This window comes from Podarcis filfolensis (assembly GCF_964270895.1).
Source record: "Podarcis filfolensis genome assembly, chromosome: 7".
Classification (NCBI taxonomy): domain Eukaryota; kingdom Metazoa; phylum Chordata; class Lepidosauria; order Squamata; family Lacertidae; genus Podarcis; species Podarcis filfolensis.
The window spans coordinates 59,869,252-59,941,340 of NC_139603.1; the positions used below are offsets into that span (position 1 = coordinate 59,869,252).

At 41.1% G+C, this 72,089-nt stretch overlaps 1 protein-coding gene across 2 annotated transcripts; it reads left to right on the forward strand.

Annotated features, from left to right (window-relative positions):
* Window positions 1–1,531: 1,531 nt before the first annotated feature.
* CRISPLD1 (cysteine rich secretory protein LCCL domain containing 1) lies at window positions 1,532–29,334 on the forward strand. 2 transcript variants are annotated; one of them, XM_083624173.1, is made up of 15 exons: window positions 1,532–1,987; window positions 3,592–3,914; window positions 14,362–14,480; window positions 14,627–14,759; window positions 15,440–15,555; window positions 19,117–19,217; window positions 20,594–20,746; window positions 20,844–20,904; window positions 21,008–21,074; window positions 21,649–21,779; window positions 23,034–23,077; window positions 23,171–23,243; window positions 24,210–24,285; window positions 26,740–26,870; window positions 28,574–29,334. In XM_083624173.1, the coding sequence occupies exons 2-15, from the start codon at window positions 3,657–3,659 to the stop codon at window positions 28,623–28,625; spliced, it is 1,515 nt and encodes a 504-aa protein (XP_083480299.1). In that variant the 5' UTR covers window positions 1,532–1,987; window positions 3,592–3,656; the 3' UTR covers window positions 28,626–29,334. The 2 variants fall into 2 exon arrangements, with proteins under 2 accessions (XP_083480299.1, XP_083480300.1); XM_083624174.1 differs by lacking the exon at window positions 1,532–1,987 and adding an exon at window positions 2,797–2,833.
* Window positions 29,335–72,089: the final 42,755 nt, after the last annotated feature.

Below are 72,089 nucleotides of genomic sequence, written 5' to 3' on the forward strand. Positions count from 1 at the left end.
TATGATATGGCAAAGTGCCACTGAGTATCTCAAGATGGTAAAAGAAATGACCTCAGCTGATATGCTGCTACACTCTACCACTGTTGTTTCTCTTGTTGTTTAGTCATTTAGTCATGTCCGACTCTTCGTGACCCCACGGACCAGAGCATGCCAGGCACTCCTGTCTTCCACTGCCTCCCGCAACTTGGTCAAACTCATGTTCGTAGTTTCGAGAACACTATCCAACCATCTCGTCCTCTGTCGTCCCCTTCTTATTTCTCTAGTATACCTCAACTGGACCACTGAAATATTTCTTTTGTATTCAAGTGCAGGGATGATTAGCAATGGGAGTTTTCATTGGCATCAACCTGGCTTCCCATGTCACAACCAAAACACGCTCAGTGGCACCAGCTTACCTCAAAGTGGTGTGACGTGATATAAACATACATCAAATGTTACCTGTGTCACACCTGGCTGCCTCTTCTCTGTGGCCTAATCAGCACCAAGGTGTGAACCACGCGGGCTAGATGGTGGCATGTTGGTCCTGACTACCAACAAGGATTTCCTGCCTTTATTTCTGGGTGGATCTCCACTCCTTCCAGAGGGTAATCAGTTTATTTATTTCAGGCCAGGGGTGTCAACTTGAATAAAATATTGGGGGGGCAGGGGCAGGTAAGCCCCACCCTACATAATCCATCACAAAACATGGCACACTCACTATTTGAATCAACTATGTGACACATCAACTGGGGGGGGCGGGGGCTCAGCCCCCTCGAATGTTTTATAGGAGAGGCAAAGGCACCTTGCCCCCCAGGAGTTGGCTCCCATGTTTCAGGTGCAAAACTGTCTCTGCCTTGCACGGCTGGAGCTGAGCACACTTTTTAACCTTTTGAGTTCATCTAGGTGGGACGCGGGTGGCGCTGTGGGTTAAACCACAGAGCCTAGGACTTGCCGATCAGAAGGTTGGTGGTTCGAATCCCCACGATGGGGTGAGCTCCCGTTGTTCAGTCCCTGCTCCTGCCAACCTAGCAGTTTGAAAGCATGCCAGCGCAAGTAGATAAATAGGTACCGCTCCGGCTGGAAGGTAAACGGCGTTTCCGTGTGCTGCTCTGGTTCGCCAGAAGCGGCTTAGTCATCCTGGCCCCATGACCCAGAAGCTGTACGCCGGCTCCCTCGGCCAATAAAGCGAGATGAGCGCCGCAACCCCAGAGTCGGTCACGACTGGACCTAATGGTCAGGGGTCCCTTTACCTTTACCTTTAGGTGGGCTACAATTCTACCTCTTCCTGAAGGCTTCCCCCTCACTGCATCTCCATGGCAGAAGGTCCCAGTGGCTTCTCTTGAAGAGCAGGACAGGCCTCCCTATCCTGGAAATCCCTGGACCACTTTCAGGCCAGCCCCGCAACTCCGCGCCCCGCCCCTTTCCCACACGAGCTCGGCTAATTGTCCACTGACCCGCCCTCGAGCAGGTCTTTGAGTGACATCACGCTTAGCGTCTCACCGGAGCCCCTGACGTGGGCTGCTGCGGCATCCAGTCACCCAAAACGGGGTCAGGCCGGAGGTGGCTCTGGCCGGCGGGCGGGCGGGCGGGCGCGGTGAACGAGCAGGGCGGGCGCGTCCTGGTGGGTGTGGGCGCCCTCCGAGCTCGGGATAAAGGGCTGCCGGTGGCCAAGGAGGCGAAACAGAGCAGCGCCTCAGCTCCTCGGGCTCACCAGCGGCTGCCACTCGGAGGCGGGAGACCGTGCTCATTCCGTGCCGCTGAGGGGGGAAAAGGCGGGAGGCCCCCACGTAGCCAGAGCGCGGGAGAAGTGGCCGCGCTGAGGGGATAAGAAAGAAGGAGGGGGCGAGAAACTTGGACGAGCCAAAGTTTGCAGCAGGCGCCTGCTGGCTTCTCACAGGCCCGGAACCCGCCTTTCACCTCCTCGGTGGGAGAGGAGCTGAGGGGAGAAGGCGCGCTCGGCTCTCCCCTGAGCCGCGTATGCACAAGCGAGACCCCAGAGAGGCCCGAGGTAAGAGCTTTGCTTCACTCCGGCGAACTGCCGCGCGCTCTCTCGGCATCCCTGCCGGGAAATGAACTGCAGTTCTGCCGAAGCGCAACGGGGGGAGACGTGAAGGAACGAGCCGGCAACGCTTCTGCCTCTCTCTCTCTCTCCTCTCTCTCAGTGCCTCCTCACTCCCGCCCTCCTCGATAGAGATCAAGGTAGCCAGCGGAAAAGTCACGCTCGCAGGCAGGCAGGCAGGCGATCGAGTAGCGCGCGGGGCTGCTTGGCACTCGGGAAACAAGCACGGACGGGGCAAAGGGAACTTTTTTTGGGGGGGGGGGCGGCGTGCAAAGCTCATGGACCGTTGAACATCTCAAGGATGAAGACCAAACGTGGCGTCTTGCAGGATTCCGAGCTGTGATTGTTTAGTATAAGGGCAACTAAAGTTTTCTTTTTAAAAGTTTCTGAGATAAAGCGCTCTCTCCACCCCCCCAACCTCCCTTCATGTGATAGAAACTCAGGAAGACCAGGGAGCCGGTCTGAATGGTTCCTAATGGGCAAAACCCCACACTGTTTAAGATGGCCATATGATGATAGGTGGGAGGTAGCAAATTACAGCCGGCACTGACATTTTCTTCAATAATAAACGCGCTCTGTTTCTTGCCCACCTCCCCCGCCCCCGATCATTTGGTTCACAGCTTTGAATGCAGGGGATGCTGAAACGTTTATATGGTTGTGGCCCCTTTCCAAGCTAAGCAATCCTGTGTTGATATAAATTAAATGATGTGCGCTCCATTCATTTCTGTGAGAACTGCCCTCTCTGTTCAGGACATCTACTAGAATCATTTTTAAGAGTGTCAGCAATACTCCAAGGTGACTATTAATTGTAAGGTAGAGTGAACTTAGGCTGCGGTTTATAGATTTTGAAAACCTTATTATAATTTGTTGTTATGCTGGGCGTTGAAAAGATTTTTAAAATGTGTGGCAAAGCCTTTTCACCAGACTTGTGGCATGATTGAGCCAACATTAAGTACTTTTACATTTTGGTGGGAGAGTTAAGCACATGGATTTCAGTGAGAATCAATGAGATATGCAGCACAGCCCTATGCACATTTATTCACAAGCAAGTACTTCAGTATTTACTGGGGTTTCATCCCAAATAAGTGAATTTAGGACATTTGGCTAGATTGTGCCTTTAATTTTTTTTTTTAAATCAGACTCAGAAAGCTAGCTTTCTACATGATCTCTTGGATATCTTCTTACGTTTATTTTAGGCTCATCATGCATCTTGAAGTTACAAAAATATTTTTAGATGAGCTTATGAGGGCAGAATTAATCTGTGACTGCCTGTGCTTTCATGGAGAGAATGTGTTTCTTTCATGCAGGCTTGCAACTGTGCCTTCAGATAGATTTGTACAGCATCCTTCAGTTCATGAGAATGAAGATAAATTATCATCTCATACATACAGTATAATTGTTGGGTGTCTGCATTAGTTGGCTTCTTAGACAGTCCCCTAGCTACCACACTAGAACCCTCCTCTTTAAAACACAGTTTCACTTTTGTTGTTCACCAATTAATTCCTAACTGTACCTTAGCTTCAGAATAACCTCACTCTCTTTTGCTTTTGCAGCAAGTCAACGTGGAAGAAGCCTTTATCTTGGAGTTAACGCAGAGGAGTTTTTTTAATCATTCATCATGAAGAGTGTAGTGGAAGACTGCTTCAGAGTAACTGCCTTGCTATTCATAGCTCAAGCAGTTTCTGCTATGGTACTCCCCAATGCAACACTATTTGAGGAGATGCTAGAAAAATACATGGATGAGGATGGTGAATGGTGGATCGCCAAGCAAAGAGGAAAAAGAGCTATCACTGACAGTGATATGCAAAGTATCTTGGATCTTCATAATAAATTACGGGGTCAGGTGTATCCACAAGCTTCCAATATGGAATATATGGTAAGGATGCATTGCTGCTGGTTTTGCAGAAAGAAAGAAATAATGTAGTTTGCATCACTGAACAACATAGAAATATTAACTACTTGGCATTTGTATGTTTTTCAAAACTTGCTTCCTATTTAACTGTTTGTTTGTGATGTTATGATATTAATGAAGTAGGGTTGTTTTTTTTTGTAGACCCAACACGTTGTTCCAGAAAGATTGAGAGGCTTCATCAACTCTAATTTTTAAAACTATTTAAGTTATTTTAAAGGAATGTCTTAAACTAAGGGCATAACCCAACAGTTTTAAGTCATATTGAACTGAGTGGAGAAGACTTATAGCAGGAAGTTAACTCTACCATTGAAATAACGGGGACCTTGAACTGCTTAATTTTGGCTGACACACATAATGTTGGACAGTTCCTGAAAATTGCTGTGGGAGCCATGTGCGCCATACCTAAGATCACTTTGCAGCCATCTGGGAAAGCAAGGGTTTGCAGCCATTTACTTTTCAGAATGGCTTTCCCCTCAGAAGGAAGTACTACTATTTTCAATGGGGCTTACTTCTGTTGTACTGTAGCCCCTAGCAATGGACATGTTTTCCCCAGGTCTTTTATAACAAGGTTAATTTTTCTGTGAAAGCTTTAAAAACCATTCTACCAACATGAACACTTATTTTTCCACAGGGTGGCTGGAGACAGGAACAAAACCTGATTCTCCCAATCATACCAAAAGACATACTGTTAGGATACATGGAAGTTGTAGTTTCCTATTCCACCCAACTCAGTTTATGGAACTGGTGAAACCATTGTGTAAGTGGTAACCCAAGAGCACCATTAATTTTCTGGTGAAAAGGTTTGTGTGCATAGGTGTGCTTTAAGGAAGCATCAAGGTATCATCAGAGCTCCAAGGAGAGGCTATTCCATAGGAAGGGAACTGCCAAAGAGAAGGCCCTCCCACAGGTTGCCATTAACTGAGATAGGGACACAACCAAGAGGGCCTCCAAAGCTGAGTTTAAAGCTCAGGCAAGGCAGTAGGGAGAGAGGTATCCTGGTTCCAAGTTCTTGAGAGCTCTATGTTAAAACAGTCCAGAACTTGGCCTGCTAGCTTACTGGCTGCCAGTAACCCTCATTCACCTTGGTGGAAAGTGCTGCTAGCCAACATAGCCACTTGGGCTTCCAAGAACAAAGATGAATTACTCCCCAACTGAATACCTGTTCCTTTGGGGGGGGTACAATTTCATCCAGAAGTGGCACATTGCTGAACCACTTCCCTCTTGCCAGGATTCTGTTTCAGTTTATTGGCCTTCATCCAACCTTTTACTGCATCTTGATTCTGGTTCAGTACCTACATGGCCTCATCTGATTCAAATGTAACAGAGAAATAAAGCTGAGTGTCATCAGCATATTGTGCTTCAAACCTTTTAATGACCACTCTCAATGGCTTCAGATGATAAATAACATTGGGAACAGGACAATCCCCAGTGGCACCCTATAACACAAGGGTCAGGGGGCTGAGGTGCAGTCATCCAATGCTTTTAAAATACCAGTTCCTCAGATAGGGTTCAAACTACACTGTGCCTCAACTCCCATCTCACAGAGTAGGTCCAGGAGGATAACATGGCCAAGGGTATTCAAAGTCACTGAGAGGTCCAGCAAGAGTAACAAAGTTGTACTGTCCCATCTCCTGGTAAAGAATAACTACCAAGGTGACCAAGTGTGATTTAAGACCAGGATAAACCTGTGTTGAAATGGGTCTAGATAATCAATTTCTTCCAAGTATTCCTGAAGCTTGCCTGTCACTACCCTCTCAAGCCTAGGAAGGGAGAATCTGTGACCAAGCAGTAGTTATCAAAAACCTCAGGGTTCAAGGTGTGCGTTTTTTGTGTGTTTTTGTTTTAATTCACATTAGCTGAATTATCTAGGCTATGATACTGCTGTGATATTGATAGTGGTGAGAACAGTTGGCACGATGAGCTCCCCTGCTGCCAAGCTAAGGCATGAGGGTGGCTGTTACAATTTTCATATCATTGACGTTAGGAAGAGTCGCATGTTACTAGAGTGGCACGGAAGTGGTTTCCTTCTCTCCTAACCTCATGCTGCTCTGGGAAAGTGTGTGGCTTGGCTGAATGGGAAAAAAAGAAATTGCCTTGGTGTAGCCCACTGTTGTCTACTCTGACTGCCAGAGGAAAACTCTCCAGGGTCTTGGGCAGAGGTCTCTCATATCATCTGCTACCTGATACTTCTTAACTGGGCATGCCTGGGATTGAATTTCCAGTAGAGCATCTTTCTTTAATTTCCATGTTAGCTTAAATATGATTGGCTTGGATTGAGTTGAGAAAGAGGAAGAGGTGGCTGATTGTGTGTAGTCAGGGCTCTTCTGAGTCTCTGTAATAGAATGCAGATTGAGACATTCAGCTAAAAATCCATAGATCAGGCACCAAGTGCTATCATGCAGGGTTTTTTTTTTAGTGGGCATATACTGTATATCAGCCTATGAAACAATTTGAAAGGCACGTTACATGTTTTAGGCATTCACATTTTAAGGGCATGCACATGCTTTGTGGTGAATGACTTAACATTATGTTTCAGTTTCAGAAACTGTTAATGCTTTTTTATAGTCAAGTTTAATGTATTGTTAATATATATTTGTTACCATTACCACACCAAATAAACAGAGGAAAGACAGAGAGCTTCCAGACAATGTCTGTTTTCTTCAGTGATCATAGTGTTCTGCATGTGACTTGAATACTGAAATGCTGGTTTGCTGTGTACTCTTGATATAGATGCTGAAAGTGCCACAAGTCATGCTGATTGTTGCTACTCAAAATATAATATTAGACAGCATAGGGAACAGCAGTTGTTGTGCGAAACAATGTCTCTTCCATAAAGTACTTCCTGATGTTGTAAACCGCCCTGTGATCCTCAGATTGAAGGGCGGTATAAAAATTTAATAAATAATTACAAAAATTTGCTTCTTTGTTGGGACTACCTTCATTGAAGAAGCTAACACTTGGAAGTACTCTGTTATTCAAGCAGTATGATCAGTCATATTTGCTAATATTTGGTTGGGGTTCTATTATGCAGCCAAAGGTAGAGATGACACAAGTAGCAGAAAAGGGGAACTTGTAAAAGTGAACTCCCCTTGTTTGATCACTTGCAATGAGTTGTAGATTGAGCAGCAATCAATAGGTCCCCCTTAATTTGCACACTGAGTGTTCACTTCAGCAGTTGTCACCTTCTTCTCTTACTTTGCAAAGAGTCATTTGAATGCATTTGAGGCAAAACAAGGGGTGCCACCTCCCAGCATCCCCCGTGACAATTTCTTCTTACAAAAGGTGATAGCAAGAAAGCATGCTTTGTCGGGGAGCTGGAGCTGCCACTTTTTCTTCTGCCCCAGGTAAGATGGGACAGGAGAAGAAGGAGGCAGCAGAGGTGGGAACAATTCATGAGCACCCATGAATGATTTGTGTGCCCTCACTTGGAACATGCACAAAGGATTTAGCCCCTTCAGGGTTAAATGAAGGTACACTTCTGCACCTGTATTTATTTATTTTTGAATGAATGAGAAAATTATTACTGAACACTGAAATTTACACAATCACTTATAACATTGTAACTCACCAGCATTACATTTGTAAACAGGATCGCAGTGCCATTGTTTTATGCAACACAAGTAATAAGTTCTGTAAGCAACAAACTTTAATTTGATTCAGATAGAGCCTTTCTAGCTACAGTGTTGCCAGGGATATGGGTGGAACTGCAACTTGTTAAAATGTGACAATATGGCAGTGCTGAATTTATGAGCTTTTTCTCTAAGCTTGCTCCTTTCATGTATCTCTTAATTTGCAGAAAGTGGATGTACTTTCCAAAGGATAAATAGAATAAGTAGACTAATTACAGTCCCCACAAGATCCCCAGTTTATTAGAGTGCCACAATTCTACTTGTTCTCAGTTCTGTTCAACATAAGTGCCATTGCTTTCTTGATGCAACTAAGAATTCCCTGGCTCCTGACCATGTGCTACAGAGCACAGTGTTTTGCACAATGTTTACTGGAAGGTAACAATAACGCATGGTTTTTACAAATTTCATAGTGATCTGGTTTTCTCTAGGATGAAGGAAGAGAAACAACTGTAGCATCAAGTTATTTCCTTAAAAAGGCAGTGGTGAAGTAACTGAATCAAACAATTAAAAAAACAGAACAGTTAGTACACTTTTGACTTCAGTTGATATTTTATTGCAGTAAGGAAGTAAAAGGTCAAGTAGAAACATGGAGTCAACATATTAGCATCTAGTAGAGTGGTTGAGACTATCCTGTACCTACTGCAACATGCTACACACAGGCTGCAACCCATCTTTATGGCTGTAGTTTTGTTCATATTTTCATTATTTGAAAATGAAGTCCTGTAGCTGGAATGGGTTGAAAGGGAAAGGCGTCAGGGGCTTAAGGTGAATCTTATAAAATGCAGCAGAGAAGGCATGAAAAGGACCTCAGAGAAGGATGAGACAGGTAACTGACAGAAGAAGGCATTGAAGAAACATGGAAGAAGACAAGAAAGTAACAAAGATCAAGCATGAAGAAAGTAGGTAGGATCAGCTGTGAGACTAGCAGAAATAAGGAGGAAAGGGAAGAATGTGGGGAAGCCACAGGGGTTAAGGAAAAGAAACAGATGAACATGTGGCTAGAGAGAAAAGAGGCAAGGAAAAGTGAAAGAAGAAGGAGAGCTGGAGAAAGCAAGAGGTCATTGGGGATAAGTAGGGTGGTCAAGTGTCCCACGAGTCTTCCATTTGAAGGGGTGTCAAAGACAGTAATCTGTTTGAAAGACTTGTCCAGTCCAAGGACTCAGCTACATTTGTAAAGATAAAACGCTTTATATGTGTTATAGCACTTTGACACCAGATGGAGCTGCGGAGTCCCATCTTTCGCCAACGGAATTTCTCTGTATGACGTTTACAACACGTTTAACTGAATTGCTTCTTAGATGTGTCTAGATCTAGCCCAAGACAGTCACAAGTTCAGTTCAGGAGAATGCTGATGTGGCCTCACATGTTTCAGTAGGGAGTAATTACTAAATATTATAGTAATTATAAATTAGCATGGTCACCTTTTATCCAAATTTGGGTCCTTTCACCCTCTTTTTTGCTGACGTATTTCCTGTTTTTTGGTGATGTGTTAGTGACAAAAGCTACTGAGTAGGCAAGAGAAGTTGGTTCTAGCACTATTTATTTACTTAGTGATGCCTCATCTTTCTATACATATTTACATTACTTGTCAGATATAATGAAGGTTTATAGCTGAGAGGAGTCGAAGGGGGGAAAACCAAAAAAAGGCCTGTTCTAAGGTTAACAATACAGTATTACAGGAGTATACTTAGAAGTACCGTAAGTCCTATTGATTTGGATTTACTGCCAGGCAAACTGATATAGGATTGCAGTTTTAGTAATCCTATACTTACTTCTGAGTAGGCTTGCATAGGATTGAACTGGAAAAAAAGGTTTCCAATATGCCTTCCTACTTATTTAAAACACTTTTCATATTTTTCTGCTTTCATTTCATTTTTTATTTACAGCATCTGTACCCTGCTGTTCAGCCAGAGCAGCTAACATAAAATCAGTAGTTTCAGAGACAACTAATGAACACAATTCCCATTTTCAAGAACAGAGTACTATGGCCTGTGGGGTGTTTTAAGTGGTTGGTTTTCATAAGTAGAGCACTTAACCAAGAACCTAGCTAGAGTTTTCAAAGTGAAAATGCTTCCTCTCTAGCTTTCCACTTTCCTGCTTTACTTCAAAGCTTGGCGGAAGTGCTCCAGATTCCATGCCTTCACCCAGAGGCTATTGACATGGCATCAAAGGGCTGAGCAATGTCAACTTATCCTCTTATTCTTATCTGGAACTTTTCATCAGTAGATTCTGCCTTGTGAAAGTGGTCAAGAGGGCATGTAGGTAAATCAGTGCTGAGATACCCAAGGATGTATAGTCTTGATGTAAAGTTTATCAAAGTGACAACAACAAGTTTAAAACACAGAAGCATTCTTTTATTTATCTTTCATTTTGTGCATTTCTTTTCTGTTAAATTCATTTTAGCAGTATTGAGGGCTGCAGGCTTTAAGTACATGTAATCAGTACACTAACCAAAATAAAAGATCAAATCAAATGCACACACACATACATAGCTTAGCACAATCACCTGATACATGTATACCATATCAAATCAATGTTTCACCTCTATGGAACTTCAGTCAGAGGTTAATTAAAGTGACATTTTTAAACTGATGGCACTGAGATTGTGTTCTGGCCATTACAAAATTAGACTTGAAAGTGTGTGAACCATGCCATGCTTGGTGAGATTGCTGGAGGGGTGGAGTTTCAGTGCCCTTCATAGTTCTTGCCCCCCTCCCCATGATTTTAGTGGCATAAATTACACAAAATAGTCCAAAGTGGGCATAGTTCCATAATTTGTATACGGTAATTCATGCAGCTTTCAACTTCTTTTTGGGTCCTTTTTTTTTTTTACTTCAGCGTATACACACATCCATCAGTATAATGCAGATATGTTTTGGATCGTGTGTAATTTACTCAAAGTGGTAATTAGTACTTTGTGTTCAGAATTAAGTGCCTAGGATGGTGCTGGTGAAAGCTGACTTCCCTGCCCAGTCCTATGCCATATGTAACATGGGGGGAACTGATGAGAATGGAGGAATCCATGCAAGATGGATGGAGACAACTTCAGCTAGTGGAACCAGGAGCTTTGAATATTGTTTTGAAAAAGAGCCCAACTATTGGCATTTAGTTTGCAGCATTGTATGAGAAGTTCAGGTAATATATTTTTGAATAAGGAAGCTTCACATTGTTGTTTTTAAATAAAGTGAGAATGCTCCTGTATGCCAGTGATATGTACTCATGTCTGTATATATCTTTTTTAGCAAATGCACACAAAATTTAAGCCCATGACTCCAGGTTCAGCAAGAGATATTCATGGAGGCCTGCTTCTCTACCTACATCTCTTTAGCTGGATCTGGGCATCTAATTAAAATGTGCTGCTTTGCTATGATATTTCCTATCCAGTTTTTGTATCCTTCTTTCACTTATTCATTGTGATTTGGCTTAAAGAATATAGTGGGTTTTATTTTAAAAGTAAAAAGCACCATACTGTACACTGATATTTACTTTACGAGTCTATTCCTTATATTTAGAATGAATACTGCATTGAGGCTTTCTATCATGCCACAGTAAATGTTTACTTTTGTTGGTGCCAACTGTATGTATTACTGTCTTTACCAAGTCTGAATCTTAGCTCTTTTTAATTTACTTTACAGGTTTTCACATATTGCTTTGGAAAGGTTTTCTTTGTGTTCTGTATGCCACTCCAAAAGATTCTGTGATTCTCTGGCCCAGTTCAGATTTCACATTAAACCATGGATTAAAATAAACTATGGTTAAATCATGCAAATGCACAGCTCATTGCTCAAATGTTTCTGGGTTGCTCTTTCTCCACTTATACTACTGCTATGCTACAGATGACACAAGCTTGCCATGCCATGTGAGCTGGGCTTGTGGTATATCAGGGTTCATTTTAGCAAAAGAAGCACTGAGCTTGGATTCTGATGATACAAAAAGCCACATTTTAACTGTTCTGTCTGTGAAGTGAGGGCGGAGTGTAATGGGAACTTTTGAGCAGTGTGCATTATTAGCATGCTGCTTGTTCACATTTAACCATAGTTTATTTTAAATTATGGTTTAATGCAATGTGCACACCAAGCCTTTGTCTGAGACTCAGGATACTGATTAGAAGTTGCTTGTAGAAGCATTTCGGAGTACAATTATGAAACCAAAATCAGTGACATTTCTAGTAAATTGTTTGAAGATTATTTTATAAGATAGTTGCATGTTTCTCAGGGTGAGACATCTGTTTTGGGGATTGGTCCTGAGGCAGCTGGAGATATCCCTTTTTCACATTTTAATTCATATTCAAATCTGATGTACATATTCAAATCTCTGTGCAACTTTGTGTCATACTGATTTTTGTGAAAATTCACAAACATTAAGCTGGTTCTATTTCCACATGTGAACTTTAGCAAACTGAACAGTGCTTGAGGGTTTAGTATGGAAACATCTACTGATGGTTTAGTGAGGGTTTAGTATGGAAGTATCTACTGATAACTATTAGTTATTGTACAATCATACTAATATAATTGCTTGGATATTTGTCTGAAATTAGGTTATAATGGAGAACATCACTGATATATTAGAAACCTGTGCATTTCAGAATATTGTTTTGCAGCTAGTTCAATCTTTCCTTGCTACATTGGAATAATTTAATTACTGTAAATGGATTACAAATTAAATTTAACTTTGTAACTGTGATTATTTCTACATCAACAACGACCCAGGTCATATCTTGTGTAGAGATAAAGATTCCCATTCCATATTATTTTAGGTGCTATTTAATTGTATGGTTAATGTTAAGTGGTATTTAACTTCAAAATTAAGAGGTCTGTATTTCCTTCCTTTTATAGAGAATACAGTCCCAAAACATTTGTGTCCACCTCAACATTAATTGAGGAGTTAGCTAGTGGAAATGCACTGAGCAACTGTGCATGGATCAGTACTCAGTGAACAAATACCTTATTTGCACCAAGCTCACATGCAATGCATACGTTTCAACTACAGTAATGTAGTTAACGAAAATATTTTGCCTGCATTTAAACATACAAAAGTAAGGTGGATATTTTGCCATGTAGGCAATGTAGAAAACAGAATATTATTTTAATTATTTTAAAAAGTATAAACCTTTCAGGATGACTTTGAATAATCGATCCACCCTCAACAGTTCCTCAACAGAGCCAGTGTGGTGTAGTGGTTAAGAGCGGTAGTCTCGTAATCTGGGGAACCGGGTTCGCGTCTCCGCTCCTCCACATGCAGCTGCTGGGTGACCTTGGGCTTGTCACACTTCTCTGAAGTCTTTCAGCCCCACTCACCTCACAGAGTGTTTGTTGTGGGGGAGGAAGGGAAAGGAGAATGTTAGCTGCTTTGAGACTCCTTCGGGTAGTGATAAAGCGGGATATCAAATCCAAACTCTTCAAACTCTTCTTCTAAGGATGTATGTGTTCATCTGTCATGAGTGAACACAAGAAATGAAATGCTTCATCAAAGGCAGCTTTTGCAGTGCTTTGGACAGTTGTACTTCGTTATTCACTGCAGAAAATGGATTCCCGCTAAAAATCCCACTTGATCACAAGCATTGCCTTACTTGCTGGAATATACTATAGGAAGATTACCAGTGGGATTCTCTATTTATGTCCACTCAGAAGTATGCCCCATTAAGTCCAATGGGGCTTTCTGCCAGGTGGTTGCTATAGGATACCATTAATTATTACCAAAGTAGAAACATCTCCCAAAAAAGTATGTAGAACAGTGAAGGGGGATCTGTAGCTCATCAGATGTTGATAGACTACAACTCCCATCACTCCTGATAATGAATTGTGCTTGCTGGAACAGAAGGGAGTTGGAGTCCAGCAGTATCTGGAGGGTGACAGATTCAGAATCTCTGCTTTAGAACAGCGTTGTACAATTTGTTGAAGCATCAAATTTCTTGAATTTGTAAAAATCACTAGTTTAAATTACAAAAAAAACCTTATCATTTCACTGGGTCAAAGTCAGTGTCATTATACAGATGGGAATTATGAACAGATTCGATTTGACATATGGACTGACTAATTATGAATTTTGGTGATACCACTAATTCCAGTTCAATCTGCTTCTCAGGTTAGCAAAGGGGGGAAAAGCTAATGACAACAAATGTGGTATTACAATTTAGATGCTTGATAGTTGAAATAATCTTTATGATATAAGTAAACTAACCTCCTTGCAATTTGGAATCTGGCAACCAATTCATGAGTCCAAACACAGATTATTGTGAAAATATCGAATCTTCAGGGGATCCAAGACATATCTGGAAAAATGTATGAAGGATATCTTGTGGCTTTCCATTCAGGTGTCTCAGTTTAGGCCTTGATTACAAGAACGAACCTTTCACTCCAAAGTCTTGCTTGTTTCCTACTTCTTTGTAGGATAAATATGACCAATGACTCTTTTTTTTTTGTGCTATTTATGACATATAATGTTCTAGATTGTGCAACTTGAGTAATAAAAAATCAGTCATTGGAACGGATTTGTAGAAAACCAAAGTAAGTACAAAGCAGAGGGGGAGGCATAGGGGGCAATAAATGAAAAGAATGAACATTGTCTTGTTTAGCAAGGTCAGGCGAAGGGGGCATGATTCGAACCAATCAGTCAAACAAAGACTTATGCCATAAGTATTGCCAAATAAAGTCCTATTTCACTGGGATAAGTGGCGTCACAGGTTGTTTGTTCATGTGCATCACAAAATGTCCCTTTTCATAAGCTTAAAACACTTTCAAACAATTGCATTTTTCCTTCTCTCCCCACCTCCTCAAATATAGACATGGGATGTAGAGCTGGAGAGATCAGCACAATCCTGGGCTGAGACATGTCTTTGGGAACATGGTCCTGCAAGTCTTCTTCCATCCATTGGGCAGAACTTGGGAGCACACTGGGGAAGGTATAAATAATTATATTTTACAAATGATTTCAAACAGTGTAAAAAAAAAGGTTCTTCTTAAAAAATGTCATATAAACATTGTCTCTGTTGATAAGTGCATCGGCTGTTTGAATTATTTTTGAGTTTTGCTGGTTCCCTTTTTGTAGATATAGACCTCTAACATTTCATGTCCAAGCATGGTATGATGAAGTGAGAGACTTCAGCTATCCTTATCCTCAAGAATGCAACCCTTATTGCCCTTATAGATGTTCTGGTCCTGTATGTACCCATTATACACAGGTGGGTATGCATTATTCTTCCCAATATCAACAGTGATGTAATCAATTTGAGAAGTTTTTGCTTTGGATATAACACTAAGCCAGGGATTGTGTTTCTTTTCTTCCACTCACATTTGGGCAAAGCAGGCAAAATTGGCCTATTCATGGTAAGCCATTAACTGTGGTTTACCTTAACATGTGAACCGGCCCAGTGTGTCATGAATTCAGTTTAAAGAGACAAGTATAGAATTTAGTAATGAAACATTCAGAATTCATTTTAAGCAAGTTTTGTTTAAAGTGACACTTAATACAACTGATTTTATAGATAGATAGATAGATAGATAGATAGATAGATGATAGATAGATAGATAATATATCCATTCTGCTTTTAAGAGCAAAATAAATGCATTTTTATGCATGTTCAAAGACCATAACTGTTTTATTTTATTGAGATCAACAGATGATGTAAATAAGTCAAATCCCGTCAGTATCCACTCATGCTAGCAAGAGATCTGCAGTATATATACTTTCCTCGACTATTCAGTGCATTAAACTTTAACTATATTAATTTTTCTTCTCTCTCTATGACTGCAGTACTGCTTGTATTTTTTTTTTTTTAAGTTTTCTGGATAGTATTATAATATTCATTTGTTTTGATTTGAGTCAGGCATTTAACTGTATTTCTTTCATTTTGTCCAATAGGTGGTATGGGCCACAAGTAGCAGAATAGGATGTGCAGTTAATTTGTGCCATAACATGAATGTCTGGGGACAGATATGGCCAAAAGCCATTTACCTGGTGTGCAATTATTCTCCCAAGTAAGTATATATGACAGATTAAGAAGTTAGCTATGGTACATAGGTGCACAGAGATAGGTATAAAAGAACCCCAGTGCCATTTTTTAAAAAACAGAAAAGCTATTGGGAGGGTTACTTTGGGAGGGTTGGAACCCGTGGCCCACCAGATGTTCTTGGACCAGATGTTCAGCCCCAGATTTGCCCCAGCCAAAGGCCAAATGGTTAGGAATGATGGGTGTTATAATCTAACATCTGCAGGACCAAAGATTAGTAGTCATTCCTGGACTACAGAAATGACGGAGGTGGGTCTGCTTTATTATTTCCCCACACAAGCTGCTTTTTAATCTCATAAGGTACACATGGGTTTGTGACAATTTAACACCCCGCTCTCCCCACCATCATGTTTCTGTTCCATATTCCCAATCTCTAAGGTTTCTTTTCTTTTAGCGTGGGGGGGGGGTCTGTTACATTTATAAATATATCAGCCACTCCCCATATGGTTGGGTCATTAAAATATTACCCCAGCCGCATGGAAGCTGGTCCCAGAAAATGTGCCTGTTACACATAATTAAACCTTGACACCTGTGTTTATTTCGAAAGGACAAAGGAACTTTTTAAATTAAGCTTTCAATTTTACATTTCAAAATAAACATTTTACAAACTTTAAAATATCCAATGACTTCCCTTCTTCTCCTTCCATGGTTCATTTTATGTATCTCACATTCCTGCATATTTTGCTATAACCATTCACATCAGTTTTCCACTTTTACATCCATCAAAAATTATTTACTCTGTTGAATTTATCTTAGTGCTGCCAGCATTTTCAGCTGTATACAGTTATTTTCAATAAATGTTTTCCACTCTTTTTAAAATGTATGTTCTTCTTGCTCTCTTATTCTCTATGTTAAATGTGCAAGTTCTGCATATTCTATCAACTTAAGTTGCCAATTCTCTTTAGTTGGGAGCTCGTTCACTTTCCAGTTTGGGGCTAACAAAACACAGGCTGCAGTTGTTGCATACATAAATAACCTTTTGCATACCCAGTCGCAGACCCCTCATCCCCAGGAGCCAGGCCTGGATAAATAAGACACAACACAGCATAGTTATGGGATTAAAATTAGGTCACAGCTTTATTAAATTTCAGATGTAGGAAACCTTGGCTTAGGCTTTGGGCATGTATCCATCTCAGCCCCCAGTTGTGGTCTGAGGCTAAGAAGGGACAGACAGGAATTATGGGGGACACTGCAAAACATGTGTTTACGCAGCTGCCCCCTTCCAGTTCTGGGAGTTTGACCATACACCGAGCACTCACGGTCAGTGACTCGCAGCATAAACCCCTCTAACAGGGCATTTTCAAATAATTCTCTTTCAATGAATAAAGGTAAAGGTAAAGGGACCCCTGACTGTTAGGTCCAGTCGTGACTGACTCTGGGGTTGCGGCGCTCATCTCGCTTTATTGGCCGAGGGAGCCGGCGTACAGCTTCCGGGTCATGTGGCCAGCATGACTAAGCCGCTTCTGGCGAACCAGAGCAGCGCACGGAAACACCGTTTACCTTCCCGCTGGAGTGGTACCTATTTATCTACTTGCACTTTGACGTGCTTTTGAACTGCTAGGTTAGCAGGAGCTGGGATAGAGCAACGGGAGCTCACCCCGTCACGGGGATTCGAACCGCCGACCTTCTGATCGGCAAGTCCTAGGCTCTGTGGTTTAACCCACAGCGCCACCCAATTTCAATGAATAACATTCAGTAAATTCCAGGTCGCTTTTCCAAAGCTTCTCCCAGAGGTTAAGATCGATATTGTGTCCTATATCTATTGCCCAGTGTGTCACTGGAGCTTTACCTTGCTCGTCTTTTGTTTCCCATTCTTATAAAAAATTATGCATTTTAGACAGAAGTTTATCCTTATTTTGTAAGAGTTCTTTTTCAAATTGTGAGCTTTGGTCCAGAAATACATTCTTTCTATCTAATTTAAACATGTCATATACCTGGTGATATTGCAACCAATCTGTAACTTGGCTCCTTAAGTATTCCGTTGATTTCAGTTTGGGTCCCCCCCCCTCCCTGTACAACCCAGAAGTTCCCTGTAAGTCACCCATTGTCTGTCCACAGACAAAAGAAACGTTTAATCTATTAGGTAACAGAGAAAAATCAGACTGAATTTTCTGTTTTGAGTTTCTGTAATGTGTTGCATTGTTTCTAGTGGAGCTTTGACCCAGTGCAGTGGTAACACGTTTTGAATTTTGCAAGCTCTAACCTAAATCTGTTTTAGTCCAAAATTACAACATTCCAAGCATTCTCGAAAATCTGCCAGCTCCATTTATATACACAATCTGCTCATTTTACAACAGATGATTAGAGGGGATTTGATTGGCAGCAGTTCACCTGCATTATGGTAATTTTGCATGGTGTTAAATAAGGCTGCACTCGGCTACATTCTTCCTTGGCTTTGGAACAGCATGGGCAGAGCAGACCTATACTCCAAATTTTTTTGGTTTGGGAGGAGAGGGAGATATGGCGCTACTGTGCTGGCAGAATGATAGTCACGTACTGTACCCAAAGGAGTGGAGGGACAACCATAAAGTTCCCATAAGGAGAAAAATAGCAAACACCACTTCTCCCTCCCAGACACATGGAAACACCACCAAAATATGCTAATGAGGAGCTGTGCCAGACAGGCGCTTGCATGACAGACTTGGAGGGAGCCAATGAATTCAGATCCCAGGAGCGGACCCATAGCACTCTCCCCTGAGTTGCTGCACAACATGGAAAATTATACCCCAATGCTCCCTTTCCACAAGGGCCATTGGCACTCGCATAGGCAGAATCAACACCACTATTGTGAGTCACCAATGATCCTTCCAAGCAAAGGTTTGAGTCTCGCTTGTGTGGCTCATGATCAGCATTTCAGAACATAGCACACACAAAGAGAAGGAAAAAGATCCCACACAACGCTGTACCCACATAGCTTTCTGGGCAGGAAGCCTGCATAAAACACATACAAAGAGTATGTACCCTAATGTATCCTCTCTTCTGTTCTCATTAGGAAAAATAAAAACACCCCTCAGTTTGGCCACTTATCAATCTCAGCCCTCATTTGTGAAATGAAGCAATTTCTTCTGTACCTTTGGCTCTACCAGCAGGAAGGATAATCTTCTGAGCATGTTTCTGGGGATTAGCTATATATGTTGCAGCTATAGATCACGTTGTCCTACTTACCAAATGCATTAATTGTGCCTGTAGCTCAATAAAATACTATATCAAAAGCTTATTAAGGTCTGAGAATACATGTCTCTGCCCTCCCTGCCCCTAGGCCATTTAGGGTAATGCTTTGGAAGCAAATCTACCATTCATGGCATGTCGCCATAGCAATAGCTGTGCCACTCTTACAGCACCATCTAGGAGGTATGACTTGTGCCCCCTAAAAAGCAGTCCAGGTGAATCAACCACCCCAGTTGGGTGAGAAGAAGATTCACAGTCACAAGTGCCTGTGTCCTTATTAGGTCAGTGATAGACCTTTTAAACTGTGCAAAACAAAATATTTATCATGAATATATTTCACTAAATAGCATTTCTCCCCTAGGGGTAATTGGTGGGGGCATGCGCCATACAAGCATGGTCGCCCATGTTCTGCATGTCCACCTAGTTTTGGAGGAGGCTGTAGAGAAAATCTTTGTTATAAAGGTGTGTATTCAGCAAATTAAATTGTATCTGCTGCCACTTTTCTTGGTATCCAAGGGAAAGGGAAGGGATCATTTGATTCCATGGGAATTCTATGTGTTGGTCAAAGGCTTATTCGTATTTTTTACTCCACATGAAGTGACTTTGATGGTAAGAAAAACATAATGAATATTTGGCTTTAACAATTTGTACCAAAAAGCTTTTGCAAATCGACACCTATATCATTCCATCTTCTAAGAAAGACCAAAAATCATGCAATGAATTCATTAACACTGCAATCCTATATATGTCTATTCAGAAGTGAATCCTACTGGGCTTACTTTCAAGTCAGCAAGCATTGGATTGCAGCCTAAAGTTATCCTAATTCAGAACCTTCTGAACACAACAGAAGGCATTTTAACACATTCTATCTGGGGATAAAATGTAGCATACAATGGTACCTTGGTTTGCATACATCTTGGTTTGCATACCTTTTGGATTACAAACACGTCAAACCCAGAAGTGTGTGTTTCAGTTTGCAACCTTTTTTTTGGATTACAACTCATTTTTTTTTTATTACAAACAAATTATTTTTGGAGGCCCCATTGGCGAAAGTGCGCCTTGGGTTACAACCTGTTTTGGTTTACAAACGGACTTCCGGAACAGATTATGGTTGTAAACCAAGGTACCACTGTAATTGGAGTGCTGACCAACATGTACTTTTTAGAATATGAGTAAAAAACTTCCCTGTGTAGAACTGTATTTGAATAGAGTTTTCTCTGTGTAATCTGAAACGTTGCCTTTGCAAGCTTCCTGAGTCCATAGAGCAGGCATGGGGAAGCTATAGCCCTCCAAATGTATTTGGACAACAATTCCCATCATACCTGGCCTTTGGCCGGGGTCATTGGAAGTTGGAGTCCAACAACATCTAAAGGGCCATAGGCTCTCTACCCCTCACTAGTATAAACTGGCTGTCTATTATAATGAACACATGTATTGAGAAAAAGCCTATACCTGTGAGGCTGTCTCTCCAGTCACCTTCATTATCTCCAGACTGAAGAGGATAATCCTAATACATTTACTTTTGTCTGTAACCTTCACTTAGTGACATGATAGTAAAAACAATTATCACAAGCCAGCCAGTATCAAACATTTTCAAGTCCCATTAATTGTAGTGAGAGATATTTACTCCCACCAGGGCTTGGAGGTTCTAAGTACTAAGCTGCATTTGTATGCACACAAGCACCATACAGTGGGACTTACTTCCAAGTAGACCTCCATCGGATTGCTTTGGCTTCCTTGTGGCTAGTTACAAGACATACTTGCTATTCCATTTCTGATTCACAGGAATTGACTGTTGTTTAAAAAATGGCATTTGTTCCATTTCTTTGCTATAACAGAAGGTTCAGAAAGACGTTACTCTCCAGAGATGGAAACCAATGAGATTGAACGGCAGCAGTCACATGTTCAGGATTCATCACAAAATCGATTAAGGTCACATGCAGCATCTGATGATGGTGACAGAAATGAAGTCATAAGCAAACTGCAAATGTGTAAGTCAATTTCATTTTTATCATCTGTTTCATTTTGTTGTTGGATTTTTCTAACACTGTGGGACACTGAAATAATAATGGCCACTTTCTCCCCCAGCTCAAATTGTTTCCTGTGAAGTACGGCTAAGGGACCAGTGCAAAGGAACAACTTGTAATAGGTAGGGCATCCTTCCAGTTTATCCAGAATCCATGGGATTACATGCATTTTTAAATTTGATTGTTTTTGCCATTATTCTCAGATCGAACTGTTTTCTCCCCTAGGTATGAATGTCCTGCTGGCTGTTTGGACAGCAGTGCCAAAGTAGTTGGAAGTGTACATTATGACATGGTAAAAATATTATAATTAACACTCACTGTAGCACCATTTGATTACATTTTTTTATCGAGGAGGTTAGCTAATGCACACTATCATTGACAAAACATTATGTAAACAGAACTGGGTGAAAAGTAAGCTAAAATTGATAGAAATATCTGAGGATAACTGTTTGGTGAGATTTTACTCATTATGTCATTTTGAGTTGGAGATTTAGTTAGCACCTCACGTAGAGAACTCACAAATATAGTCAGACATACTGGGTCGTATCCAGTGTCTTTCATATTCAGAATAGACATGTTGAAATTGATTGACCTGATTAACTCAGGTCCATTGATTTCAATAGGGCTATTCTGAGTAGAACTTAGCTGGACACAACCTAATATATCTCGTATCATTTGCTAACTCATCTTTGATAGCTTAAAACTGAAAATGACTAATTGATGACTGACTTGCAGTGTGGCAGAATATAAGAGAAACACAAGAGTTTGCTTTGGAATAGAGGCGCTCCTCCTTTTGGAAATGTCATGGGGAAAATAATTGTTCGGGTATGGATCTTAATTTCTGTTTCTGTGTTTTTCTGTCTTAGCAATCAAGCATTTGCAGAGCTGCAATACATTATGGCATCCTAGATAACGATGGTGGCTGGGTTGATGTTACCAGGCAAGGAAGAAGAAATTATTTCATTAAATCCTATAGAAATGGAGTTCAGTCAATTGGGTGAGTAAAAATACAAATATGCAGCCACAAATGTTGTAGGTAGATCTCAGGTTTTTAATATATTAACCTATAAGCATGGGACGCGGGTGGCGCTGTGGTCTAAACCACTGAGCCTCTTGGGCTTGCTGATCAGAAGGTCGGCGGTTCGAATCCCCGTGACGGGGTGAGCTCCCGTTGTTCGGTCCCAGCTCCTGCCAACCTAGCAGTTCAAAAGGATGCCCAAAAGTGCAAGTAGATAAATAGGTACCGCTCCAGCGTTACCTATGGCGTTTCCGTGCGCTGCTCTGGTTTCACCAGAAGCGGCTTAGTCATGCTGGCCCCATGACCTGGAAGCTGTCTGCGGACAAATGCCAGCTCCCTTGGCCTATAGAGCGAGATGAGCGCCGCAGCCCTAGAGTCTTCCATGACTGGACCTAACGGTCAGGGGTACCTTTACCTTTACCTAAGCATATATATATATATATATATATATATATATATATATATATATTAAAAAATCAAAACCAATGTAAATTCTGTTTTTCTGCCATATAAAGCTGCTTTTATAATCAAGTTTTTAAATGTTGTGAAATAAAAATATATATCCTGAGCAGAGATTTTGTTTTACCATATAATACTGTTATGTTGAAGGTTACATAGTATTTATGAACCTTGAATAGTAATCAGAAAATTACTTCAGTAGTTATCTCAGTCTTTCCGAAATCCTCTGGTCTTTTGAAGTAACCTGGCTGTCACTACATTCATCTCCCCAAAATTTCTGCATTATAATTTTTGCCATCTCTTGTTTAGTCAGTGGAACTTTAGGCTGAATCAACACAGTTAAGGATCCTCCAGCAGGTTTAAATCAATCACTTGACTTTGTGTTGGATGCTCTTAAATGTTTTGCACTTAAATACATATTTATGGAGCTTCTTTGAATTTATTTATTTATTTAGAGACCTAAAGCTGCATTCTTATTCAAGCTTGGGAATGAGATGCATTGAAGTTAATGAAATCTACTTCAGTGAAGACATATATAACACTACACTATAAGTTAGAAAGATGCTTGCAGAGTGGATTTCTACACAGTTGTAGACGTATTCAAACAACATATTTTTGTTCCATTTTCCAATTAATTTGTGCTCCTTTTGCTCAGTTATTAAAAATGTTTGTGGTAATTGTTTTATGATTTCATTGTACATCACTTTGGAGAGCATACATAAAGCAAATATATGGGTGTTGGTAATAATAGCTACGTTTCTGTTTTTATTGTAGCAAATACCAGTCTGCGAATTCCTTCACAGTCTCTAAAGTGCCAGGTTAGCATTAATTTATATAATACAGCATTACTCATTCATTAATGTATATGTCATCTATTAACATTTATTTGAGTATGCTTTTTAAAATTTCAGTGCAAGCTATCACTTGTGAAACAACTGTGGAACAATTATGCCCATTTTACAAGCCAGCCACACATTGCCCAAGGTAAGCTATTTAATTATGACTGTTGTTTAATTGCCATTCCTATCACAATGCAGGGGAGAGGCTATTACAAACCATATGGTGATGTTGAACTAGAAATATTAGAGTCATTAGACTTCCTTATATATTGAACTTCAGGCTGCTGACATTATACTGAACCTTATGAATATAAGTTCACACACTGAGGGTGAAGATGGGGGCCACTATGCCAATTCTGGAACAGGCATATTTATTTTCCTTTCCATTAAAACATTTTTTATGGGGAGAAATGGAAAGGGAAAAGGAAAAAAAAAAAAAAGGAAAAGGAGCCTGGCAGGGCTTTGGATTTGGCCATTTGCTCACCACAACCACTCCTTCTGTTGACTAAGTCAGATTGCTCTGTAGTTGATACATAGGTGGAACTCTCTGAGCCCCCATTCATAAAAATGTGCTTCTCCATTCACACAGTGAGTTCTGTGTGCAAATTGAAGCATGTACAAGTACTATGAACTGAAGGCAAAGCCAGAATCATTGGGAAATCTTCAAGCAGTCCATAGTGAGAGCCAGTGTGGTGTAGTGGTTAAGAGCGGCAGTCACGTAATCTGGGGAACCGGGTTCGCGTCTCCGCTCCTCCACATGCAGTTGCTGGGCGACCTTGGGCCAGTCACACTTCTTTGAAGTCTCTCAGCCCCACTCACCTCACAGAGTGTTTGTTGTGGGGGAGGAAGGGAAAGGAGATTGTTAGCCGCTTTGAGACTCCTGAAGGGGAGTGAAAGGCGGGAAATCAAATCCAAACTCTTCTTCTTCTTCTTCTTCTTAGTGTAAAAAGCCCATATGACCAAGAGAACAGGAAAAATAATAGAACAAAGCAATGCATGGACACAAAACTGTTCCATTATGTGTGCTTTTCATTGGATGAAATGATCAAAAATTTGTACTTGTGAAAAAGTTATAATTGTCTATGTTTTTATTTTATTTTCGATTTTCAAGGCTCTATTGCCCTCACAATTGCATGCAGGCAAATCCACACTATGCTCGAGTGATAGGATCAAGAATTTATTCTGATGTAAGTAAGATAACATATTTCTAAATCTGGAGTGTAAAATAATTGCGTTTATACAATTATTTATTATTTATTTATACTAGCTTAGCAGGTGGGGAATTGAATCATTAAAAATATGTGGCTTCATTTCCAGTTTAGATCCATTGATATACATTGATTCTCTGATTTAATTTTTTAGTGTAAACAGACACTATGTTTACAAAGCTGCTTGTTGTCTGTTTTAGTCACTTGAACCAATTGTGAACCAGTATAGATACATACAGTTCAGATATATTCAGTTTCTTTCCAGTCACAGGATACTTTTACACATACCGTATCCATGTGGTAAACCCTAACAATTAAAACCTATTTCAGGATGCCACATGGCCGCAATACATATTTTGTGCTAGGAAAGATCTGAAATTGTCAAGAGGAATGTTGAACTGCAAACAGAAAGTAGACCACACAACACAAGCAGACTAAGAAAAGCCAAAGCAGGAAAGATTTCACTGACTGGCTGTTCTCCTCAGCTGACTGTGGCTCCATTCATACACTTACATGTCTTAGTTGCTGTTGGCATCCCTCTCCTTCAGGAGACAATGGGGGAGTGCGCCTTTGGGGGCAGAGCCAAACCGTTGGAAGGTTACACCACCTGCTGTGGCTCTAGAGACTGAAGTGGAAGAGACATGTTTTGTTGCAGCCAGGGCAGATGAAGGTGTCCAGTTGTGCTGCTGCAGATGCACCATGACATTTCTTCTCTCTGCACTCCTCCCAGCCATCATTTCTGACCTTTAAAGCCCTAAATGGCCTTGGTCCAGTATACCTGAAGGAGCATCTCCACCCCCATTGTTCTGCCCGGACACTGCGGTCCAGTGCCAAGGGCCTTCTGTTGGTTCCCTCGCTGCAAGAAGCCAAGTTACAGGGAACCAGGCAGAGGGCCTTCTTGGTAGTGGCACCCGCCCTGTAGAACACCCTCCCACTAGATGTCAAAGAAAAAAACAACTACCAGACTTTTAGAAGACATCTGAAGGCAGCCCTGTTTAGGGAAGCTTTTAATGTTTAATAGACTATTGTATTTTAATATTTTGTTGGAAGCCAGATGGGCGGGGTATAAATAAATTATTATTATTATTATTATTATTATTATTATTATTATTATTATTATTATTTTACTCTGGTCGTTGCTATGGATACATGACTTAACTGCCTGTCTCCAGGCACTACAGTTGTCTGCAAGGGATTCCCACATGGTGGGGTTGATGTTACATGTCATGTTTGCAGACATCTTTGAACATAGAGTTGGCCTGGTGCTGGAAGCCAGCTCCCCGTAGAGAACGTCCTTGGGGATCTTCCCATCTTCCATTCTGTGGACATGACCAAGCCAGCATAGGTGTCACTGGAACAGGAGTCTCAGTAGTGACTGGCTATATCACTACGCAGTACCCTCCAGATGTTTTGGATTACAGCTTCCATCAGCTCCAGCCAATATGATAGAAGTTGTAGACCAAACTATCCTGAGGGTATCATGTTGGGGAAGGAATGAGGCACAACTAGCAGTCTTATAAGCTAGAAATGGTTGCTGCCAAATTCATGTTTCGGTGGCTCACTTTTAATGCTTTTACCATCACTTGTTTGTTAGAAAATAGTCTGGCAAGATTGGTTTATTCAGTACTTGTCAAGTAATGATGAAAGCCAGAAATGTGATCATGCCCTTCTACAATATATATGCTGGTGACTGCAGTCGTGTACAATAGTACAGGGCGATTTCAACTATGCTGACAATCTGATTGACATTTGAATTATATACACACATCTCTCCTCACATGTTTGAGAGCACATTGATAACTTTCTACAGCAGAATAGGTAAAATTCCCTGGAATTCCATCTGTCATCAATAATAAATATCTATGTAAATAAAGGCTTGAAAGATCCTTTTATAAGTGTTTAACATGCCTTTGCAGACTGATTCTATGCTGTTGTAAGTATCTGGAATTTTGCTGAGTAGTGAAAGAAGGAAAATGATTAAGCAGCTCGGTATTCAGATTCTGTGACCTGTTAAATGCTGATGAATGCCAAAGGGTTCACAGCACAGCAATAAAGCGAGGCCTTGTAATACTATATGAAATGTTCATGCTAACTTTTAAAGTACTTTAGACGGTCTTATTTATGCATGGGGCTGTACTGCAACCCAGTAAGACTATGGCCTATATATATATATATATATATATATATATATATATATATATATAATTGCTTAGTAAAGTGTGTTAAATGCAGACTATGAGTTACCCAGTACCTTTCATAGTTACCAATGCATGGTCATTTCGTCTTTATTAAAACTACATTTTCCCCAAAGAAAATGATGGTGAATACCCTGGTGCTACATAAACCACAAAAAAAGAGAGAGAGATCAAAGTTCCGTCACTTGATTTGCAATTTTTCATTTTTTAAAAAACCCTTCTATTTTAATTTTCTTAGGCATCTAGTATCTGTCGGACAGCTATACATGCTGGAGTGATTCGGAATGAAGGAGGCTTTGTTGACGTTATGCCAGTGGATAAAAGAAGGATGTATACTGCTTCATTTCAAAATGGGATTTTTTCAGAAAGGTACAGAGTGTGACTTTGAAGACCAATGTTTACTATCTACATGCACACACCTGCCATTCTTTGCAATCCTACATTAATTCTGGAATAGTTGTGTTCTACTTAATGCTAATTAACCAGACGTGAGTTGTATAACAATGGCAATTGCCAGGGAGAAGCAGCTGCCTGTTTCCTGTAAGCTCAAATCATAACCCTAAAAGCTGCTTATGAATAAAAACAACTCTTTTGTTGTTGATCCAGTAGCAAATACCATAGTAGCTGATAAGAAAGTTGCATTGAGTTTCTTCAGGATTTTCAGGTTTGCTTCTGCCTAGGTATACACGCTTATATCCACAATTTATCAGCAAAGTCCTGTCAACATTAAGCATGTGAAATCTCATTTAATTCAGTGATAGAGTTGGCATTTAAAAGCAGAAGTGTTTGACTTTGTATTGTGCCCTAATTATTTAATGTAGGTAGCTAAGTAATTTTTACACAGGAGGAGTTCAACCCCCACCTCCCCAAATCAGACGGGCAATAGCTGTGTACTCTAAATAATCACCTTCTTTAGACTATATATATATGATGTGTAGAGGAATAGAGAAGATATATTTGGTGGCATGTAGAAATAAACAACAAAATAAGTTTTACTAAATTTGTAAAATTGCAAAAGAGCATGATAGAACTATCCCAATTCCCTAGTGTAGATGGCTTGAATGGTGGTGGTGGTGGTGGTTAGGATTGTGTGCAATTGCCTATCCATTGGATTTCATTGCTGGAGAGGAATCTACTGGGAGGGAGGCTCCGGCTCTGTGGGCAGAAGCCAGTATGGTGTAGTGGTTAAGAGTGGTAGTCTCGTAATCTGGTGAACCGGGTTCGCGTCTCTGCTCCTCCACATGCAGCTGCTGGGTGACCTTGGGCTAGTCACACTTCCCTGAAGTCTTTCAGCCTCACTCACCTCACAAAGTGTTTGTTGTGGGGGAGGAAGGGAAAGGAAATTGTTAGCCGCTTTGAGACTCCTTAGGGTAGTGATAAAGCGGGATATAAAATCCAAACTCCTCCTCCTCCTCCTCCTGTAGGAAGCCCCTAAATGAGCTGGACCAGTGCCTTGTGGATTTCCCAAGGGATCCAATCTTTCTTTTCTCTGCTATGCCAGCCTTGTTTGGTAAATAGTAAATATAATGACAAAATCTGCAACCCCACCTTCCGCCCGGGCTGGCATGAGCTAGCTGGGCTCAGGATATGGCAAAGATCCATCCCTGGTGGCTTTCCAGCCTGAGGACATTAGGCCTACTCTGCCCATGTCATAAAATGTGTGTCAGGATTTCTGATCCTAGTAGTGTTTTGATACCACTAAGCTATTGAATTGTATGATAATTTTACATGCTGTCAGGCATGGGTCTGTAATAACCTTGAACACAAGATTGACCTGGTGTGTGTGTGTGTGTGTGTGTGTGTGTGTGTGTGTTTGGCTGGGAGGGTTGCACTTATTGAGAACTAGATGTTTTACTTCAGCAGACAGTATTGAGCATTTGGAAGTACAGATGGAAGTACAGATAGAAATTTCTGAATGTCTATTTGCACATCTTATGATGGGAGGACCAGGGCTTCTGCAGATGGCTTAAATGTATGGGTAGATTTATCTCTAGAATAAGTGCTTGGTAAGATTGGGATCTTAAAACACAAACTAACCTATATGAAATGTTACTACTTTTTCCCTTCTGTAGTTTACAGAATCCTCCAGGAGGCAAGGCATTCAGAGTGTTTGCTGTGGTTTGAAGGTAACAAGTAAACTGTAAAAACAAAAGCTAAATACAGTGCTTGGAAGAAGAGAAAGAAAATGCCATCTAATTTCCTTCCTCAAGTTTGTATAAAGATGTAATATTGCTGTACAGAATATATTTACTGTTTTCTGACTGAAAAGTGGTTTAACTGCATGTAAATCTTAATGGGGGAAAATCTGTAAAGTTAAACATGGGAAAATGCATATGAAAAACTATGATGATAAATAACTTGTTTTGAATCCTGTGTTAAATATTGCTATATTTTCTTAGCATTTATTCCTATGCAATTCGTTTGAAGCTCATAAATGTTCCACAATTTAAAAACAAAACAAAACTGAATACATTATTATTATGGTGTTTATTATTATTATTATGGTGTTTTATGTATGCCACTAACATTAACTGTAAAGGTATATCTATGATAGATCTTATATCCACTGTATATATCATTTTTCATTGCTTAAAATTGGAAAAAAATAACTAATTCCCTAAACCAAGCAGTGAACATATATTACTGCAGAAACACACAAAGTCAAAAGAATGAGATATTTTGCCATTTTTACACTTTTCTGTTTGATCCTACTTTTAAAATGCCAGTTAAAACAAATCCTGGTTGAGAGCAGTATATTTTTTAAAATATAATAACTGTCTTGTTTTTGTATCGTGTTGGTAATTCAAATCTTAAAAAAAAGCAGGATCAGATGCCACCAACTTGGTACTTGTTTACATAATGATATGTAAAAGTAGGGTTAAAAGCCAGTAGCAGCCCCTGTGTGTGGCGGGGGACGGACACACTGGCTTTCTGACATCAGCATCACTGTAGCTCACCTGGATGTGGTTGGGGTGTGGCAGGGCAGCAGCAACATCAAGTCAATCTAGCACTCTCACAGGTACACACAAGGACCTTTCACCTCTCTGTCACTCTGTTCCATCCCCAAAAGCATTGCCCCACCACTCCTGTTAAAAATTAAGAGTTTTAAACCCTACAATCATGTCAAGCATTGGTGAAACTGACATTTGACTAAACCCTTAAAACTGGGTTTAAGACAGACTATATCTGTACTTCTCCGTGTATAAGACGCCCCCTTTTTTGGGACTCCAAATAGAGAAAATGAGGGGGAGATTGCCCACAGTTGCTGAGCTTTTTCGGTGGGGATTGTCCAGATTTGTAGAGCTTTTGTAGGGGAGGGGGTTGCCGAAATTTGCTCACCCTTAGGAATGCAACAGCCAATCGCATGCATATCAGTGATGCCACCAATCATCTGCACGCTCGCCAAAAGCAAGCACCAATCGCATGCCCAATTGCCGCAGCAGCCAATAGCCAGCAGACCTTGCAGCACACACCAATTACCCGCAAAAATGCAGCGGACATTATCCTGCTCGCGGCAGCCGCCAATCGCCCATCACACCTCTCCACTATCTGTGTATTAGACGACTCCAGGTTTTTAGCATAATATTTTAAAAAATAACCTAGCCTTATACATGGAAAAATACAGTAGTTCATTTGGGCTCCAATAAATCAGCTCCCAGAAATACAATAGACATAGAATCACAGAACCAAAAAGCTCTAAGGAAACACAAGTGTCACCCCTCTTGCAACCCCCTGCAATGCAGGAATCTTTTCACCCAGCATGGGGCTTAACCCAACCCTGAGATTAAGATGCTCTACCAAACTGAGCTATCACTATGCACAAGGTTGTTTGTAAGGCTGACACCCCATACTACATAAACTGTCCTGTATAGTACTGGTAAATGGTGAAACTGCAGAATAACAGAATTTGTAACATAGGCCCTAATACCTTTAATTTCTTCATCTGATGCATATTCCTGCAGGGCGGGACACAGTGCCAAAGATTACTATCACATTATTTCACCATTTCATTTGATCTCATTTCTGGTAGATAGCCCTGTGCATTACATCTGACCTATTGTGGTATACTAGAGAAATTATATAATGGTGACATTATCAAGCTTTCTATGAAAAGTGTATGGTGTAAGACTGTAAAGCTGATAAATAGTTTTTTTCCTGTTATTTTTTTATCTTTATAGTTGTGGACTTTCTTTCGAAATGCCATTGGTAGCGATATTCTTCATACATGCATCACAGTATTATTTTGTTCAGCTACATGTACTACCTCATGTAGTTAGGCAAACTTTTTTTTGAATAAAAAGTCTACTAAATGAAAAGACAGTAAAATTGTCGTTCTTTTTATAATGCTAAAGAAATATGTTTTTGGCATATCGCATTTGCTCATTATAGAGATTAAAGCAGACCTAGGGTCTCTTCGAAAGAGTCCTCCATTTGAAGATCACCCTGTCAGAGTCTTCCTCGCTATGCTGAAATTATAGCGTTTCCATTTAGGTAAAGGTAAAGGGACCCCTGACCATTAGGTCCAGTCATGGCTGACTCTGGGGTTGCGGTGCTCATCTCGCTTTATTGGCCGAGGGAGCTGGCGTACAGCTTCCGGGCGAAGCAGAGCAGCACACGGAAATGCCGTTTACCTTCCCGCCAGAGCAGTACCTATTTATCTACTTGCACTTTGACATGCTTTCGAAATGCTAGGTTGGCAGGAGGAGGGACCGAGCAACGGGTGCTCACCCCGTCGCGGGGATTCGAACTGCCGACCTTCTGATTGGCAAGCCCTAGGCTCTGTGGTGTAACCCACAGTGCCACCCACGTCCCTTTAGTTTAGAGTAAATATTTCTAAATCAGTACATATAAATTAGCACATGCAAATGTTTTTTGCGATGCATTTACCCTTTTTGCATGATGCATATGTGACCACTCCAAACAGTGCATATACTATGAATACAGAAAGTCTCAGACTCAGTCTTTAGTACCTCCAGTTAGAGGATCATGAGTAGGAAAGACTTCTGAACCTGAAACTCTGGGGTGCTCCTGCTATTCCAGGCAGACATTACCTGGCTGAACACATTAACACTGACTGTAGAAGGTAGCTGTTATTTCTTTTTTTTCTTTTTACTTACTTTTAATAGGAATTAAAAATAAGCAAATCACTGGGTCCAAACATCATTCAGCCAAGAACACACATGTGAAATTGCAAACATTGCCAGCGGTGGAGGAAGCTGCTCGGGTGCCGGGGCTGCACGCCCAGGACCAGGGCGACCCACCCATAGGGGCGGGGTGAGGGCAGGGTGAGCTGCCCATAGGGGTGGGGCGCACTGTGGGGCCTCCAGAGTCTTCCTGCCTCCTCCCACTCAGCCGCCCTATAGCTGGGGGCAGCGGGTGTACCATTTGGGCAGCATGGAGCCTGCACACACCCAAGCCACTGTGTCTCTCCCAGGAGAGACGTGTGGCTTGGGCACACTGCAGACCCCACGGTGAGTGCCACCCGGCATTTTGTCATCCCCCTCAGTGGTGACACCCGGAACGGACTGCACCTTTCTTACGCCCCTGCATATTACAGCCACTGAGGTCCTGTAAACACTTCACTGAGCCATCTGTGAGGAAACATCAAATGCATTGCCCTCCCCAGCAACCCTGGAGATGCATTTGGGAGGGCCTTCCCCATCCTTATGGGGTTTGTGGTAGGGGTGTGGGGAAGATTTTGCCCTCAGTTCAACAATACCACAAAGCACAGCACTTTCCTTTCTCCATAGGACAAATGGTAACCACTTATTTACATGAGAAAAAGTAAAAGGATGCACTCAGAAATGCATTGGGGTGGAGTTGAAACCTGCTTCCTGACTGCTTAGCCCAGCCATTGAAAAAGAAGCTGCCTTTGAATGATGACTCCGCTCTGTTTCCTGATCACAGTAGCTTATGACAGGATATTGGCAAGTCATTATAGGAGTGGCCAGCATGGTGCTGAATGCAGCATGTCTGAATGCAGCTCCCATTGTCCCTAACCATTGACTATACTGGTGGGACTGGTGGCAACTGTTAACAACATCTGTTGGCTATGCCTGATCTAGAATGATTGTCACAGAGCAAATCAGAGATGAACAGTGCTTTGAACTCTGGCTTATCAAATTCCATTCTAGCACACCACTAGAATCCACAGTCTATTATCGTGTCTAAAAAATACAGTCCATCTGAGAATGAGATTGGTCAGTTCCACTAAATAAAACTTGCCTCTTAGACTGCAGAGTCTTTGTTCCTTCTTTGTCAAAATCCATCTGTTTCTTGTTTTATTTTTATTTGTTCTGGAAGCCTTTGCCTTCTGAATAAGCAATTCTATTCTTGTTTCAGGGCAGCTCCAAAACCTTTTGGGCAACCGGCAGTATTAAGTACAGAAACAGAGAGGTGATTTATTTATTTATATGTAATAAAATTTGCATAAAAGCTTAGGGGTTTTTTCTTCTTCTTCCATAAAAGCTTATTTTCCAATTCTGGATTAAAACCATTTGAAGCACACAAAGGACTGCATTGTGAGATCTGATTTAATACTTGCTGCGCTGGGGGTGATATGCCTACCCTGGCACAGCTATAACGGATCCAAGAGCTAAAGAAATGGCTTAGCAAAATACTCTGATCCTCTCTCATTCATCTAGAATGAATTATGGGCTAAATTAGATGCTCTGTGTATGTGTGTGTGGTTTAAAGAAACACTTATTTTTGCAGTAGTGCTTGGCCTAAATATATCTTTCACCATTAGCATCAAGAGCAAAGCGTGGTAACACTGTTTTATAGAAGGTGAGATTATTTGTCCATCTAGCCCAGTATTATCTCCTATTATAATGTCTCTCCAGAGTTTCAGGGAGAGAGGGTCTTCCCCAGCCATTTAATCTGAAATGCCAGGATTGAACATGGGACCTTCTGTGCAACAGCACAGACTGAGCCCACAGATGTCTCTGAACTCCTTGGAGAAAGAAGTGCACAAACAATATAATCAAGTAAACCAACCCTTTTGGATGAGATGTGCCAGCCTTTTTGTGATTGTATGGCATACTGTCACAACTTTCTTTGCTGTTCATGGCAGCCATTTTGTGCTGGCACTCACAGCACGTTTATCAAGATATGAATATCAGCATCTCTCTCTCTTTTACTAAAATACACACTCTCTCTCACACACACCATAAGTGTATTTTTTACTAGATGACTACTGTCACATGAGTGATAAAAAAGGATTGAAGGGTAAAGAATTCAGCTGAGTGGCAATGAACCACCAGCAGAAAGTGGACTGGAAACATTGGGAATGTTGAACTGGGCATAAGATAAACCAAACGTAGCATCATTTTATGTAGAAAGGGTGGGTTGTTCCTTGGAATATGGAACAAAGCTAAAACCTCCACCAGCATCACTGAATAAGTCAAAGCACTGTTTCCATCTTTTCCAGTTGTTTGCAGCCTATTTGGAGAACCGTTCTGAAAATGTTTTCTTTTAAAAAAAACTTTTTAAAAAATATATTGAATATTCCACAAGGCTCACCATCTAGAGTCACATTGTGTATTGCACTTAAAACTCACTTAAATTGTTTTATTTGCAGCCGTATAGCTGAGTTCTGTGTCCAGGACTCCAAGCAGTTCTATACTTCCTTCTCCCTCTTTCAGTTTCACAATCAACCTGTATTGAATCCCACTTCAATGGTACCATGTGTTTTTCTCTGAATTACAGAACAAATCTAGAATGGAGAACTAACAGTATGTGTGACTTAGTACAAGAGACCTCCATCATGTTTACCCTCTCAGTTTGTTGTAGTTCACTTTCCATCTTCACTCCTTGTTCCTTTCAGCCCATTTCTTAAGGAAGCCTCACCCTCACAAAGAGAACTCAGTGAACACGTTTTAATCAAGGAATTCTGCTTTGCCTTTGAGAGTTTCCTCCTTGTGTGTTCTCTTCTCTAGGCTCCATTTTTCACTAGCCAAATACTGTATCCTTAATCTCTGCCATCTCTCCTGTTGCTTCTGTATCCTTAATGGATGGCTGCCAAAAATCACAAAGCATCAGTGGCCTGACATCCAAAGAAGTAAATTCATCAGGATGCAGAGAATTTTGCATAACTATTCAGAAACAAAATGCTGCTTCTCTATAAAAAGCAAACAAAAGTACCCTACTGAAAAGAGGAGAAGCATTTGGGAGAGAGGGGAGTCATGGTTATTGTTTTTCATGGAAAGGTCTCTTGATGACCTTGATCAAAAAAAGCTTTCATTCCCTCTTGGAACCAGTTCCATGAATGGCATATGAAACACCTTCATCCCATTTAAGGCTTAGTTTAAATTGTCACCCTTTTCTTTCTATCCCCCAAGGCACTGCTTCATTTTTATTTTACTTAGACATGTAAGCAACCCAATTTACCTTAGATATTGGCTCTTTGGCAATCACGGGGAAAATATCATCTAACTACACACACTTTGTGTAAACAGCAAAAATAGCTTTCTTAATGTGCGTAGTAAAAGTAAATAAGTATCTTCCAACATAAGCAAACCAGTTTGCCAGCAAAGCCAGATAACTCCCCAATAAGGTTTCTTAAGGGGGGCGGGGAAGGGCTGCCTTTATAATAAACTGTATAAAAGCTGAAGTCTTTTGCAGATTTTAAAAATAAGTCTGATGTTACAGTAAAAACAGTATGGGTTGTTAGAATTAAAATGTCTTATGCAAGCAAAAGAATTGGACATGTCCTGACTTTACTCCTTAGTAAAGTGAAAAATGTTAGCAGATTAGTGATATATATATATATATATATATATATATATATATATATATTTAAAAATCATAGCATTGCTGTGTTAAAATTTTGAGGCAAATAATGTTAAAATAAAAACTGCTGCAATGACACTGGGAAATGAAGAAGGTGGAGAAAAGAACATGAAGTGGCATAAAGGACTGAACCAAAGATACATCTAGACATACTACTATTTGTCCTTAGGTACAGGGATTCAGAACTGTACAGCACCCAAAGTTTAATTAAATTCCTTCTTTCTTTTGTTACTAGAAAGTCAAGACATCCAGTGAAGTTGACTTGCATTAGTTGACCACAGACAAAATGGTGCCCTTGTACCCATGGATGGACTTTTGACCCAGCCAATGCATCTGCTAGTGGGAGGGAAGGGAAGGTAATTTTTACTAATTCCCCTTCCCTTCTGCAGTTCCCAGCACTCCCAAGATTGTGGCTCCAGAGAGTTGGGGAAGGGTGAAAGATGACGAGGGGCACAATAGGGGTGATCAGCAAAAATTGCATTTCCTTCTCTTCCATTAACAGGGGTTTCCAAAGGACCAAAAGTTCTTTCACGAACACCAGGCACCTCTTGGATTCCACCCAATAAGTTCTTCACACATAGTAAAAGTATGGACTTTTGTTCCACTATTGCACAGTCTACATGGCAACAGTAAACTTTTCAGATTGTGCAGTATTGGTAGTCTGTGACAGAAATGCTTCAAGTGTCCTATAACACTTTACTGGGAGCAAATCCCAATAAACTCCATGGGTCTTCTTTAATGAGGGATTCCATCAGCAACTTATAAACCATGTTGATATTATGGTCTTTTCGTATGTTCTTTTATAATTATTCTAGTAAATGTGAGGAACAATCATCACATCGGCCCAGTTTGCACACAACACTAAACCATACATTTTTTTGTGAATACATGAGCATGCAGGCTACTAGAAAGGGGATTGAAGCCACTTTGCTCCTCTTCCGGTCCTGCTGCTGCTGTGAGCTAAGCCATGGTTTGGTTTGGTTTGGTTTGGCTTAGCATGCCATGGTTTGTTTCCTCCAGACAAAGCACAAGGGCTAAGTCAAAGCACAAACTTATGGAAAGCTAAAGTTATTGAATGCTCTTTGGCTGGCATACAGAACACATATTTAAGCCCCCTCCCAAAGAATTATGGGACCCATACTTGGTTAAATGCGCTGAGAACTGTAGCTCGGTGAGGGGATAGAGTGCTTTAAATGGATGGTGTGTACACAGTTTTAGTGTGCACAGAAGTCACGTACAATAATCAGCTAGTAGGAATCAAAATATTGCCAGATCAATTCTTCCAGGATACCTGGATAATGTCAACGCAAAGGTGTTGGAGTTGAGTTACGTTATAGGAAGTGGTTGTTGCTTGTACCCTACACTAAACTACTGACAGAAGGAGGACATTTCTCTAGCACCCAGAGAGGCCACCAGGAAGCTCTATGAGCTCAAGTCACATTGCAGGAATGACGTTGATAACTCTTCATAGCTACTTCCCCCTGCTAGCCCCTTTAGCCAACAATTTTATACCCTCGAAAGCACTATTCAACTCTTTCTTACAAGGTAAAGTCACAGTAAGTAAGGTTTAAGCTGTTACAGTATACAACTTTTAGCAGGATTAGATTCCTCCCCCCAACTAGCTCCCTGTATTTATGAATTCATGAGCTCTGGAGATGATCCAGCTTTATTTTCCAACTTGTGACATGGTGCCTGGTCTCTGATCTGCACAGAAATGGGATCAAGGTGCAGGCATGCTGATTTGTTTACATTCCAATGAGAGTAAAAGGGCCCAGACTGAGACAGCACTAACTCTCTCTAAGTATGTTTTAATAAGGGTTTATTTCATATTAACTCTGGTCATTGACCTTAGCAGTGGAAAATATAGGTGTAATTAGGTGCTCAAGCATCATTCAGGAAAAAGAGAGCAAGCAAGCATCTGATTTAAACAGTGGCCTTCCCTTTCATACTTTAATGTATCTGGGATGAAATTTGGGTTAAGGGAATACATTAAAGAAATTGTGTTTTCAGAGGACTTTTTCTTTCCTACCTTCTCTCTCTGGTCTTTTAAACTGCTAGGGTAATTTCCCCTTTCAGGAGTACAAATTGTGCTCAGATGACAGCACACCTGAGGTTCCACGTTCTTCAATGATACTTTTATTTATTTAACTTTATAAAAAGCATTTTTATACCTCCCTTTCACCATAACAAGGATCCCCCAAGATGGTTTGCAAGAAGATGACCCCCTGTCACGTTAACAAGAACAGAATTACAGTATCAAAAATCAAGACGAGCAGAGCTGAAACCTTCAACCTCAAATTATGAACCTTTAAAAGCCAATAAAAATGTTTCTGCTGCCCACATAAAAGTCATCACGGATGAGGCCACTCTAAACTCCCAAGGGAGGGATTTCCATAGCATGGTGCTGTCACAGAAAAGGCCCTGTCCCCCATTCCCACTAGCTGAATCCCTTTTAAGTGATGAGATATACAACAGGGCTTTGGGAAATGATCTCAGTTTAAAGCCATGTTCGTAGGAGGATGGGGTATTTCCAATATTCTGGATTTAAATTGTTTAGGGCATGGGTGGAGATGTTCCAGCCCGCAGGTGAAAATTGGCCCATCATGTCTCCTCATTTGGCCTGCAAGGTCATTTTCAGGAAGCCACACTTACCTGTTTTACACCTGATGTCAGGTGCGGGGCGGGGATTGTTCAAAGGAACAATCAGGATGTTAATGTGGGCTCCCTATTGCTCCTCTGCTCCAACCTACCCATCTTCTGGAAGCCACTTCTCCCTCCCATCACAGTGTTCTGAAGCCCCAATTATCAGGAGTAGCACAAAGCTTTTAAGCAACCACCCAGATGCTCCTTCAAATGAGTTTTGTCCTCTTTTTTGATGATGCATAAGGACATACCTTGACTTGGGTGCTGAACTCTCTTGTTGTCACCAAACCTTTAGTTCATAACTCCCAGCTCTAGTGGATAATGGCTTATGCCTAAACTTAAGATCATGTGATTGACCTTGTTTCCTGTCAATTCTGGTTGTTGTGGGAAGGCTTTTTTTTTTTTTTTTTTTTAAAAAGGAAGTATGGACGTGCCTGCAAACCATAGGGGCCTCTTCAGTTTTCCACTATTGGTATCAACCAGACCCATACCTGGGATACGATACCCACTTTAGTAATAAAGGAAGCATTGACATGAAAACCCATTTAATGATCAGATTGACAATCGGGAAGAAAATATATTCAATATTTGGGCCTATTCCTTGTTGGGCCTCAGTTGTTATACTGTCCTGTGCAGCTGTTATTGTACACTTCAAATCATGTATTAGATGCTCTTGAGAAAAATATCCCAAATTTTCCTTTTAATTTGGCTAAGGGGCATGTTTCTATATGAGACACGATTGGTTCAAAGTTCATTAGCTCTAACCTCCCTCAAGCTGTTGCTTATTCATCTAGTTTGGCTTATTCATCTAGCTGGAGAAAATGAAGCACATGAAGGAACATATTTACACAAAGCCTGATTTGGTAGAAATAATAATAATAATTTAGGCCCTAGGTGTTCAATAAAAGCCAAGTCCTACAAACATTAAGTGAATATTTAGATTTCAAGTTTCCGTAGTATAGTGTGGGTCCCTTACAATTATGGCTGGAAAGGAACCACCTTTTCACTGGTTTCAAAATCCAACGTTCTACTTAAAAGTCTGGAAAATAAATAGAACTATATGGAAAGCAGCTTGAGTAGTCAAAAAAAGAGGGGTGTTGTTCTCCTTTAGAAATATCATCATAGTCACTGAGTGCCAGCATCAGAACCCAATGGCAGTAGATCCAGTGCAGAGGCAAAGATAAACATAGTTGCTTGATTCACACCCTCCTGAGACCTCAAATAGGCAGTGAACTTGTCACACTGCTGCAATCATCTCTGCATATGTATCTTTTGTTCATTATGCAAAATATACAAGGTCTAACTCTCTAAAGTTACAGAGGATGAAATTGTTAATTCAGTCAGTGGCGTAGCGTGGGGGGTGCAGGGGGGGCCGGCCGCACCGGGCGCAACATCTGGGGGGGCGCGCTCGCCGCCTCCGGAGTCTCCGAAGAGCCTCGGGCGCAGGCTGTAGCACCAGGGCCGCGGCCAAGAAGCCGAAGCTGAAGAGCCCACTGAGCGCCGCGCCCAGGCAGAGCGCGCCGGGAGGCACCACCGCCAGGGCCCGGCGGCAGCCTCAGCACCTCGCCACCATTCTGCCACCAGACTTGCTCGCACAGGCACGGCCACCCACCGCCGCCGCTGCTGCCTCTGGCGGCGGACACGTGGAGAGAAACAGCGGCAGCCGAGCGGGAGACTCTCCCTTTCTCACTGCAACGCTCCGGGGAGGGGGCGAGGGAGAGAGTCAGGTGGAAACGTGTGCGCGCCCCCCAAGCCGCATCTTCGCGGGGGTTGGGGGCGAAGCCGCCGGGTATTTGCGCCCTAAATTGGAGCGACCGCAAAAAGCCACCCTGCCAGCAGCAAGCTTCAAGGTCAAAGGCTCCCTTCGAGGAAGCTGCGATCTTCTTTCCAATTAAGTCCCCCCCCACCCCAGCTCAGTTCAGTGGGAGGTGGATTTCCCGGGTCTCTTGTCCCTTGGAGGGTGCCTTTCACTATCCCGCCATTCTGAGAGCAGGGAGGGCGCCTCTCAGGAGACTTTCCCCCGCATTTGCTTTCCCGCTCAGGAAAGCGTGCGCGGCCCCGGCTGGATCTGCAACTCTTCTGGTGAGCGAGGTTTAAAACCAGAGGCAGGCGCTCCTTCTTGGATGGATGCCTGGAAGAAAAAGACCCCGCAGTCTCTTCCTTTCCTTCCCCTGCAGAGACCAGCCACGTCCCTCAGCCGAGGCCGCCTTGCTTCTCAAAAGAGCCGGTCTACTACAGTTCGTGGCTGCATGGGAGAGCGCTGCTTTCCTTGCAAAAGGCCCCCAGGTTGAGTCGCCGGCACCTCCAGCTATGAGAGGATGGGAGCAGTGGCGTAGCGTGGGGGGTGCAGGGGGGTCGGCCACACCTGGCGCAACATCTGGGGGTTAGGGTTAGGGGGCACAAATCCATGGGTTAGGGGGCGCAAATTACTTGCCTTGCCCCGGGTGCTGACAACCCACGCTACGCCACTGAATTCAGTTCTTGGACTGCTTGCTTGCTGAACATTTATAGACTGCTTAATAATAATAATAATAATAATTCCATAAGTGTTTGACAAAAAACATTTAGAAGAAAACACTGATTAAATCAACAAACTTTAAAAAACAGAAAGACATAACAGAATTATTGAAATATTGATAAGACCAGCCGAGTTCAAGTTTGCATAACAAAAATACATGTTTGAGTAGACCTGTTTAAACAAAAATGGCTTAGTTTATTTATTTATTGTCATTATATATATATATATATATATATATATATATATATATATATATAAAACTCCATAACATATATCTACAGAACATAAAAAAACCATAAAATGCAATCAACACAACTTTAAGAAGGCAGTCCCTGAATGACTTGGGCCCTAGGTACCTGATGGTGTTACTTTCCCTGTATAAACTAGTCCAGGATCTCAGATTGACAGAAGTGGCTCTTCGTGATGTCCCACTGGCAAATGTTGTTTGGGGGGTAGGTCCTTCTTGGTAATTGCACCCCAACTGTAAAACTCTCTTTCCTTGGAGACATGGATGGCTACATCACTGTTGAGCTCCCATCACTTAATTAAAACGTATCTGTTCTCACAGGCTTTCATTGTAAATGCTGTGTTACTTTGTTTAGCATTGGAAACTGCTTTTTAACCACATCTGTGATAAAAAGTGGCCTACAAATTTTACAATAAACAAACGGAACAGAACCAAACAAGGCAGGATAGAACTGGCTAAGCAATGAAAATATTATGCTTATGTTTATATCCTGTTTCCTGAAAATTAATAAAAGAGGGAAAAGAAGATGCCCAAACAAAATTTTAACTTGGAGCCAAAAAGCTGACAAATTGGCAATAATTGCACAGGACTCCATTGCGACCATGACAAGGGAGTCTTTCATCTTCTTTGCATGGGAGCCAATTCCTGGGGGCCGTGGGTGTTTGGGCACCCAGAAGAATATAATTGTGGGGAACCTGGTACCCACAAAGTCAATGAGCAAAGCCAGACAGAAGCAGCCAGCCAACCTCTGAGAAAGAGGCAGTTCAGCTCTGCCCTCCACAGCCATCCAGCAAGTCACCCTTTTCCAGGAGATGGCGGCTCAGACACGGAGGCAGAATCTCTCTGCCTCCATGTCTGAGCCTCTTCCCGCAGAAGAAGGTGCCTTGCTGGCTGTGGAGAGGAGGAGGAAGAGAATCTGCCACTGCTGATCACTGCACTGTGGACATGTGACATCACATGCACATGCGTTCACGTTTTGGAGCAGCCCCCCCCCAAAATGTGATGCGATGTTGCACGCTGTGTGTGTGACATCATATGCACTACATGCAGGCCTGCGCGTTGACATCGCACATCCACATGACAGTGGCAGGCATCCACAATCCTGAGGGTGAGATGGCGCCCCTGCCTCTTTGATATATAATGAGTAGAAGTTACTTCAAGAAGTGTTCCCCCACCAAAAAAAGAGATTTTATTAGAAGTCTGCTTAGTGAACTGAGGCTTGAACAGATTATATCCTTTGAGACTAGACTACTCTCTTTGGCACACCATTAGGCTTGAATATGTGGGCTGAAATTATTTCAGCTTTATAATCCAAATCCACACACATACCTTTTAATCTAGAAACTTTCCCAACTTTCCTAGAAGAGAAGGCACCAACAGATAGAAAAAGTGTCACTCTTGGAATGCATTTTTGTTTTCGATAACTGAGAGTCCATCCAGACAGGTGTTTTATTGCAGGTGTAATCTGCAACATTTTCTTGACATTATTATTATTATTATTATTATTATTATTATTATGCACCACTCTTCATCCACAGATCTCAGGGCAGTTATCAACATAAAATGTAAATATAAAACCCACAAACCACTAAAATAGTGCATTAATAGTGGATTTATTCTGCTCTTTTAATCTGTGGTGCTTCTGCAATGCTATCCCATTAATGCTGTCCAGAGGGACTACCATGCCACAAAAGTAAGACAAAAAACTCCAGAGCATCTATACTAGGAAAAGTTATAGGATTTCAGCTGGAAGTTACAGGATGTGCACTAATTGGAAATGAAGCACTATGACTACCCCAAAACATTTGCAAGCACAAACAGTATTGAAACTGGGATCACGTACAATCAGTCTAATAATATAATGAGCACAAACCATCATGAACGTGTATTCAAAGGGCCAGCCCAAGACATTTTGACACCTGAGGCGTACCCCCAAATGGCGCCCCCTTCCTGCCAGGGTAAAAGGGGTGAGTGAAGATGTACATCAGGAACCAGGGGGAATAAAGATCTACCTCAGGATCTGCTGCCCCTGTGGATCCTTCTGCCTAAGAGAGTTGCCTCACCATCCACTTCCGGGTTGGCGCCTCCGGCAATGGCGGAGCTCCTCCGATCGGGAGGAACTTGCTCTGTGAAAAGCAGGGTCTGACTGCCACGGCGAAGGGGGAGACCCATAGAAATCACAGGCGGGAGAAGCCTGTGAACTTGGGATTCGGCTGGCACCCTTTGCGCCTCCCCTACTCGCGGGGAAACCCTGTTTTGGGGATCCGGAGCGACATGGGGTGAGCAGCGCGGTGCTTTGAATCGACCGCTTCTTTCACGGAGTGAAGCCGCATTGCTGCTGCCGGAGAGCGCTGACTTTTTCCTTGGACAATTGGATTTTAAACGACTACCCACGAGTAGAATGGAAAATTGGATCTTGAAATACTTTAATTTGGCACCGAAGCAGGAAGGTTCTAAACAGGAAGTCCGCCTTCCGCTTTTGTAAATAGATTGAAGCAAAGACGCTACAAGCTAAAGTCTTTGAAAGCTTTTGACAAAGGATTAAATTTCCACCAGACAAAAATATATAACCCCCCTTGGAAGCAGGAGAAGAGGGGGGAAGTTTTGGATCTAGTGTGCCTGCAGGAGAGAGTGAAAATCAAATTGCCACTGCTCTGAACCTGGAAAAGGGCTGCCAGATGACGTTCGGGGAATGTTCATTGACAGAACGGATTTGACAGCTAGCTAAAATAAGAAAGACACTGTTTCCATTGTCCTCTTCTGCGTTTGGAGGAAAAAGTAACCGAAAATTGAAACTATTGTTATTTGCTTGAGTCGTGCTTGAAAGAATTGATACAAGTGGAGACTGTTTCTCTCTAGAGGGAGCATGTGAAACTGTTACAGGAGTGTAACAGGGAGACCTCCAGCTGCAAGATAAGGATTCTGAGAACCAGAGACTGACCTTGGACCATTTAAAATGTTGATAGGAGACGCTATTGTGACTGTATTATACAAGATAAACTACTCGCTGGAACAGCTCCATAAAAAGACAGATGACACGATCTTTAAAATTGACAACTTGGAACAGAAAGTGACTAATTTTAGTCAAAAAGTGAGTACCAATACAGAAATAACTCAGGATTTGGCACAGGAACATATCTTGGTCGGACAAGTGGTGGAGGAAAAGGAGAAAGCTGACGTTGTGAAACCAAAAGTAGTACAAGCGGGATCCTCAATTTCTCAGAAGCAAATTGAGGATTATAAATTGAGGTCTTCCATGACTGAACCTAGCAAAAGTCAAATTTTGAGGTTTGGATCCCGGCTTGGATTGAAGAAGGAAAGTTGGAAAGAACCCTCTATCCAGGGATTGACTCACTTTTGGGCCATGGACTTGGGTTTGGAGGAGCCTGAAGTTTTGGGGGCCTCTAGAATTGGAGGAATCCTGAAATACGTCCTGAAACTCTTTATGGACTTTACTTTTAACTTTGGAAATCTGGCTGAACTGTCCAGAAGGAACAAAAGTATTGCTAGGTTGGAGTTTTCCCGAGATTTGCTCCTGAGCATCAAAGAATATGAAGAAGACCTGCAGAAGGAAAAGATTTAAGAGCCTCGGACATAAGATCACCAGGTTGATGGACTATATGGAACTGATGGAAAGGACTGGCAGAATCTGAAGCCAGGGAGAGGAGATAGTGGAAGATTATTGGAAAATTTAAAGTGTTTATTTAGAAATATTGTTAAAGTAATGACTGTTAGAAAAATGGTGGAATGATATTTTATGGATTTAGCAGAAATGCTATAAGAAGTTAGGTGCATATAAGTAATTTACCCTTAATGGGAAATAAGGTTAAAGAATATGTTATTTATAATATGATAGAAAATAGAGAAAGATGGAAAGGATTTGCTGAAACAAGTACTAGAAGTGGGATACAAAAAGGGAGGTGTGAGGAAGTCGAGGAAACAAGGGAATGAAGGACAGAGTATGAAAAAGGAGGGATGTTTTAAAATTGTTTTTGTTTTTCTTTATTTATGTGTCTAGTTTAATGGGTTTAGGTTGGGTTTGTATTGTTTATGTATTGTATTGTTTTTGCTTTTCTTCTTTTTTATTTTTTTTCTCTTCTCTTTTTTGTCTTTTTCTCTTTTTCTTTTACTTTTCTGTAACTTTTAAAAGTAATAAATATTATTTAAAAAGAGAGAGAGAGAGAGAGTTGCCTCACCTTGCCGGCCTTGTGCTGAAACATCTAAGCATTTCAAAGGAAGCATCTATACAAGCTTTCTACTGTACTCTGAAGATGAATAGTTATGGCATCTTTCAGAACTAAACATATACACCTGCCACATACAGGAGTACAATCTCCTCTGGTGGCCTATGGCTCTCCATGGTGTCAAAGAAAGATTTTGTCCCTCAGTTCTGCTACTTGAGATCCTCTCAACTGGAAATGACCGGGGACTGAACCCAGGGTCATTTGCATGCAAAGCATATATTGTACTGCTTAAATGCCTCTACAGAGAGGCATCTATACATGCCTAATTTAAATGCCTTTACAGAGAGGCATCTATCCCTATAATAATCTACTCTGCTGAATACTGTGCCTTACTAATGTAAGGTGAACTACCTGATTGACATAAATAGAAGTGACATGTCACCACACGCTGCGTCACTGTGGCACATAGGAACAGATGTGCTGTTCAGAGGCCTGCGGTTAAAATATCTGTAATGTGTGATTAAAGCAATATTTGTTTTTCAAATGCAATAGATTTTCTACCCACATAAAATATGCCAGACTAGTTAAGGACCTTGCTGCTCAGTTACAAGGCTTCACGCTTTCAACAATACTGCCACTATGGCATTGTATGCTATTTACAGAACAGCCCTATGTAAGTCTACTCAAATGTACAATATGTCCAGTTTGGTTCGGTGGGGTTTACTGCTATGCAAGGAGGCAAAAGATCCCTCCTTTTCTTTGCCTCCAAGTACCACTATTCAAGGCCTATGCATTTTTGCTCAGAAGTCCTGTTAGAGTAATCATGTGCTTAGGAGTTCAGGCATGGTCCCCCTCTGTAAAAATAATTTCCTACTTTCTATCAAAGCTGTTGTTAATTCTCCTCTTTGAGGAGAAAAGGGACAGAAAATCTAAGCAACTGCTTCTGTTGTAGTCAAAAACATCTGGATATGGCCAAGGTTTCATACGTATTAGATATAAATAGTAAAATTAGTGCAATTATAGCCATTTAATCCTCTCCCCCTTTCAAAATAACTATGCTGCGCTTAGGGCAGTATGTATTTCATATTTTTTTGTTTTAAAGCAAATTTTCCTTAGATTTCTCTCTCTCTCTCTCTCTCTCTGTGTGTGTGTGTGTCTGTGTGTTTGTGTGTCTTCAGTGGGATATTAAATGGCTCAGCCAAACTTTAAAGCGCACCACAAAAGCACCTTTGCACTGTGCTTTCTTAATCCCACAAAGCTTTTTAACTTCTTTCATTCACTTTGACATTCCAAAAATGCAACATGGGCTCCTTGCCAAGAGAGAAAATTTTGTACTGAAATCTAATTTAGCGCAAAGAGAGTGACTGCCATGTGTTTTATAAATATAGAAGCTTATGTTTATTGAAAACGTATGTGATCCTCATGCATTTTCTTTATGTTGCTGGGAAATAGAATGATAGTGTAATTGTACGATGCACTGTGAGACCAATCTAACTCTGGTTTCTTTTGGAACAAGAGAAATCCACAAATTGGGAAGGTTGGAAATCAGGCTCTCAGTTTTCTGAGACAATTCACTACATACCATACAAAGCTCTGAATGGATGATTTGGAAATGCATCATAATCCTCTTCCATCATAGTACTTGTTGCATATGTCCGCCTTATGCACTGTATGTTCAAGATGGTTTGAAGCCCTCCATCTTAATTGAGAAGTTTGGATCTTAGCAGTTTGAGGGACAGGGGGCGGGTGGGTGGGGAGGACTTCCTGGTTCTTAATGGGCTAACTGTGCCTCTGAAGGACCAGGTATGCAGCCTGGGAGTCATTTTGGACTCACAGCTGTCCATGGAGGCGCAGGTCAATTCTGTGTCCAGGGCAGCTGTTTATCAGCTCCATCTGGTATGCAGGCTGAGACCTTACCTGCCCATGGACTGTCTCACAAGAGTGGTGCATGCTCTGGTTATCTCTCGCTTGGACTACTGCAATGCTCTCTATGTGAGGCTACCTTTGAAAGTGACCCGGAAACTACAACTAATCCAGAACGTGGCAGCTAGAATGGTGACCAGGAGTGGCTGCTGAGACCACATAACACCGGTCCTGAAAGACCTACATTGGGTCCCAGTAAGTTTCCAAGCACAATTCAAAGTGCTTGTGCTGACCTTCAAAGCCCTAAATGGCCTCGGCCCAGTATACCTGAAGGAGCGTCTCCACCCCCATCGTTCAGCCCGGACACTGAGGTCCAGCACCGAGGGCCTTCTGGTGGTTCCCTCACTACGAGAAGCCAAGTTACAGGGAACCAGGCAGCGGGCCTTCTCGGTAGTGGCGCCCGCCCTGTGGAACGCCCTCCCATCAGATGTCAAAGAAATAAACAACTATTGGACCTTTAGAAGATATCTGAAGGCAGCCCTGTTTAGGGAAGTTTTTAATATTTGATGAATTATTGTATTTTAATATTTTGTTGGAAACTGCCCAGAGTGGGCGGGGTATAAATAAATATTATTATTATTATTATTATTACTATTTCTGGAGGATACTTATATATTTTTGGATTGTTTATACTACTATGCCAAAATCTCAAAGAGACTCAAAATATATTTAAAATGCAATAAAACATGTCCTGCTCAGGATGAGGCCTCCCCACCTGGATTGATGCCTCATGTGCCTCCTGGCTCCTGGAATGAAACACAAGGAGACCCTGGGGAAGGCAAAATCAAAGGTCTTTACAAGCATCTGCCCAGTCCTGAGATAATTTGGTTTTACTTGATCAGTTCCAAACTGAAATGGGGAAAGTTCCCACCATCCATTTAAAATCAACAACCCGAAAGCTTTCAAAATCCAAACCCATGGGAAAACATCTAATATTACTGCATTTTTGACAATACAGGCTCCAACCCATTGTGGTAGGGCCTGTGAACTTGCTAAGACTTGGCTTCCCTTAGTTCATGTCACCTTTTGGTCCAATACTTCAGGCTCATGTTAGTGCAGTATTTGGTACGCAGTCCCTCAAAACTGCTGGTGGGCATGAGTACGATACAAGGACACTAGTAAGGAGTGGGGATATCTTCCAAACATCTTCCTATTGCAGGGAATATTTATTTATTGCAAACAGAACAATTAAACAATATGCCCTAATATTAAAACCACATAGTTTGAAAACACTGTCCACAAATTACCCCATACAGCAGCATTTATTATGAAAAGACAGCAGTTGGATGGAAAATACTCAAACCTATTAACTGTGGCTGAATTTACAAACGTTTTCTTGTCATCCAGTTTGGCAGCTTATCTGAAATGGTGAGACTAGCAGGAGCCAGTGTGATCCAGTGGTTAGAAGAGGGTTACATCTGGGTTCAAACCAACTCAGTTATGTACTAGATTATCTTGGGATTTGAACCAGGATGTTCAGGTGATGGGCATGGCCAGGAGTGCCTTTGCCCAACTGTGGACCAGTTATCCATATTCCTTAAGAAATCAGAGATCTGACCATGCTGACATGTGCTGTACTTGCATCACAATTAGACTGCAATGCCCTTTCCATGAAACTCCCTTTGAAAAGTCTCCAGAAACTTCAGTGGATTCAGAAGACTGATGCCAAGCTGTTGACTGGAGCTCTCTACTGAGAGCAAATGCATTTGTAAGACTGTACCTTCTTTCTTATAAGTAAAGCTGGGCTAAGTTGCTGGGTTTTTTTAAAAAAAATAATCTTTACTACTTTTAAGACTTACCAAAAATAAAGAAAAAAGAAGAAAAAAGGCAAGAGAAAAAGACAAAATAGAGCAGAAAAGGAAAAAAAGAAACAATACAATACAATATATAAACAATACAAAACACAACCTTAACACACTAAACAAAACAAAACAAAACAAAACAACAACAATTTAAAAACATATACCATACCATTTCATTACTCTGTCTTTCATTCCCTTATTTCATCGACCTCCTCTCACCTCCCTTTTTGTATTTCACTTCTGTTACTTGTTTCAGCAATTCCTTTCCATCTTTCTCTATTTTTATCATTATGAATATCTTAACATATTTTTAGCCTTATTTTCCATTAATACTAAAGTACTTATTTATACTTAACTCCTTATAACATTTCTGCTAAAGCCATAAAGTTTCAGAGCCAGTGTGGTGTAGTGGTTAAGAGCGGTAGACTTGTAATCTGATGAACCAGGTTCGATTCCCCGCTCCTCCACATGCAGCTGCTGGGTGACCTTGGGCTAGTCACACTTCTTTGAAGTCTCTCAGCCCCACTCACCTCACAGAGTGTTTGTTGTGAGGGAGGAAGGGAAAGGAGAATGTTAGCCGCTTTGAGACTCCTTCGGGTAGTGATAAAGCGGGATATCAAATCCAAACTACTACTACTACTCCTCCTCCTCCTCCTCTTCTTCTTCTTCTTCTTCTTCTTCTTCTTCTTCTTCTTCTTCTTCTTCTTCTTCATTCCAACAATTTTCTAACACTCATTAATTTTACAATATTTCTATATATAAACTTTAAACTTTCCCAATCTTCCTCCACCATCTCTTCTTCCTGGTCTCGGATTCTGCCAGTCATTTCTGCCAATTCCATGTAGTCCATCACCTTCATCTGCCATTCTTCCCGGGTGGGTAGATCTTATGTCTTCCAGTACTTTGCAATAAGTATTCTTGCTGCTGTTGTGGCATACATAAAGAAAGTTCTATCCTTCTTTGGCACCGATTGGCTGACCATGCCCAGGAGAAAGGCCTCTGGTTTCTTCAGGAAGGTATATTTAAATACCTTTTTCATTTCATTATAGATCATCTCCCATAAAGTCTTAATCCTTGGGCATGTCCACCAAAGGTGAAAGAATGTACCTTCAGTCTCTTTACATTTCCAACATTTATTATCGGGCAAATGATAAATTTTTGCAAGCTTGACTGGTGTCATGTACCACCTGTAAATCATTTTCATTATATTCTCTCTTAAGGCATTACATGCCGTAAACTTCATACCTGTGGTCCATAACTGTTCCTAGTCAGCCATCATAATATTATGTCCTACATCTTGTGCCCATTTAATCATAGTTGATTTCACCGTTTCATCCTGAGTGTTCCATTTCAGCAGCAAGTTATACATTCTTGACAAGTTCTTAGTTTTGGGATCTAACAGTTTTGTTTCCAATTTTGATTTTTCCACCTGGAAGCCAATTTTTTTTGTCCAAATTATACACCTCCATTATTTGATAATAATGGAGCCAGTCTCGCACTCTATTTTTTAGTTTTTCAAAACTCTGCAGTTTTAATCTATCTCCCTCTTGTTCCAAAATTTCCCAATATTTCGGCCATTTGGCCTCCATATTGAGCTTTTTCTGAGCCTTCGCTTCCATTGGTGACAACCACCTTGGGGTTTTATTTTCAAGCAAGTCTTTATATCTTATCCAAACATTAAACAGTGCTTTTCTGACAATATGGTTTTTAAACACTTTATGTGCTTTGACCTTATCGTACCACAAATATGCATGCCACCCAAATACATTGTTAAATCCTTCTAAGTCCAGCACGTCAGTGTTTTCAAGAAGCAGCCATTCTCTCAGCCAGCAAAAAGCGGCTGATTCATAATAAAGTTTGAAGTCTGGCAGGGCAAACCCACCTCTTTCTTTAGCATCAGTTAATAACTTAAATTTTATTCGAGGCTAAGTTGCTGTTGACCACAGACAGAAACACCTCCTGAAAACTGTTCCACTTCCTGTGCCAGATCACCATGGAAACAATGCTATATAGCATCATTTTCATAGGAATCTGACTGGCATAGATTGGTGGGTCACAAAGTGGTTAAGGTGGAGGAAGCAAAGAATAGGAAAAAATGGACAGTCCCCCGAATGTAGTCTCCCAAGGATCATTTTTGGGACCTGTGATTTTTAACTTGTTCATAAAAGATCTAGAATGAGAACTGAGTAGCGAGGTGGCCAAGTTCTCTGATGGGTCAAGGTTGTTAAAACAAAAAGAGATTGTACTTCAAAAAGACATCTCCAAACTGAGTGAATGGGTGACAAAATGGCAAATGCAATTCAACAACAACAACAATTTATTATTTATACCCTGCCCATCTGGCTGGGTTTCCCCAGCCACTCTGGGTGGCTTCCAACAAAAGATTAAAATACAATAATTCATCAAATATTAAAAAACTTTCCTAAACAGGGCTGCCTTCAGATGTCTTCTAAAAGTCAGATAGTTGTTTATTTCTTTGACATCTGATGGGAGGGCGTTCCACAGGGCGGGTGCCACTACCGAGAAGGCCCTCTCCCTGGTTCCCTGTAACTTGGCTTCTCGCAATGAGGGAACCGCCAGAAGGCCCTCGGCGCTGGACCTCAGCTGAATGATGGGGATAGAGGCACTCCTTCAGGTATACTGGGCTGAGGCCGTTTCGGGCTTTAAAGGTCAGCACCAACACTTTGAATTGTGCTCGGAAATGTTACATTGACGGAAACGTCAATGTAAACAAATGTAAAAAAGATGCATGTGGGGGCAATTCTTTTTCTTTCTCAGTTTCACATATATGCTCCCATGGTCTCAGCTGGTGGTAAATGACCAGGAACAAGACCTGGAGGTCTTAGTAGATAGTTCAGTGAAGATGTCAACCTATTGTGCAAAATCTGTGAAAAAGGCAAATTTCATGCTAGGGATCATTAGGAAATGAATTGAAAATAAAACTGCCAATCATAATACTGTTATACAGATCTACGGTGCAACCGCAGTTGGAACAGTTCTGGTCACCTCAGCTCAAAAAGGATCTCACAGAGTTGGAAAAGGTTAAAGGGGATGGAGCAACTCTGCTATAAAGAAAGGTTGCAGTTTTGGGGACATTTATTTTAGAGGAAAGGCGATATCAAAGAAGGGTATAAAATGATGCATGGCGTGAAGTAAGAGGATAGAGAAAAGTTTTTCTCCTTCTGTCATAACTCTAGAACCCATGGATCTCCAATGATGCTGAATGCCAGAAGATTCAGGCCAGATTATGTGGCGTTTGCCCTCCTGTGTGACATCATGCTGGGTCATAAGGAACGGGTTAAATGAGTGTAAAGTGACTGGCAAGTGGGAACCCAAGGGGAGGAGTTAGAGTTAGAGTTAGTGTTGCTAAGGAGTCAGTCAGGTGTTAGAGAAGAGAGAGGGAGGATAGTCTGTGGGTTGGGATAGTTTGATGTGAGAGAGTGAGAGAATCTGTTAAGAGGAGTCAGATAGACAGTTGGGATAATCAGTTAGAAGTTATCAGGAAGGTATAGGCTGCTAAAGAAACGAAGATTAAGAAACTGACAAGAAAAATTATCTGAAACCATAAACTTGTTAATACTTATGAAATAAACTTGTATATTTGGTTTAATGTTAACAGCTGTCTGGACTCGGTGTGTACCCGAGAAAAACGGGTTGGTGGCAGCGGGGAAGCAATCACAGTGGTGGCACAGGGATCAATAGACTGTCAAACGTCCGGGGACACTGTGTGATCACCACAGATAGCCCTGAAGACTATGCTTTGCCTCCATAATTGGAGGCAGCAGTGCTTCTGAATATCAGTTGCCTGAAGTCACAGGAGGGAAATGTGCTTTTGTGCTCAAATTCGGTTTGTGGGTTTTTCACAGGCATCTGGTTGTCCACTGTGAGAACAGGATGCTGGACTAGATGGGCCATTGGCCTGATCCAACAGACGCTTCTTATGTTCTTAGCCAGTGCTATTTTTTTAATAGAAAAAGAGGTGCTGGAACTCACCACGAACATCTGGGAACTGTCCCAGATGTTGGACTACACATCTACCATGACCATTGGACATGATGGCCATGGATGATTGGGGGGGGTGATAGTCCCAACAGCATCTGGAGACCAAAGGGATGGTTGTGCTAAAGGATACCAGGATAGCTTAAGGACTGCCTTCTCTCATGTGAGCTTGCTCTCCCACTTACATAGGCATTTCCCCATTTATATTGCATCAATCTCTGAACTACATTTGCTTGAGGTGCAGGAGCTGACCTTCAGTGTAGAAGTTCCTGCCAAGAGTGGCTTCTCGCTGCTCTCTGATGACCTTCTGCTCCTGTGCAAATATATTTGCTTTATAGCAGCCATTCTGCCTGCCAAGCCGTTCAATTTATCTCCATTTTTGTCAGTTGAAATGTTTTGTAAATCTAATTTAAAAAAACCAATTACTGTAGCCCCTTCCCACTTATTTATTTTGTATTTTCTGGATCTGTTGATCAAATTATAAACCAGTTTAAAAACATTTATTTTTATGGAAAGGGTGTGTATGTGTGTATATAGTGAAATTACCGTATTAGCCTGAATATAAGCCTCCCTCCCTCCCCCCAAATTCCAACCATGAAAAGTTAAAGTGCGGCTTAAATTTGTGACCTTACAAAAATTGGCTTTTGCAATATCACTGCTGAAACAGAGATACGGTAAAACGGAATGGGTGTGAGTGCCTGCGGAATTTTAAGAGAGCGGCTTATATTTGGGAATTGCCTTTTTTTCCTCTCCCCCCTTGAATTTTAAAGGTGTGGCTTATATTCAGGTGCAGCTAATATTTGAGCCAATACGGTATGTGCTAAGTTGTTTTTGTTGTTTTAAACTGAGTATATTTTAAGGATGCAGCTATGATATCTGCCAGCTCCCACTGGGATTTCTGGTTATCCATCTTGGAGCTGGAGGGAATCACTGGGATTTTCCACTCAGAGCACAGTTTGCATTTGCAATACTTCTTAGTGGACTAGAGAATCTGATTTGTGAAATTAAAAAAGCTATCAAGTAATACAGTGTGTGAACACACATGCACATGAACACCCTTTTTGTTTACATCACATCCTCGTGTAGTGCAAGTAAATACAGAATTTCAATGGCATTTGAATTTTGCTGCTTTCCTGGACTAATAACATAGGTAATCTAATGTATAGCTTTTTCATTCTAAATGATCTTTTATCATCAAAATGTATTTTCTAAAAAAAGGTTTGCCAGGAATTAGTTTAGATGGACATCGTTTGGTGTCTCTACTTTAATGGGGTGCAAATATACCCTAAAATTAAAGCCTAGTGCTCTGTTTATCCCTGCTGTTTGGGAAACCGTCAATAAACTGCCAACAACATCATCTCTCTAGTAAGCTTCCAATGTCAGCTGTTCCTGTGGCCAACTTTAACCTACTGTGAATGGATTTCATTTAGTTTCCCCATCTTCCACGTACAGTAGGCTGACTATCCAGGAACCATATTTTATTTTCAGCTTCCTTTCCACTGCAAACAACAACAAAAACTGATTCATATCCCTGGGTTTGCACTGTTCTCAATCTTTGGGATGTATGTAGATGTGTGTGCATGTGCGTATGTGTACCTACCATCTCAAATACATTGATGTGATCCAGTTTAAAGAGCTCTATAAACTGTGCAGGCCCTCCTGAGCTGATCAACAAGAAGCCAGTCTAAGGTTCATGTATCAGCCCCACAGGTTTTAGGCAGATATAACTAGGGATCAAGTGTGTGTGTGTGTGTGCGCGCACGCACGCACACACGCACCCCCCCCCCACATCTCAAATTCAGTTCGGATCGCATTCAGTGATTCAGATTCAGGGCCCTGAATCAAGATTATGAAATCTTACTGGTCTTACCATGAACTTGTGCTAAGAAATCAAAATGGCCATAACTTTTTTTGGTTTTTTTCACATACTAATGAAATCTGGAGACCTGGTGCTCCTAGAGAGGAGATTAACGCTGACAAATTTTGGAAAGGTAGAGCCAGGTACCTTTTTTTTGTACTAGCCACCTTTAAAGTTTACTTTCCCCCCAAAATAAAGTAATTGTAAACAACAACAACCTTTTCTGCTTATGCCCTGACTGTATACCATGTATTTAACTATGTATAATGTACTATGTATAATGTATAATGTACTCACAAGACTTAAACACACTCACACATCAAAGTTCTAATAAAGTCAGACCCTGATAGCACTGCTGTAAAGAAAGTGCAAACCTAACCTGAAAAAAAAACTAGGGCCAAAATTGGAGGGAGGAAGGGATAAGAGAAGTGATACTGTTTAAGTAATTAGGAAGGCTAAGGGTTAATCTAGACTTCCTTTTGTGTTGTGTTTCTAGGTACAGGTCTGAGCATTGTCCCCTGCGCTTTCCCCACAAAAACCTGCTCTTTACCACTGAAAAAGTTCTGAAGAAAAGCCAAATTGCTCTTGGACATGGACCAAGAAAGCTAAATGTGAATATGACCCAAGACAAAAACATAACAAATTGTGTGGGTATGATCAGTTCTAATTAGGGAAGAGAGATAAGACCTTCTGAAATGGCCCCTTTGGATCCAACCAACTGTTGCTCATTGATGGAAAATCAGATCTGACCATCAATAAGAGGTCAGGTACAAAGGATGGCCAATCTGCAACAGGAATACCAGTATCTGGATTCAAGAATGTATAGACCTGTGGTAGTCCCTGTGCAAAACTTGCTGTGCAAACCAACACTAATCCCCAGAGAGTTCAAAGGTTGTGCTCTCAAGTAAACATGCAAGAGGGCTGTAGCCTAAACCCAAGCGTTTGCATTTGCTGATATCAGCCTCAACTAACAGAACTCCTCTGAATGGTCACAGTGATAGAGAGAGGATATAAGAGCTTGGACCGTCCTTAATGTATCCTGGGTTTAAGTTGTTCAGGGCTTTGTATATCAAAAAGTATACTGATACTTACAGCATACAGTGGTACCTCGGGTTACAGGTGCTTCAGGTTACAGACGCTTCAGGTTACAGACTCCTCTAACCCAGAAACCCAGTACCTCGGGTTAAGAACTTTGCTTCAGGATGAGAACAGAAATTGCGCCACAGCGGCGTGGCGGGAGGCCCCATTAGCTAAAGTGGTACCTCAGGTTAAGAACAGTTACAGGTTAAGAACGGACCTCCAGAATGAATTAAGTCTTTAACCTGAGTTACCACTGTAATCCTATGCATGTCTACTCAGAAGTAAGTCTCACTGAGTTCAAAGAGGCTCTGAATTAAGTGTACATACACATTCTGCCCTAGTAGTTTTCTACGGTATTTACCTTCCTAAATGAATCCTTATGCTGGTGTGGGATTTGAAACTGGATTTATTACATTTTTCAAGCTTTCCTGGGGAGAAGTTCCCAATAATTGTGGTTTTGTAAAATAAATCCCGCCCACACTTTGATATACTTTCCTTTCAGTTTATTCGCTTTTACTATCCATCCTTATATACTTTTTTCCTAAACTAAATATGAAAAAGAAAAAAGTTAAGAACTGAGTGGTTTACCAGAATGGTTAGCATTATAACAACACATAAAAAAGCTGAACTGTATTTTATTTTATATTATGTATATATATTGCTTTTTTGGCCTCCAGGCAGTTCTGGCCCTCAGAACTATTTCTATGCTATGAAAATTAAATAATAATAATAATAATAATAATAATAATAATAATAATAATAATAGGAACATGCTTCTGCACAAGTGGGAAAGGCTAGCAGTGGAGCCCCACAACTTAATGGTGAATCTTGGTGAACAGTGGCGAGTTAACATGATCCACACTCAACTATTTCACAAGTAAAAAGTGAGGGGAAAGGGATGCGTCCAGACAAGTGTACAATATGATCACATTTTGTGTGCAATTAACTTGTGTAATATCAACTTTATTCAGTTGAAAGCAAGCTGATTGAAATCCTGCAAATTTAATGCACACAAGGTGGAAAGCTTAAAAGTTCCCTTTGTGCTGGGTTTTCTCTTGTGGTCTCTGGGATGTTCTCGCAAGATCTTCTGGGAACTTGGACAGCCCTGCAAGATCTCATGAGAGCATCCCAGAACCTAGCAAGTAAGACGGACAGCTTAAAAGTTCCCTGCCTTGCTTGGAAGGTAAGGACAGTCACACCTGTTTCCAATGTGCCATTTGTGATATACCAACAATCCATTTGCAACACTAAGCCTCTGTCTGGAAGCACTGAATATGTAGCAGCAAATGGTTGCAAGACCATCAGAAGGTGAGCTCAGAAAAATATTGCTGAAAAAGGACAGCTAGAGAGCAGAAAGACATAGTAAAATACTTCCATCGATCAACATTTCAGTATTGCTCCTTCATTTCTTTTGATATTTATAGCCTGCCTTTCTACATCTGCATCCATAGACCTGTCCGTCAGTGCATTAGATGGCCTAGTTCAGACTCTGTAAATTAAATGGTCATTTACAAAATGTCAATGTAGAGCAGGCTTCCTCAACCTCAGCCCTCCAGATGTTTCGAGACTACAATTCCCATCACCCCTGACCACTGGTCCTGCAAGCTAAGGATCATGGGAGTTGTAGGTCAAAAACATCTGGAGGGCCGAGGTTGAGAAAGCCTGGTGTAGAGTGAATCCTTGAGCTTCGTTATATGACTACTGTAACAAATGCAAATAAGAAGCGGTGAGTAAATATGGAATTTTACAGTGGCACTCCTCACGAACTTCCAAGGGTAGATCTACAGTTTAATTAAGAGTAGGTGGGGATTTTTTATTTTTTATTATTTAAAAACAACTCTTAGGCCTCAGATGGCACTGGTACAGTTTTAACAGGTCGGTGCAACACAAGTCGTTGCTTCCCAAAGCTGAGAAAGTACCTGCTCAATTCAATAGCTTGAATGTAATGTTCCTTGTGTTTGGGGAAAAAGTTTATTTATATATGGGCAAAGAGGACAGTGAGGAGTCATATAAAATATTGAATGGAAACTTTGTAACAGCTTCTGCTGTATACCTTGGCATATTGGTATAAGGCTGGTTTTTGCTTATTATGATTGGCTCACCATGTGGATTGGCAAACTGGTCTACCAGGCTTGGTGTAACATTAGCTGTTCGCCTCATCAAATATTGAATTTTGGTGCATTTAGCTTTCATCACTTAATTTGCCTGTACAATAAGATGTTTTGGAGCTTTCGGAATTGTTGACATCTAGAACGTAGATGCTGTTCATAAACCGATATGGGGCAAAGGAGAAGAAAATGCAGCATATTTGCTTTGGGCATCCATATGTATACCAAATAAAGATGCAAACAATTTGGGGGCAGACTCTCATGTTCCCACCTTTGTTAACAAGGTGTGTCAAGGCAGATCAGAGAATCTGCAAACTTCTCTCCATTTTTCAAAAAAATTACATTCGCAACCTGGGGAATTGCCCAGAACTTGAGTAAGAAAGTGATGGGAACATCTGTCTTGATGAAAAGGTCCAGCTGTTAATCACAGTGCCTAATTTTTCCAGTGCATGCCAATCATGGTGATTACTAGGACAGATGGTGAAGTCAATAAGCCAAACAGAGTTGTTGTTCCTGTGTGTTGTCATTCATCCCTGAGTTTTGATTGTGAGATTTCCCTCCTTACCATTCACCACTGTCTATTCCTAGCTTTTGTAGGGCCATTCATGGCCACGGAAACAGCCATATTTCTCCCTCAAGAATACACCTGAGAAAGATGCTACATCATGATGTAGCATAACTCCTAGTGTAATTGTGTCTCAGGAAGGCACCTAAGATGCTTAAAGCTGCCAAGCTTTTGCTTGAAGCACCAGCAAGGCTCTTCCTTGTAGTTGAGAGGGGGAGGAGGAGAAGAAAGAAGATATCTTATTTAAATACCTCCTATTTAAAGGCAAGATTTGAAAATCATCACCCCTCCCCAGAGTAATCCAGTCTTCAGAAACCGCTTTTTCATGCACATACCCAAATTGGAGAAAATCATTGGGCCAAATGCTTCTGCTCGGAATTAGCAAAGACAATAAGATTGAGGTACACCACACAGAGAAAAATGTGTGAGGACTTCCTAAATATTAAATGCCCAGATTATATCTTACACTTTTGGGACATGGGGTGTTATGTTGATTATGAACAAATTTTGATCACTTTTGGTTACCATCCCAAAATCTGCTCCGAAGGGTTGGGGGAACCCCCAGAACAAATTTAGGAGCTGTGTGAGGGCAGAGAGGGGAACACCACTCTGGTGTGCCAGGAAAATCATTTGTCTCTGGCACCCACTTATATTTATTCTCTCAAAAGCAAATAGATCAGAAGGAATATTTGTCTTTGCCTTCCAGTTACTTTACATCTCTGTAGCACTGTAGAGGTTCTCCAGCGACTACATTTTGCAGGACTATGTAATTTTTTTTCTGTAATAATGTCCCAGTGCATTTACTGTACATGACATGGCTGTATAAAAGGTAGGAGATGTGCTACAGTACAAAAAACATGTTTTATTAGCTTTCTGGGAGGCCACCCATGCTGAGATTGGCATAGGCAGTGTAGAAAAGAAAGCCTTCCTGTGCCTGACTTAATCTACACCAAATTTGAGCCATAAATCCATCTGAGGCTAATAAAAAATGGCACACCTTTACCAGTGTTCCCCTTTCAAAACTACTCATATCTTCCCCAATTCTTCTGTTCACTCTGGACATTTAAAGCTATTTTAAAACAGAGCAGCCGCCTGTAAACAGCATCTTAAAAGTACTTACAGCACGTTTGAGTGCTCAGATTGTGACAACAGCGCTGTAAAGTAGGTCAGTATATTGCGATTGTCTGCACATTACAGATGTGGAGCTGAGGCTTAGAGAATGACCCCTTGCCTAAGGTTACCTAGCAGGTAGTAGGATTTGATCCAAGTGCTTCTGGTTTCCGACGTAGTTCTTAGCTTCTACACTGCTATACTATTCTCCTGGCAAGGCCTACAGCTCCTCAGTAAATAAGATCTGAAAGAAATAGTTAATAATGTGCTGTCTTAAAAGCCAGTTACATAGCTGTTTATACACACACATAGCTCATAGGTGGGGGAGAGGGAGAAACAGAGCTTTACTAACATTTGTCTGGCTTCAGACTGAAGCAGAAATTCTGTAGCAGCATGAAGGACAGCTGTGCCCAGCAACAAGCTATGCTATGATACAACAAAGGAAGGGGCATGACTAGTGCCCCAAGTTAGTCCAGGAATAGGTAGAGCATTTTCCTCCATAGCCAACCTCACAATGAACCACACCCTCCTCCTTGCATGGAGGGCCAAGAAGAGAACAGAGGCTCCCTCTCAGCAGCTGTCTGTGCAGCCCTCCACCACCCCAACCCATGGAGTTACAGGATCCTATCCCTGGTACTAGGTACTGGTTGCCAATCGAAACAATGAGCTATACAAATAAATAAATAAATACCACATTTATGCATTGCTCTGCAGAAACACTGGTGCAGAGCCTGGAGCATGAGGATGTCGCAACTGGCATGGCCAAACATCTGACAGAGTGCCTCAGTGGTTTCCCTGTCCCATTGGAAGACCTGGATGCTCTCCAGGCTCAAGAGAGGGTGGAAGAGTGACTCAGCATCTTTTTTGCCGATAACAGCTTTGTTGGCTCAGGATATGGACAGAGGGGAGGGCTTACATGTAGTAAGTCCCAGTGGAAAGAAAAAGAGACCCACTGGTGTGACCTGTTGCAAACTACTGTGCTCCTCTGTGACTGCATTCCATGGCACACTGTCACCAGATAGAACATGTGTCCCAGGTCCACAAGTAGTTCAACTGTTCATTTTGAGTCTTGCCATTAGTCCCTGGAGTGCTGGACAAGTCCTTCTTTTAGTAGGGTGCTGTAGGAGATGCACAGAAACTGACCAGGACACCACCAATTCCACCTGCACGTATGGGGCATGAAGAAAGTATTTCTTTTCTTTTCTTTTTTCAAAAATAAGATTTTATTAAAGCTTTTTTCATAATACAATAAGAGAAATGATCTAAATAAAAACAAAAAACAGAGAAAGAAAAAAGAAAACTCCAAAGGAAAGCCAATAAATAGAAGAAAGAGAAAAGAAGAAGAAAAATAAAAAGGACTTCCGATTTTCTGTCTGTCGGTTACATAATATAAATTATTTAAAATATTCACTCTAGAATGACAACCACCTGGTCTACTTTCTGTTAGGCAACATTTTCCCAGTCTTCCAACCCAAATGTTTCAGATTAATTCAATTTTCCTTTTTACACAAAAAGTCCTTCTTTAGACTTCTCTCATTATTGTTATTAATAAATTTCAGCAACAGAAGAATGTGGTTTGGTGACATGCTTTGCTTGCTTCCTGAGGAAATAGGTGGTGGACAGAGCAATGTGGAGGTGCAAGGCACACCTGCTTAGCCACAAACACACTGTTCAGATGGTTCCAGAACACCATGAAGTTCCCTCCTGAAGACCACGGAGCCATCCTGAGGGCAAGCAGAGTGCCCCAAAGTAGTGTGCCAAAGAGAAGGTGCTCTTGTATCAGCTAGTGTTGCTTGATCATTAAACAGTTTGCTTCCATTGAGGTGAGGGCTCCCACAGAGGAAGGCAGGAGAAAGTGGCATGTGAGTCCAGCTCAGAAGATCAGCATCCTTGGCTTCCACCATTGCATGGCAGGTTTGATCCACAGGCAATGGAACGATATCAATGGTGCTGACATGGAACAATTCCAGGAACTGGTTACCTCTGGTTGGCATTCAAGGATGTTTTCGACAGAGCCTTGAACTCAAATGAGTATCTCCTTGGCCCCATTGTGCCGTACAAGATGTTGTGTGGCATAGGAACAGGTACCTCCACTGATGGGCCTCTCATTATGTATAGTGGGTGGCATGGCCATTCATGCTGGAAGCTGTGTCCAGATTGATTGTGTTGGGCAGGAACCCTGTGGATATCATGGACATGTCTGGTCTCCTGCTGCTGCAATTATTTTCTTTTTCCTGGCAATGGCCCTCCCACCCATCACCAAAAGGGGTTTGGATGCAGTGGAGTTTGTGCAGGCCGATTGCCAGTGAATATCTGTCCCCTCGTAGATTTCTCCACTTTGGGTTGCTCTGCTGCTCAAATTAAAATACAGGAAGGAAAGGTTGCTTACGTTGCAATTTCAGAGGGCAATACCACACTATGTGGGGTTTTGTTGTTGATGTTATAAGACTCAGGAAGAGTTCTTCAAAGGGGGTTGTTCCATTATGTTTTATAACACATAATAGCTGGATTTCCCGGTATTCAGATCATTTAAACCCCAGTCCTTTCTGATACTTGGACAATTTACAAACTATGTTAAGGTCACAAAATTCTCCTAGTGCCAGAGATATTAAATTAATGTGTTTGTGTATGGGGGGGGGGGGGAAAGCATCTGAGTTGTTAAATCTTTGAAACCTTAGTCTATAACCACACGTATAAAAGTGGAATAACCTTGCCTTGCTTGATAATTTTAATGACACACGTGAACATTTATTTTTCTTGCCATCAATTATTGCTTAGCACAGTAAACTCAGCATTTCTTTAAAATACTAATTTCCTGATTTGGTTCATTGTTATTTTATTGGATGAAATTCAGATGCTTAATGGAATCTTAATTGCATACCAGACAGCAGCTCCCTGGTGTTCAAATTTTCACAGAGTTCCAGTCAACACTAATTTGTGAAACATCTGTCTGTTTCTACCGCTTGTTTAAAGAAAAACAGCACCTTCCTGTGCAGATAGCATTTTCCCCATTCCCCTTCTAATCAGTAGTAGAGCTCCAAGGAATGCCAGAACATATGCTTTACCTGTATGTGAATGAATGTTTCACCACAAATGAATTGACTGCAAATAGCTAAAACTGGAAGCACAATTAAAAGGTACTTTCCCATTAAAAATGCATGAAAAGGTGGTCAGTTAGTATGGTAAGAATTCAGTGGCTCTGATTCACAGCAAGGGCTGTGAATCTTGTATTTTATTCAGATGTTTTATCCTATGCTTGTTTCTTTGTCCTTATTTGCTCTAACAATTATCTGTTAAAAAATTCACAGCAAGGGCATTTATCTCCTATAGCAGAGGGGGGCCATCCAATTTATAAGTTATATAAATACTAAAATTGCACAGGGGTTCAGGGCAGGCAGAGTTTGATTTTATTCCATCACCACAAATGATGCCATGGGTACCAGTTGTACTGGAATATATCATTGCTTCTGGGGAAAAGAAGTCTTTTTGGGTTTTTTGGTGATCAATTACCTCTTTAAGCTCTCTGGCAATCTAGAGGAAAAACCCTGCTTTTCCACCAGTGTACATTTAGGAAGAGGAACATTAAGAGTCCTTCCAAACATCTAAAAAGCCTAAGTATAAACGTTATGACAGACAGTATCATATTGATACTAGGAATATGTGTTCAAAATGCCTACTGCAAGACTGAGCAGCTTCCCTGGACAGATTTCTAGATATTTATTTAATTTTTTAAAAGGTTAGTTTTCTGTTTCCAGTGTATACTTCTGCCATTCCTATCCAGGAATGCATATAAGAATCACTGGGGCGTATCCAGCTAGATTCATTATGTTTCCTTTCTTGAACACTAGGACAATTATATTCTAATGTTTTCAGGGGGAAATGCCACTTAGGATAATATTATTAAATTCCTTTAAAAAAAAGAAAGAAAGAAGACTGGCTCCTATATGTCAGCAAGTTCTCTTAAAAAATTCTGGTGGGTGGTAATCAGGCTTTGGAGTGTTCCAGATTGCATGCCCTTGTACAAGGAGCTACCCATGTTCCAGAAACTAGATAAAATTTTAATCAAGGCTATGAATTGGACAATAAAACATTTGTATCCTAGATCTTCACAAGTTTATTGCTCGCATGTTATAAAGAACATATGCTTTTTGGATAACATTTTTCATTATTTTTGAAGCAGCTTTCTCTTTCCAAAATTGTATCCTACTATTTCCTGTTCCTGATGAGTACAGACAACTTGTCAAGGTCTCCTGGTATGGTTCTTTCATTTCCTATATGTGATTGTAAACTAAGCTTTAAATAAGTAACTTGTTTTAGAAATGCTTGGGTTTTTTTGGGGGGGGGTGTTACATCTCTTGAATTTTTGGTCTCATCTTTCCAGGCCATTACATGTCAACTGAAGCATTTCTTATTGAAAGCAAAGAAACTTTAAAACGTGCTTAATTTCAGCTGCATCATGCCTACATTTTCCATTATAATTGCTCAGACCAGTGACCAAGCCTGATCAGGAAGCTTTTATAGCAGGGATAACCTGCTACTCTCCAGATGTCATTGGATTGCAACTCCCACCAGCCTCAGGCAGGATGATCAATGGTCAGGAAAAATGGAAGCTGTTGTTCAGCATCTAGATGGCCACAGGTTCCCCATTCCCATCTTATAGAGATTAAGTACTAACACCTAACTAGATCTGACCAACTAGCTTCTTTGCTTGGTCTGACCTCCATACTATAATCAGTGTGAAGTGGTGCTGCAGACTATAGATCCTAACTGACATCCTTCAAGTGAGCCCCCACTTCAAGACCCACTGTGGGCCCTTTTAGGAGTGAGTCATTAGGAGTGGGTCATTTTCAAGGCGGGGAAATCCTTCATCAAAACAGAATGACAAAACAACTTCTTTGGACTACGGAAAAAAAATACCCCACTCCTCTCTAGATCTTGAAAAATTTGATGACCTTGTTAAACAACTGTAAGCTGGAATTCTAATATATAGTAGGCAAAGTAAAATATGTTACATCAGGATTAGGTAATGTCATGCTTCTCTAGGTATGGCATTACCTAACAGAAGAAAACACAAAGTTTTTCCAGATGAATTTCAAGCACTAAAAACATACTGTGGTTACTTACTTGTTGCATAGAATCTAGACATCTTCCTTCAAAGAAGTGCTTGTTTCTATGGTTTCTGCATTTTCCACTATGCAACTCAAATTTATTATTACTGTGAACATTTATGCAGGTGGGAGAGCCATTGTGATCTGAAGTATGAACGAGCCCTTATTTCAGCCTGGTGCCCTCCAGATGTTTTTAACTGAATCTCCCATCAGCACAGCTTGGATAGGGCAATGGTTTCGCTTGTTGTCAGCAGCATGATACCCATCCTTTCTATAAGCCTGGGCTTTGCTGGAATCCTGACACCAGACTCGGGACACCAAAAGGGGACATCTGAAACTGACTAATCTCAAGGCAACCTAGCCCCTTGCCATCCTCAGCAACCAATCTTCAAGGCTTTACCATGATGCTATAGACCAGAAGGCTGATCGCTGAAGAATTGATGCTTTTGAATTATGGTGCTGGAGGAGACTCTTGAGAGTCCCAAGAACTTCAAGAAGAAGTATCCATTCTTAAGGAAATCAGCCATGAATACTCACTGGAAGGACAGATCCTGAAGCTGAGGCTCCAATACTTTGGCCACCTCATGAGAAGAGAAGACTCCCTGCAAAAGACCCTGATGTTGGGAAAGACTGAGGGCACAAGGAGAAGGGGACGACAGAGGACGAGATGGTTGGACAGTGTTCTTGAAGCTACAAACTTGAGTTTGACCAAACTGCGGGAGGCAGTGGACGACAGGAGTGCCTGGCGTGCTCTGGTCCACGGGGTCATGAATAGTCAGACACGAATAAACGACTAAACAACAACAACAATAGACCAGAAGCGGCTAATTGCTTTTTCTTTGTCTTTTGCTCAAGGATCAAAATTACTGTCAAAACAAAAATACGGATATTCATTTTCAATCACATGGCAAAACTTTATTTCATATATTAATGATAACCATGTTCAAATCCCTCCAGTGAAATATGCTACAATTTGTAGTTCTTAGAAACTATTCAGCTTTAAGTGAGAATACCATGAAACCTCAAGGACATTATCCTGGCATTTATAAATAAAACAAATATTTGAAAGGTCACTATATCACCTTTCCAAAGACACAGTGACTCAAAGATCAAGGCTGTAGATAATATTCTGAAAAATTTGGGTCTTAGGCTATCTTAGACGCACAACTCTGACAAGGGTTTAGGGAAGGGGTGATGTGATTTGTTTATTACTGGTTGAGAATCTTCACTCAAATGATTCTATGGTGGGTTTGGCTCTCAAGAACACAAATGCTAGTAAGGTTGGTAGAGGAAGAAACCCGATGGTCTCAATAATGTTCAGCTCTACTCTATCAACTTTTCCCAGATAGCGTTGGGTAAATCAAGACATTTCATGGATAGATGCCATTATCATATACTATTATGATCCAACACTATTGGTATTTTCATCTACAGGCCTTATATATTCCAGTCCTTCCAATTTCTAGAAAATGTTCAGTACAAGCAAAAAAATCTGCTAATTCATGTAGCTGGAACACAGTTACTATATCTGAAGGAAACATAAGCCTGGGCATTTTTGCAGACTACTAAAGAATTGTTGAAGTAAAAATATTTTCTTTGGAAAAAATTATACTTTCAGTAGAGCTAACCTGGAAATTATCTTGACTAACAAAGCTCAATGCTGTAGTAAAAGGTACTATTTTCATTTTTATTAACCCATTCAAAATTGGTGTTTTGCTTTAGTGATTTTTTTTAAAAAATGAGAAACAAAATGTTTTAAATATAAGTTTTAAATCAATTCCCTATTTCAATGTTCCAATTATTTTATTAGGTTATATTAATTTATTTTTCAAAAGCAAATTTAGCTGTAATCCATAGAGTGGGGGGCGGGAAATAAGCAGATTTGTTTGCTTGAGATCACACACCTGAGGCATTCTGTAACTATCAGCTCCCTCCTATAGCTATGTCTTTGATTCAGAATAAACTGCCATTAATTATCAGGTTACCATGATCGTCTCCATGTCATAAAGAGTTTCACCAGCTCATTATCACCTTGTATCATATTTGACCACTTCAATCTGTGGAACCTGCACTTTGGCAAGTGCCATATAGTGTTTATTCTGCACAGTGGCATAGCATGGGTTGCCAGCACCCAGGGAGGGAGGGAGAAAATTGGACGGAGTATGCATGCACATTCAACTGCCTAACAGCATTTGCATCACCCAGGAGATTGCAGCCACTGATAAGAAAAGAAGAGTCATCCCTTTGTCTTGAGAGTTCCAAGGCATTTAGCATCTTAAATCCAGTGTACAATTCAGAGTACTCCAATATGGACCACACACACCAATGTAGTTGTTTTAGAACTTGCAATACATATTCCAGTGAATCACTTTTCAGCAGACTGATGCCTAATCGGAAAGAATGCTTCTCCCTACATGGACTTAATACTCAGGACAAGTATGAGGACCAGCAAAGTGTGACAAGAAATGTTTGCTGCTGCAAATTGCCTCCCACCTCAAGATCTGGCAATGATGTACATATCAGGAGACTTAGATCACATAATAAGTCACATGATAAGGACCTTTTCACTAGTGGTGCAGTGACTGTTGATACTTGTTGATTATCAGACATTCCCCTCTAACTTATAGCTAGTACCGTCTTTGTCTGTTTTTCAACACTAGCTGAAAACCCATCTTTGAGGAAGATGGATGAATTTGATATCATTACTATGACTATATGATTGTACTGCTATTGCCTGTTTAAGAAGTGAAGCAGGTCCCCCCCGTCCCAGTTATCTTGTGCTTCATCACAAAGGTTCATTTCTACTTCATCACACAGGTTTGTTGCCAAAGTATCATGTTAGAACATGGAGCAGTCTGCTAGTTGGGAGTCCCTAGGCAAGTCTTCCTTAGATAAGGAAGATCCAAACCAGGGAGTGTGCTTGAATTCATGATGATAACTTAAGGAAAAACCCAAGTAGGAATAAGGTAAAGGAAACAGTGAAGTGTTGGAAAGAGAACTGAGCCTCTCAGTGTGCCTAGGATAATTTTCCTTTGCAGTCTGAGAGGCCCCCATCCAGGAAGGATACAGGACAAATCAAGAATTGGAAATCCTTTCTACAGAAAGAGAAGAGCCAAGCAAAGCCAGGGTAGTTAAGGTCACAGTGAGAGAAACGACTGTAAGTGATTGTTCCAGGCTCCCTGCAATAAAATCTATTTTCAATCATAGGAGTGAGTCTTTCAAAGTAAGATCTGCAACCAAGATAATTAAAACATTGCCTATTGATGACTACCCTGGAATGAATTTGCAGGATAGGTGAAAAGCTCCATCTCTTCTCTGATGGATGAAGGAACCATCAGTCTTTTCCGAGGAGACCTCAAAGGAAAGCCAGGAGACTCGGGGCAATAGCTCAGTGAATAGGGATCCCCAGAATCTCCAGTTAGGGCTGGGAGAGACTTTGGTCTGAGACACTGGAAAGTCGTTGTCGGTCAGTGTAGACAATACTGAATTAGATGGACAAATGGTCTGACTCAATATAAGGCAACCTCCTATCATAAGTACTCACAATATGTATCAGTGGCATTGAGTGGTGTGGACAGGGAAGCTGACAGGGATGCCCCAATTCACATAATGAATTGCAGCTAGTGTTTAGCAAAACATGACCTGACTTGTGCCTAAAGCCAGAATAGCCTCTTGACTGGCTCTTAATTGTGGAACTTAACAGAGGTAAAAGATAAGTTTTAGGTTTTCCAGAACCTTTATCTAGCAGAAGAGCTGAGGAAAAAACTCACCACCTTCAAAGCATCAGAATGTTCTTTACATTTCATACCATGCATCTGACAATCTATTAAATGTGTTCCTATATACCAAACATGCCACAGATGGACTATACAGGATGACATTCTAAAGCCTCATCATCTGTGACACAGCTAAATAATGGCTGGTACCATTTTTGTTCCACAATTTTGTAAAAGCTGACAGAGAGAGAGTCAAGAAAGTAGATGAGCCTGCTTTAAGAACCCTCAACTGAATTAAAATTCTGCTCCTTACTTCACCAAGGCATGAAACTGAATAGTTATTTTGCCCAGTTTTGGCTCTCTCAAAATTGTTTTCACTCATGCAAGTGGGCCTCAGTTACACCATAGCTCAAACACATCAGCACCAGATTTTCCTTGGAGGTGAAATCTCAAGGACAGATCCAACAAACACAGGAGGACTTTGTCTTTGTTTATGTTTCTTTGAGTGCCTTGTCAAAATGTTGCCAACAGGTAGCTACTGTTCCAAATGACAATTTGGTATCTGGCACAGATGTTGCATTTAGGACATAATTAATGCACATGTACAATGAAATGATTATTATAATTTCATCTAGTCATTTAAATAAATCTACGTCATGTCTAGTGGTTTTACTTTTACATTACATATCCCAGTTCCTCTTCGTCCATTATATTACCACGAACATTTCATAATGTAGTATAATTTTGTAAACAATTGCAATCGTTATTTGGCTACCTTTTCATACATGGTTTTTTTTTAGGCTGCAATTTGAGATCACAAATGAGGCTTTTAGGAGTTGGCTACTTTTTGGCCCACAGAATTATTTGTGGATTTTCTTTTGTTTTGCTATAGATTTATTGATAACTGGAGGCTCTTAAAATTAACAGTGTAACAGTTAAGCTTTATTTGGGATATTGACTATTTTAAGAAATAATATTTGTGGCAGCTAGGGTTATAATAGCTTGACCTATTTTCTTTACTGAAAATGGAAAAACCCAAGGAGCAGGGCGAAGCAATGATTAAAAGCTCTAGCAGCCTCATCATCTGAGTAGCTATTTTGGCAAATATGTGTTTAGGATGGAGCACAATGACTATGTGTCAATGCAATTTCACAGCTTGAAGTGTTGAACTGACATTTGAAGCTGATTCCAGAACAGAATAGTAGGTTGCTTCCTCACTTAAGAGTTTTGTCTGGGACTGACAGTCTTTGGTCATTCAGATTTTGCAGAGAATGTCTGCAAAATGTCAGGTTTTACAGTTCTTCCTCTATTTCCACAGGTAGAATCCCCACTGCTTACACAGTGAAGGCACCTGTCTATTCATTTCTGCCACATCCTTTAAATTTGCATGTGTATTCCGATATAGAAACATTCAGTATAACAGGAGCCTGAGTTCAGGCATGGGTCAGACAGACCAGGAAACTTAAATTTAAAATTTAAACATAGGTTATTAATTAAAATGTACTTACAGTAGAAACTAGGATGTTAAATGATACTTTAATATTAGCTTTAAAATGATGAAGTTACTTAAAAGAGGCATCTATTTCCTTGCACTGGTTCAGTTCTCCATTATAAAACAACAAAACCCAAAATTTCAAAAGGACACAAGTTAAAAAGCAGTTAAACACTATTTACCATAAAACATTTTAAACAAGTAGGGCAATAATAACAGCAACAGAACCCTGCAACAAAAACCCCTAAACAATACCCAACCTAAGAATCTGTTCCACTGCCTCACCTTTTTTAGCTGGAGTCAGTCAGGGCCTTGCCCTTCCAGGTCAGGTGGAAAAGGCATGCAAGGCAGGGAGCAGGTCTTCCAGGACTCACAGCCAATATGGTTGTCATTTGCAAGTTTGCATCCTCTTTTGCAGGCAGGGTGCAGAGCACTACAATTATTAAGATGTCAGACAGAAAGATTATTAACAAGTGAGGCTTTCCCTATAATTGTATTTCCATACTAGCCAACCTGTTGAATATCTGCCTGCCACATGACTATTAAAGATCCAAGAGCCCTGCTTTCCCCCAATGCCAACCATAAACCAGAATGGATTCCGTTCGACTTCCAAGGTACGACTGTACTTGGATAAATCCAAGAGTAAATTGTTAAAAAGCAAGCAAAGTACTCTAAGAGCATTTGCAGCAGTTATATAGCTTATAGTGACAACAGCAAAAAGGATTTGAGCCTTTGACACAGGTTTGTTATACACTACTGTCTCAGCCCATGATATTAGGATAGCAATGAACTACTTTGCAGGGCTGATGTAACCTATGTTTTATTAGCCATGATACCATACCACCCCAAACACAATATTGATATACTAATAGTGGATTTGCATGAGCAGGAATTTTAAAAAATCTTCTTAGAAAATAAATCCAATTTTCCATTTATGCATAAATTGCAGGTACTCCAGCAACCCAAATTCTGCCCTAGGACACACACATGGTCTTACATGTTCCATCAGTTTTCATGTCAAATTAACGAGTGATTCTTGGCTCCACAAAAGAAGGGATTTTTTATTCATAATGTACTGATGTAATGTGTGTGATGCTGACATTTTTGCTTCCAAACGAAATATCTGACCATTAGCTACTATGGAAACAAATCACGTATACTTGGCCAATTCTTTAGTTATGCAAAGGTCTATTCTCCCAACAACATTGAATATGCCAGGCTATCTACCTAACAAAAGAAACTGAATGTTTCATTCCATGTGTAATGAAAGTGTCATAAAGATGCTTACAATTAGTATGGAGTATTGATGACTTCCCCTTTGCTGAATTATTTTAGCTGCCTGAATATGTGTATATCATCAATAGGTGTATATCATTTGTGTAACTTTCATAGTCTTGGGAAATCTTTTAATACTAAATCTAAGTGTGATGAACAGCTCAAAAGCAATGTATAACATTTTGTGCAAAAAGAAACACCCCAAACACACAGGAAAAGAATCCTACTTTTTGTATGTGGGACTGGACAAAGAAGGGAAATCTGGGCTACATGCAGGGCAGCGACATAAGGATTCTCATATCCCTAGTTCACATGCTCAGGAAAAGACAAGTTGTTTTGCATGGAAGTAAACCTGTGTTAGAGAGCACATAAACTCATGTCTTTGCTACTACCTAGGTGGACATGCTTTTGCTCAATCATGACTATACTAAAATCCTGGGTTTCTTAATAATTTTCTCTATGCAATGATCATCTCTCTACCAAAGAAAATGGAAAAAACAGCTAGGGATTAGTCTCAAAATGAACCAGGCACCCCCTTCTTCATTGTCTGAGTCTAATGAAAAATATAGTGTCACTCAAGCACCAAAGACCAAAATCCAGCTTCAGAATGAACTAAAGTCCCTTTAACATTGTCCAGAGAAGGTAATTTTGGATTTAGGTAATTGGGACTTCTTAGGTAATTTTGAAGCTATTTTGGGGGGGTCTTATTTGTTTACCTTGGCACAGAGGTTTTCCCTTGACCAACTACATTCCTTCTGTGACACCCCTGTGGGGCTCAGGAACCCAGTTATGTCACAGCTGGCAGCCATCACCCCCTTTTTGAACCCTCCCTTGTGGAGTGTTTCTTCAGCCTCCTCTCTTATCTCCTTTCCTTGGGAGTCCTCTGAGCAGCTGCCACCCCTGGTCTCTGAGCTGCCCCCCTGCCCCAAAGAGAGGTGCCTCTTCACATTACCCCACAGGGGCCTGGGAAGCAACCCCTGGCCAGCCCCAAAGGCACCATTCACCTGGGGAGCTTGTAGCCAGGGCTGCTGCAACAAACAGCTGTGCAAGCCTTTGGGAGGCAGAGACGCAAGAGGGAATCAGATGAGGAGGGGAGAAGGAAAGAAGGACAGAGGCCAGTATTGCCCATAACACCCCTGACCATCATTCAAGGCACCCCCATGTGCCACA

Coding starts and splice junctions, on each gene's coding strand:
- CRISPLD1 (XM_083624173.1), top strand. CDS start 3,657: ATGAAGAGTGTAGTGGAAGACTGCTTCAGAGTAACTGCCTTGCTATTC. Junction 19,218..20,593: donor AGAAAATCTTTGTTATAAAG/GTGTGTATTCAG, acceptor TTGCTATAACAG/AAGGTTCAGAAAGACGTTAC. Junction 23,244..24,209: donor CCAGCCACACATTGCCCAAG/GTAAGCTATTTA, acceptor TCGATTTTCAAG/GCTCTATTGCCCTCACAATT.